Source organism: Pristiophorus japonicus, chromosome 2, assembly GCF_044704955.1.
Source record: "Pristiophorus japonicus isolate sPriJap1 chromosome 2, sPriJap1.hap1, whole genome shotgun sequence".
NCBI lineage: Eukaryota > Metazoa > Chordata > Chondrichthyes > Pristiophoridae > Pristiophorus > Pristiophorus japonicus.
Window position 1 is genome coordinate 24,761,567 of NC_091978.1, and position 72,089 is coordinate 24,833,655.

Here is a 72,089-nt window from a genome sequence, read left to right on the forward strand (position 1 = left end):
TTCCTCAATAGCACCTCCCAAATCCGTGACCTCTACCATCTAGAAGGACAAGGGCAGCAGACGCATGGGAACACCACCACCTCCACGTTCCCCTCCAAGTCACACACCATCCTGACGTGAAAATATATCGGCCGTTCCTTCATCGTCGCTGGGTCAAAAGCCTGGAACTCCCTCCCAAACAGCACTGTGGGAGCACCTTCACCACACGGACTGCAGCGGTTCAAGGCGGTGGCTCACCACCACCTTCTCAGGGGAAATAAGGAATGGGCAATAAATGCTGGCCTTGCCAGTGATGCCCACATCCCATGAATGAATAAACAAAATAAAAAAGGAATGAGGGAAATAGCAGCCATTCATAATGCATTTGTATTAATGATCCTTTAACACATCTCAGGCATCCAACAAGCTACTGAACGATGTAAATACATATTAAAACGGTGCCGATTTAGAGCAAGAATGTACAATTATGGAGAAAAGTGGTTCAATGAAATTTGACGAAGAGATCATTTTAGTGACCAGGTCTTGAGCATTCTAGTGAGGTCTGTTCGGGAGAAACATGAGCACATTTTAACAGAATATGGACAGTTAAGAGCAGTTTGCCTCATTGCTGTGGGCCAATCCATTCAATAAAATAAAAGGAAAAGGAGGTGGGGTAGCATTGCTGGTTAAGGAGGAGATAAATGCAATAGTTAGGAAGGACATTAGCTTGGATGATGTGGAATCTATGTGGGTAGAGCTGCAGAACACCAAAGGGCAAAAAACATTAGCGGGAGTTGTGTACCGACCTCCAAACAGTAGCAGTGATGTTGGGGAGGGCATCAAATAGGAAATTAGGGGTGCATGCAATAAAGGTGCAGCAGTTATCATGGGTGACTTTAATATGCATATAGATTTGGCTAACCAAACTGGAAGCAATACGGTGGAGGAGGATTTCCTGGAGTGCATAAGGGATGGTTTTCTAGACCAATATGTCGAGGAACCAACTAGGGGGGAGGCCATCTTAGACTGGGTGTTATGTAATGAGAGAGGATTAATTAGCAATCTCGTTGTGCGAGGCCCCTTGGGTAAGAGTGACCATAATATGGTGGAATTCTGCATTAGGATGGAGAATGAAATATTGAATTCAGAGACCATGGTCCAGAACTTAAAGAAGGGTAACTTTAAAGGTATGAGGCGCGAATTGGCTAGGAAGGATTGGCGAATGATACTTAAGGGGTTGACTGTGGATGGGCAATGGCAGACATTTAGAGACCGCATGGATGAACTACAACAATTGTACATTCCTGTCTGGCGTAAAAATAAAAAAGGGAAGGTGGCTCAACCGTGGCTATCAAAGGAAATCAGATATAGTATTAAAGCCAAGGAAGTGGCATACAAATTGGCCAGAAATAGCACCGAACCCGGGGACTGAGAGAAATTTAGAACTCAGCAGAGGAGGACAAAGGGTTTGATTAGGGCAGGAAAAATGGAGTACGAGAAGGAGCTTGCAGGGAACATTAAGACGGATTGCAAAAGTTTCCATAGATATGTAAAGAAAAAAGGTTAGTAAAGACAAACGTAGGTCCCCTGCAGTCAGAATCAGGGGAAGTCATAACAGGGAACAAAGAAATGGCGGGCCAATTGAACAAGTACTTTGGTTCTGTATTCACTAAGGAGGACACAAACAACCTTCCGGATATAAAAGGGGTCAGAGGGTCTAGTAAGAAGGAGAAACTGAGGGAAATCCTTATTAGTCAGGAAATTGTGTTGGGGAAATTGATGGGATTGAAGGCCGATAAATCCCCAGGGCCTGATGGACTGCATCCCAGAGTTCTTAAGGAGTGGCCTTGGAAATAGCGGATGCATTGACAGTCATTTTCCAACATTCCATTGACTCTGGATCAGTTCCTATGGAGTGGAGGGTAGCCAATGTAACCCCACTTTTTAAAAAAGGAGGGAGAGAGAAAACAGGGAATTATAGACCGGTAAGCCTGACATCGGTAGTGGGTAAAATGATGGAATCAATTATTAAGGATGTCATAGCAGTGCATTTGGAAAGAGGTGACATGATAGGTCCAAGTCAGCATGGATTTGTGAAAGGGAAATCATGCTTGACAAATCTTCTGGAATTTTTTGAGGATGTTTCCAGTAGAGTGGACAAGCGAGAACCAGTTGATGTGGTATATTTGGACTTTCAGAAGGCTTTCGACAAGGTCCCACACAAGAGATTAATGTGCAAAGTTAAAGCACATGGGATTGGGGGTAGTGTGCTGTCATGGATTGAGAACTGGTTGTCAGACAGGAAGCAAAGAGTAGGAGTAAATGGGTACTTTTCAGAATAGCAGACAATGACTAGTGGGGTACCGCAAGGTTCTGTGCTGGGGCCCCAGCTGTTTACACTGTACATTAATGATTTAGACGAGGGGATTAAATGTAGTATCTCCAAATTTGCGGATGACACTACGTTGGGTGGCAGAGTGAGCTGCGAGGAGGATGCTATGAGGCTGCAGAGCGACCTGGATAGGTTAGGTGAGTGGGCAAATGCATGGCAGATGAAGTATAATGTGGATAAATGTGAGGTTATCCACTTTGGTGGTAAAAACAGAGAGACAGACTATTATCTGAATGGTGACAGATTAGGAAAAGGGGAGGTGCAACGAGACCTGGATGTTATGGTACATCAGTCATTGAAGGTTGGCATGCAGGTACAGCAGGCAGTTAAGAAAGGAAATGGCACGTTGGCCTTCATAGCGAGGGGATTTGAGTACAGGGGCAGGGAGGTGTTGCTACAGTTGTACAGGGCCTTGGTGAGGCCACACCTGGAATATTGTGTACAGTTTTGGTCTCCTAATCTGAGGAAGGACATTCTTGCTATTGAGGGAGTGCAGCGAAGGTTCACCAGACTGATTCCCGGGATGGCGGGACTGACCTATCAAGAAAGACTGGATCAACTGGGCTTGTATTCACTGGAGTTCTGAAGAATGAGAGGGGATCTCATAGAAACGTTTAAAATTCTGATGGGTTTAGACAGGTTAGATGCAGGAAGAATGTTCCCAATGTTGGGGAAGTCCAGAACCAGGGGTCACAGTCTAAGGATAAGGGGGAAGCCATTTAGGACCGAGGTGAGGAGAAACTTCTTCACCCAGAGAGTGGTGAACCTGTGGAATTCTCTACCACAGAAAGTAGTTGAGGCCAATTCACTAAATATATTCAAAAGGGAGTTAGATGAAGTCCTTACTACTAGGGGGATCAAGGGGTATGGCGAGAAAGCAGGAATGGGTTACTGAAGTTGCATGTTCAGCCATGAACTCATTGAATGGCGGTGCAGGCTAGAAGGGCCGAATGGCCTACTCCTGCACCTATTTTCTATGTTTCTATGTCTATGTTTCTATAAGCACTTAAACCGAGATAAAATCAGCTTTTAATTGACAGCTACATAAATCTTCTTCTTCCTCCCTCTCTTTTGCTTATGGTGGCTTTGAAGGCACTGGCTGTGGCTGTAAAGCGCTTTGAGACATCCGGTGGTTGTGAACGACGCTGTATCAATTCAAGTCTTTCTTTCTTTTAATGCTGCAATACATCATTGAGGTGGTGGTTTTGTCACTGGAGCCAAGGAAAATCCCATTGAGGTCAGAGTGCAAGGAGCAAGTTTGGAAAAAACTTCTCTTGGTGAGTTAATCTCAGCTGCTCGGCTGACCTACCAGCACAGGACTCGAAGGGCATCTGAGGCTGGAGGTCGGCAGGTCAGGTTGAATCTGAATTGAAGCACTTTGTCTCAGCACCACCCTTTGCCTCCAGTAGAACTCATCCCGAGCCCAAAGTTGCAATCACAGTGCAACTTCTCTATGCTCTACAGCATGCCAGGAGCAGGGAAGCAATCTATTCGCAGTTCACGTCATGAAAGTACAAGAAATTGGAGGTAACCTTCTAACATAAGTTGCTGATTGGTTGAGAGGTAGGAATAAGAGATGATGGGAATGTACACTGATTGGTGGGATGTGACAAGGGGGTGTTCCCCCAAGGGGCCTGTACGGGGGCCTCAACTTTACACCATATTTAACAATGACTTGGATGAAGACTTGCGGACTGGCGAATGTTTGTGGCAGAGGAGTGGCGAGAGATCGTGGCGGAGGTGCGGTGAATGATGGTACAGGGCCCAGAAGAGCCGAGGGCCCAGGGGTACCACGGCCCAGCCCACACTGCGATATGTGTGCGCACTCGGTCCGTGCAGCAGGGCAGGTCTCCAGTCGTCCTGGGTAATCCTTGCCACTGGATAAAGGCCGAACTCTGTCAAGCCAGTGTGGTGGCTGGTGTGCAACGGCCACCACACGTGAAAAAAATTCACCCACGGGCATCTTCCACCCTTTCAACTGGAGTTCAGGACTGGACCATCGGGTCCTTCATTGAAACATCTGTGAACTCATTGGAAGCAAGTCATCCTCGTTCGAAGAACCGCCTATGATGATGATGAGGATGGATAAAGAAATAGAGGGGTTGAAATTGGGTTGCACCCCGTTTGGGGGCCGGTAACTGAATTGGGGCGTGAAATTCGGGTTACCACCCCTCACAGAAAGTGGAGCGCAATGTCACTTGCTGTTCAGGTGGTGTTCGGGGGCTGACTTGTGTGGGATTGGCAGCGCTACGTGGCTTTCAACGCCCCTCCCCTTCCGCTAAAGGGGAGGGCCCCTGCGAACTCTGCAGGCACTTTGATGGGGTCCACTGGCCCACCAGGGCTGCATGGTGCCATTGATGGTGCAGAGTGTCCGGGACACGCGACACCGCTGGAGCATGAGCCGACCGACGAGTCGGCCAAAGGGAAATAATGGCGCCGTGTGGCACAGGCGCACCTCGCCTTTAACTTCCTCCCGGGAGTGGAGGTCGGCCCAGCTCACGACCACCGAGGTTGGCAGGGGCAACGTCCGCAGCAGTCAATTTCCGCTGCGCGTCGGAAATGGGTCGCCGCACACGGCGATGACGTCGGAGCTACTGGGGGCTTGACAGATTGCAAAGTGCCGCAGAAAACCGGGACCTGGGGGTACTTGTGCATGAAACACAAAAGGATAGTATGCAGGTACAGCAAGTGATCAGGAAGGCCAATGGTATCTTGGTCTTTATTGCAAAGGGGATGGAGTATAAAAGCAGGGAAATCTTACTACAGCTATATAAGGTATTGGTGAGGCCTCACCTGGAATACTGCGTGCAGTTTTGGTTTCCATATTTACGAAAGGATATACTTGCTTTGGAGACAGTTCAGAGAAGATTTACTAGGTTGATTCCAGGGATAACCGAGGAGAGGCGGTGCAGGAGTTCGGGAGCGGCCTATAAAGGCCCAGCATCCGTGAGCCGTCGGAAGTTCATGGTCAAGGAGAGGCGGTGCGGGAGTTCGGGAGCGGCCTATAAAGGCCCAGCATCCGTGAGCCGTCGGAGGTTCGTGGTCAAGGAGAGGCGGTGCGGGAGTTCGGGAGCGGTCTATAAAGGCCCAGCATCCGTGAGCCGTCGGAAGTTCGTGGTCAAGGAGAGGCGGTGCGGGAGTTCGGGAGCGGCCTATAAAGGCCCAGCATCCGTGAGCCGTCGGAAGTTCGTGGTCAAGGAGAGGCGGTGCGGGAGTTCGGGAGCGGCCTATAAAGGCCCAGCCGGTGCAGCTGCGGCAGGAAGAGAAGGCAAAAAAAAAAGTAGAAAGAAATCGAAAGCTGACGTCACAGCCAAAGGGGTAAGTGATTGGCGGGTGATTGTTGAGTAGTTTTTCTTTTTTCTTTTCTATATCAGTAAGTAACATTTAGCATTGCTGTTGCCAATTTAAGGGTTAAGTCATGGCAGGACAGCTCGGACAGGTGCTATGCTCCTCCTGTACGATGTGGGAAGTCAGGGACGCTTCTGGTGTCCCTGACGACTACGTGTGCGGGAAGTGTATCCACCTCCAGCTCCTGATGGACCGCATTGCGGCACTGGAGTTGCGGGTGGATTCACGCTGGAGCATCCACGATGCTGAGAATGACGTGAATAGCACGTTTAGCGAGTTGGTCTTACCGCAGGAAAAGGGTACACAGCCAGACAGGGGATGGGTGACCAACAGGAAGAGCAGTGCAAGGAAGGTAGTGCAAGGGATCCCTGCGGTCATCCCCCTGCAAAACAGATACACCGCTTTGGGTACTTTTGAGGGGGAATGACTCATCAGGGGAGAGCAGCAGCAGCCAAGTTCATGGCACCATGGGTGGCTCTGCTGCACAGGAGGGCAGGAAAAAGAGTTGGAGAGCTATAGTAATAGAGGATGCGATTGGAAGGGGAATTGATAGGCGTTTCTGCGGACGCAACCGAGACTCTAGGATGATATGTTGTGTCCCTGGTGCAAGAGTCAAGGATGTCTCGGAGCGGGTGCAGGACATTCTGAAAAGGGAAGGTGAACAGCCAGTTGTCGTAGTGCAAAAAGGTACCAAAGATATAGGTAAAAAACGGGATGAGGTTTTACGAGACGAATTTAGAGAGCGAGGAGCTAAATTAAAAAGTAGGACCTCAAAAGTAGCAATCTCAGCATTGCTACCAGTGCCACGTGCTAGTTAGAGTAGGAATAGAAACAGAGAAACATAGAAAATAGGTGCAGCAGTAGGCTGAGGGAATGCCTAAGAAGAAGAATGTGGCAGTTGTCTGTTGGGGTGACTTGGAGAGATTTGGTAGCATGAAAGTTTCAATCTATGATTACTTTTATTTGAATCGAAGGATTGGTTCCTAGTTCAGATGCTGTCTACAGGCCATTTTGCAGCAGATGGCACAACCTTGCATCAATCCTTCCAGCCTGCACCGCCATTCAATGAGTTCATTGCTGAACATGCAACTTCAGTACCCCCTTCCTGCTTTCTCGCCATACCCCTTGATCCCCCTAGTAGTAAGGACTTCATCTAACTCCCTTTTGAATATATTTAGTGAATTGGCCTCAACTACTTTCTGTGGTAGAGAATTCCACAGGTTCACCACTCTCTGGGTGAAGAAGTTTCTCCTCATCTCGGTCCTAAATGACTTACCCCTTATCCTTAGACTGTGACCCCTGGTTCTGGACTTCCCCAACATTGGGAACATTCTTCCTGCATCTAACCAGTCTAAACCCATCAGAATTTTAAACGTTTCTATGAGGTCCCCTCTCATTCTTCTGAACTCCAGTGAATACCAGCCCAGTTGATCCAGTCTTTCTTGATATGTCAGTCCCGCCATCCCGGAAATCAGTCTGGTGAACCTTCGCTGCACTCCCTCAACAGCAAGAATGTCCTTCCTCAGGTTAGGAGACCAAAATTGTACACAATACTCCAGGTGTGGCCTCACCAAGGCCCTGTACAACTGTAGTAACACCTCCCTGCCCCTGTACTCAAATCCCCTCGCTATGAAGGCCAACATGCCACTTGCTTTCTTAACCGCCTGCTGTAACTGCATGCCAATCTTCAATGACTGATGTACCATGACACCCAGGTCTCGTTGCACCTCCCCTTTTCCGAATCTGTCACCATTCAGATAATAGTCTGTCTCTCTGTTTTTACCACCAAAGTGGATAACCTCACATTTATCCACATTATACTTCATCTGCCATGCATTTGCCCACTCACCTAACCTATCCAAGTCACTCTGCAGCCTCATAGCATCCTCCTCGCAGCTCACACTGCCACCCAACGTAGTGTCATCCGCAAATTTGGAGATACTACATTTAATCCCCTCGTCTAAATCATTAATGTACAATGTAAACAGCTGGGGCCCCAGCACAGAACCTTGCGGTACCCCACTAGTCACTGCCTGCCATTCTGAAAAGTACCCATTTACTCCTACTCTTCCTGTCTGCCAACCAGTTGTCAATCCACGTCAGCACACTACCCCCAATCCCATGGGCTTTAACTTTGCACATTAATCTCTTGTGTGGGACCTTGTCGAAAGCCTTCTGAAAGTCCAAATACACCACATCAACTGGTTCTCCCTTGTCCACTCTACTAGAAACATCCTCAAAAAATTCCAGAAGATTTGTCAAGCATGATTTCCCTTTCACAAATCCATACTGACTTGGACCTATCATGTCACCTCTTTACAAATGCGCTGATATGACATCCTTAATAATTGATTCCATCATTTTACCCACTACCGATGTCAGGCTGACCAGTCTATAATTCCCTGTTTTCTCTCTCCCTCCTTTTTTAAAAAGTGGGGTTACATTGGCTACCCTCCACTCGATAGGAACTGATCCAGAGTCAATGGAATGTTGGAAAATGACTGTCACTACATCCGTTATTTCCAAGGCCACCTCCTTAAGTACTCTGGGATGCAGTCCATCAGGCCCTGGGGATTTATCGGCCTTCAATCCCATCAATTTCCCCAACAGAATTTCCCGACTAATAAGGATTTCCCTCAGTTCCTCCTTCTTACTAGACCCTCTGACCCCTTTTATATCCGGAAGGTTGTTTGTGTCCTCCTTAGTGAATACCGAACCAAAGCACTTGTTCAATTGGTCTGCCATTTCTTTGTTCCCCGTTATGACTTCCCCTGATTCTGACTGCAGGGGACCTAAGTTTGTCTTTACTACCCTTTTTCTCTTTACATATCTATAGAAGCTTTTGCAGTCCGTCTTAATGTTCCCTGCAAGCTTTCTCTCGTACTCTATTTTCCCTGCCCTAATCAAACCCTTTGTCCTCCTGTGCTGAGTTCTAAATTTCTCCCAGTCCCCGGGTTCGCTGCTATTTCTGGCCAATTTGTATGCCACTTCCTTGGCTTTAATACTGTACCTGATTTCCCTTGATAGCCATGGTTGAGCCACCTTCCCTTTTTTATTTTTACGCTAGACAGCGTACAATTGTTGTACAATTGTTGTAGTTCATCCATGCGGTCTCTAAGGGCTCAAGTTTCCACATGATTTGCGCCTGATTTTTAGGAGCAACTGGTGGAGAACGGACTATCTTAGAAATCGCAATTCTCCACATTTTTTTTTCTGCAGTTCTAGTCAGGTAGAACAGTTCTACTTTGGAACAGAATATTTTCTTCAAAAGGGGGCGTGTCCGGCCACTGACGCCTGATTTCAAAGTTTCCACGGTGAAAACGTACTCCAAACTAAAGTAGAATGGAGCAAGTGAAGATTTTTGTAGAACTGAAAAAACCTGTTCTACACATTAAAAAATCAGGCGCCGGTTACAAATTAATCCAGAACGAGGTGGGGGTGGTGGGGGGGGAAGGGAAGTCATTAAATTCTACAATCAATCCTTATTTATACTTCTACAAATATTATACAAATAAATCCAACCTGAATAAACATTTATAAGCAAAGAAAAAATTAAATAAACCATCTTCCTACCTGTGTGAAAGTGCTTCAGCCATCGTTTGTTGCCGCGGAGGGGAGGGAGGGGAAGGAAACCGCCGTTTGTTGCCGCAGAGGGAGGGGAAGGAGACAGCGGTTTGTTGCCGTGGAGGGGAGGGGAGGGAGGGGAAGGAGACAGCGGTTTGTTGCCGTGGAGGGAGGGGAAGGAGGCAGCGGTTTGTTGCCGTGGAGGGGAGGGGAGGGAGGGGAAGGAGACAGCGGTTTGTTGCCGTGGAGGGGAGGGAAGGGAGGGGAAGGAGACAGCGGTTTGTTGCCGCCGCGGAGGGGAGGGAGGGGGAGGAAACCGCCGTTTGTTGCCGTGGAGTGTGGGGAGGGGAAGGAGACAGTGAGAAGGGTAGCCTCAGTGCTGATGTGCTGATGGCAATGTGCTTTTATTAAAAAATGTTCAAAAATTAAACAGCTACAAAGAACCACAAAAATGGGCAAGTGTCAATGTTTTTTTCACACTGCGCGTGCGCGAACGCTCCAACGCGCACGCGCAGCGTTACCGGCAGGAAAAAAACTAATTTAAATAGCACCCGCCCCCTCCCACTTACAAAAACGACGCGAGTGTAGGTTCCGCCCCCCCTGGGCGCCGCGCCAAACAGACAAGGAGCTGCAAAGCGCTCGAGAATAGCGCGTTTTTTTTCTGGCGCCGTTTTAGGTGCGAAAAACGGGCGCCCACCTCGGAGGGGCACCCGTTTTTTATCCTGTGGAAACTTGGGCCCTAAATGTTCTTCATTACCCATCCACAGTCAACCCCTTAAGTATCATTCGCCAATCTATCCTAGCCAATTCACGTCTCATACCTTCAAAGTTACCTTCTTTAAGTTCTGGACCATGGTCTCTGAATTAACTGTTTCATTCTCCATCCTAATGTAGAATTCCACCATATTATGGTCACTCTTCCCCAAGGGGTCTCGCACAACGAGATTGCTAATTAATCCTCTCTCATTACACAACACCCAGTCTAAGATGGCCTCCCCCCTAGTTGGTTCCTCGACATATTGGTCTAAAAAACCATCCCTTATGCACTCCAGGAAATCCTCCCCCACCGTATTGCTTCCAGTTTGGTTAACCCAATCTATGTGCATATTAAAGTCACCCATTATAACTGCTGCACCTTTATTGCACGCACCCCTAATTTCATGTTTGATGCCCTCCCCAACATCACGACTACTGTTTGGAGGTCTGTACACAACTCCCACTAACGTTTTTTGCCCTTTGGTATTCTGCAGCTCTACCCATATAGATTCCACATCATCCAAGCTAATGTCCTTCCTAACTATTGCATTAATCTCCTCTTTAACCAGCAATGCTACCCCACCTCCTTTTCCTTTCATTCTATCCTTTCTGAATGTTGAATTCCAATGGATGTTGAGTTCCCAGCCCTGATCATCCTGGAGCCACGTCTCTGTAATCCCAATCACATCATATCTGTTAACATCCATTTGCACAGTTAATTCATCCACCTTATTATGGATACTCCTTGCATTAAGACACAAAGCCTTCAGGCTTGTTTTTTTAACACCCTTTGTCCTTTTAGAATTATGATGCATTGCGGCCCTTTTTGTTTCTTGCCTTTGTTTACTCGGCCTTCCACTATTGCTTTTTACCTTTCTACCATCTGTTTCTGACTCCATATTACTTCGCCCTATCTCGCTGCATAGGTTCCCATCCCCCTGCCATATTAGTTTAAACACTCCTGAACTGCATTCGCAAATGTCACCCCTAGGACATCAGTTCCAGTTCTGCCCAAGTGCAGACCGTCCCTTTTGTACAGGTCCCACTTCCCCCAGAACTGGTTCCAATGTCCCAGGAATTTGAATCCCTCCCTCTTGCACCACTGCTCAAGCCATGTATTTATTCTAACTATCCTGCTCACTCTACTCTGATTAGCACGTGGCACTGGTAGCAATCCAGAGATTACTACCTTTGAAGTCTTACTTTTTAATTTAACTCCCAGCTCCCTAAATTCAGCTTGTAGGACCTCTTCCCGCTTCTTACCTATATCGTTGGTACCTACATGTATCATGACAACTGGCTGTTCACCCTCCCTCTCCAGAATACTCTGCAGCCGCTCTGAGACATCTTTGACCCTTGCACCAGGGAGGCAATATACCATCCTGGAGTCTCAGTTGCGGCCGCAGAAACTCCTATCTATTCCCCTTACAATAGAGTCCCCTATCACTATAGCTCTCCCACTATTTTTCCTGCCCTTCTGTGCAGCAGAGCCACCCATGGTGCCATGAACCAGGCTGCTGGTGCCTTCCCCTGGTAAGTCATCTCCCCCAACAGTATCCAAAACGGTATATCTGTTTTGGAGAGAGATGACCGCAGGGGACTCCTGCACTACTTTCCTGCTCTTGCCTTGTCTCTTGGTCACCCATTCACTATCTGTCCTAACCCTTACCTGCGGTGTGACCAACTCACTAAATGTGCTATCCACAACATTCTCTGCATCGCGCATGCTCCAGAGTGAGTCCATCCGCAGCTGCAGTGTCGTCATGCGGTCTGTCAGGAGCTGCAGCTGGACACACTTCCCAAACACATAGTAGTCAGGGACACTGGAATCGTCCCTGACTTCCCACATAGCACACGAGGAGCATGACATAGGTCCGAGCTATCCTGCCATGACTCGACCCTTAAATTAATTTACTTACTAATATTTACTTAAACACCAAACAGCTACTTATTGGTTGGCTGCCAATTAAACCAATCTAAAAGTCAGTCTATAAGAGAATTATATTTACCAGTCGAACAGCCAACCACTTACCAGCTTGGCTGTGACGTCACCTCTCGATTTCGCACCCCTCTATCTTTGTCTGCAGCTGGTTGGGCTGGTCTCTGGGCCTCCGTCTCCTACTCTCGCACTCCTTATCAGCTGCTCTAGTGTCAGCACTGGTAGGAAAAACAAGACAAAACAGCACCTGCCACCCCCGCTTGCCCGAACTCACTCACTTACCAAACTCACAAATGCCACTCTATGCTTTTGCACTCCATGCTCTGCACAAGCTGCCTCTTTTTAAACTGTATCTAGGTCAGATCTAAACTGTAAATAGTAGGATAGTTCAGATGAATATGTGGCTTGAGGAATGGTGCAAAAGGGAGGGATTCAAATTCCTGGGGCATTGGAACCAGTTCTGGGGGAGGTGGGACCAGTACAAACCGGGCGGTCTGCACATGGGAAGGACCGGAACCAATGTCCGAGGGGAAGTGTTAGCTAGTGCTGTTGGGGAGGAGTTAAACTAACATGGCAGGGGGATGGAAACCTATGCAGGGAGACAGAAGGAAATTAAATGGAGGCAGAAGCAAAAGATAGAAAGGAGAATAGTAAAAGTGGAGGGCAGAGAAACCCAAGGCAAAAAACAAAAAGGGCCACATTACAGCAAAATTCTAAAGGGGCAAAGTGTGTTAAAAAGACAAGCCTGAAGGCTCTGTGCCTCAATGCGAGAAGTATTCGGAATAAGGTGCACGAATTAACTGTTCAGATAGCAGTTAACAGATATGATGTAATTGGCATCACGGAGATATAGCTCCAGGGTGACCAAGGCTGGGAACTCAACATCCAGAGGTATTCAACATTTAGGAAGGATAGACAGAGAGGAAAAGGAGTGGCGTTGCTGGTTAAAGAGGAAATTAATGCAATAGTAAGGAGGAACATTAGCCTGGATGATTTGGAATTGGTATTTGTGGAGCTACGGAATACCAAAGGGCAGAAAACGCTAGTGGGAGTTGTGTACAGACCATCAAACAGTAGTAGTGAGGTTGGGGACAGCATAAAACAAAAAATAAGGGATATGTGCAATAAAGATACAGCAGTTATCATGGACGACTTTAATCTACATATTGATTGGGCTAACCAAACTGGTAGCAATGCGGTGGAGGAGGATTTCCTGGAGTGTATTAGGAATTGTTTTCTGGACCAATATGTTGAGGAACCAACTAGAGAGCTGGCCATCCTAGACTGGGTGATGTATAATGAGAAGGGACTAATTCGCAATCTTGTTGTGCGAGGCCCCTTGGGGAAGAGTGACACAGTTAATTCGGAAACTAGGGTCCTGTACTTAAGGAAAGGTAACTTCGATGGTATGAGGCGTGATTTGGCTAGAATAGACTGGCAAAGGACACTTAAAGGGTTGACGGTGGATAAGCAATGGCAAACATTTAAAGATCACATGGATGAACTTCAGCAATTGTACATCCCTGTCTGGAGTAAAAATAAAACGGGGAAGGTGGCTCAACCGTGGCTAACAAGGGAAATTAAGGATAGTGTTAAATCCAAGGAAGGGGCATATAAATTGGTCAGAAAAAGCAACAAACCTGAGGACTGGGAGAAATTTAGAATTCGACAGAGGAAGACTAAGGGTTTAATTAAGAGGGGGGAAATAGAGTATGAGAGGAAGCTTGCAGGGAACATAAAAACTGACTGCAAAAACTTTGATAAATATGTGAAGAGAAAAAGATTAGAGAAGACAAACGTAGGTCCCTTGCAGTCAGATTCAGGTGAATTTATAATGGGGAACAAAGAAATGGCAGATCACGAAGGAAGACACAAATAACCTTCCGAATGTACTAGGGGATAGTGGGTTTCATGAGAAGGAAGAACTGAAGGATATCCTTATTAGGCAGGAAATTATGTTAGGGAAATTAATGGGATTGAAGGCCGATAAATCCCCAGGGCCTGATAGTCTGCATCCCAGAGTACTTAAGGAAGTGGTCCTAGAAATAGTGGATGCATTTGTGATCATTTTCCAACAGTCTATCGACTCTGGATCAATTCCTATGCACTGGAGGGTAGCTATTGTAACATCACTTTTTAAAAAAGGAGGGAGAGAGAAAGCAGGTCATCAGTAGTGGGGAAAATGTTGAAATCAATCGTTAAGGATGAAATAGCAGCGCATTTGGAAAGTAGTGACAGGATCAGTCCAAGTCAGCATGGATTTATGAAAGGAAAATCATGCTTGACGAATCTTCTGGAATTTTTTGAGGATGTAACTAGCAGGGAGAACCAGTGGATGTGGTGTATTTGATCTTTCAAAAGGCTTTTGACAAGGTCCCGCACAAGAGATTGGTGTGCAAAATCAAAGCACGTGGTATTGAGGGTAATGTACTGACGTGGATAGAGAACTGGTTGGCAGACAGGAAGCAGAGAGTCGGGATAAACGTGTCATAGAAACATAGAAACATAGAGAATAGGTGCAGGAGTAGGCCATTCGGCCCTTCTAGCCTGCACCGCCATTCAATGAGTTCATGGCTGAACATGCAACTTCAGGACCCCATTCCTGCTTTCTCACCATACCCCTTGATTCCCCTAGTAGTAAGGACTCCATCTAACTCCTTTTTGAATATATTTAGTGAATTGGCCTCAACAACTTTCTGTGGTAGAGAATTCCACAGGTTCACCACTCTCTGGGTGAAGAAATTCCTCCTCATCTCAGTCCTAAATGGCTTACCCCTTATCCTTAGACTGTGTCCCCTGGTTCTAGACTTCCCCAACATTGGGAGCATTCTTCCTGCATCTAACCTGTCTAACCCCGTCAGAATTTTAAACGTTTCTATGAGGTCCCCTCTCATTCTTCTGAACTCCAGTGAATACAAGTCCAGTTGATCCAGTCTTTCTTGATAGGTCAGTCCCGCCATCCCGGGAATCAGTCTGGTGAACCTTCGCTGCACTCCCTCAATAGCAAGAATGTCCTTCCTCAGGTTAGGAGACCAAAACTGTACACAATACTCCAGGTGTGGCCTCACCAAGGCCCTGTACAACTGTAGCAACACCTCCCTGCCCCTGTACTCAAATCCCCTCGCTATGAAGGCCAACATGCCATTTGCTTTCTTAACCGCCTGCTGTACCTGCATGCCAACCTTCAATGACTGATGTACCATGACACCCAGGTCTCGTTGCACCTCCCCTTTTCCGAATCTGTCACCATTCAGATAATAGTCTGTCTCTCTGTTTTTACCACCAAAGTGGATAACCTCACATTTATCCACATTATACTTCATCTGCCATGCATTTGCCCACTCACCTAATCTATCCAAGTCGCTCTGCAGCCTCATAGCATCCTCCTCGCAGCTCACACTGTCACCCAACTTAGTGTCATCCGCAAATTTGGAGATACTACATTTAATCCCCTCGTCTAAATCATTAATGTACAGTGTAAACAGCTGGGGCCCCAGCACAGAACCTTGCGGTACCCCACTACTCACTGCCTGCCATTCTGAAAAGTCCCCATTTACTCCTACTCTTTGCTTCCTGTCTGACAACCAGTTCTCAATCCATGTCAGCACACTACCCCCAATCCCATGTGCTTTAACTTTGCACATTAATCTCTTATGTGGGACCTTGTCGAAAGCCTTCTGAAAGTCCAAATATACCACATCAACTGGTTCTCCCTTGTCCACTCTACTGGAAACATCCTCAAAAAATTCCAGAAGATTTGTCAAGCATGATTTCCCTTTCACAAATCCATGCTGACTTGGACCTATCATATCACCTCTTTCCAAATGCACTGCTATGACATCCTTAATAATTGATTCCAGCATTTTACCCACTATCGATGTCAGGCTGACCGGTCTATAATTCCCTGTTATCTCTCTCCCTCCTTTTTTAAAAAGTGGGGTTACATTGGCTACCCTCCACTCCATAGGAACTGATCCAGAGTCAATGGAATGTTGGAAAATGACTGTCAATGCATCCACTATTTCCAAGGCCACCTCCTTAAGTACTCTGGGGTGCAGTCCATCAGGCCCTGGGGATTTATCGGCCTTCAATCCCATCAATTTTCCCAACACAATTTTCCGACTAATAAGGATTTCCCTCAGTTCCTCCTCCTTACTAGACCCTCCGACCCCTTTTATATCCGGAAGGTTGTTTGTGTCCTCCTCAGTGAATACCGAACCAAAGTACTTGTTCAATTGGTCCGCCATTTTTTTGTTCCCCGTTATGACTTCCCCTGATTCTGACTGCAGGGGACCTACATTTGTCTTTACTAACCTTTTTCTCTTTACATATCTATAGAAACTTTTGCAATCCGTCTTAATGTTCCCTGCAAGCTTCTTCTCGTACTCTATTTTCCCTGCCCTAATCAAACTCTTTGTCCTCCTCTGCTGAGTTCTAAATTTCTCCCAGTCCCCGGGTTCGCTGCTATTTCTGGCCAATTTGTATGCCACTTCCTTGGCTTTAATACTATCCCTGATTTCCCTTGATAGCCACGGTTGAGCCACCTTCCCTTTTTTATTTTTACGCCAGACAGGAATGTACAATTGTTGTAGTTCATCCATGCGGTCTCTAAATGTCTGCCATTGCCCATCCACAGTCAACCCCTTCAGTATCATTCGCCAATCTATCCTAGCCAATTCACGCCTCATACCTTCAAAGTTACCCTTCTTTAATTTCTGGACCATGATCTCTGAATTAACTGTTTCATTCTCCATCCTAATGCAGAATTCCACCATATTATGGTCACTCTTCCCCAAGGGGTCTTGCACAACGAGATTGCTAATTAATCCTCTCTCATTACACAACACCCAGTCTAAGATGGCCTCCCCCCTAGTTGGTGTCCTCGACATATTGGTCTAAAATACCATCCCTTATGCACTCCAGGAAATCCTCCCCCACCGTATTGCTTCCAGTTTGGTTAACACAATCTATGTGCATATTAAAGTCACCCATTATAACTGCTGCACCTTTATTGCACGCACCCCTAATTTCATGTTTGATGCCATCCCCAACATCACTACTACTGTTTGGAGGTCTGTACACAACTCCCACTAACGTTTTTTGCCCTTTGGTATTCTGCAGCTCTACCCATATAGATTCCACATCATCCAAGCTAATGTCCTTCCGAACTATTGCCTTAATTTCCTCCTTAACCAGCAATGCTATCCCACCTCCTTTTCCTTTTATTCTATCTTTCCTGAATGTTGAATACCCCTGGATGTTGAGTTCCCAGCCCTGATCATCCTGGAGCCATGTCTCCGTAATCCCAATCACATCATATTTGTTAACATCTATTTGCACAGTTAATTCATCCACCTTATTGCGGATACTCCTGGCATTAAGACACAAAGTCCTTTTCAGAATGGCAGGCAGTGACTAGTGGAGTGCCGCAGGGCTCAGTGCTGGGACCCCAGCTCTTTACATTATACATTAACAAGTTAGATGAAGGAATTGAGTGTAATATCTCCAAGTTTGCAGATGGCAGCAAACTGGATGGCGATGTGAGCTGTGAGGAGGACGCTAAGAGGCTGCAGGGTTACTTGGACAGGTTAGGTGAGTGGGCAAATGCATGGAAGATGCAGTGTAATGTGGATAAATGTGAGGGCAGAATATTATCTGAATGGCGGCAGATTAGGAAAAGGGGAGGTACAACAAGACCTGGGTGTCATGGTTCATCAGTCACTGAAAGTTGGCATGCAGGTACAGCAGGCGGTGAAGAAGACAAATGGTATGTTGGCCTTCATAGCGAGGGAATTTGAGCGTAGGAGCAGGGAGGCAGTTGTTCAGGGCCTTTGTGAGGCCTCACCTGGAATATTGTGTTTGATCTCCCAATCTGAGGAAGGACGTTCTTGCTCTTGAGGGAATGCAGCGAAGGTTGACCAGACTGATTCCAGGGATGGCTGGACTGACATATGAGGAGAGACTGGATCGACTGGACCTGTATTCACTGGAGTTTAGAAGGATGAGTGGGGATCTCATAGAAACATGTTAGATTCTGACGGTACTGGACAGGTTAGATGCGGGAAGAATGTTCCCGATGTTGGGGAAGTCCAGAACCAGGTGACATAGTTTTAGGATAAGTGGTAGGCCATTTTGGACTGAGATGAGGAGAAGCTTCTTCATTCAGAGAGTTGTTAACCTGTGGAATTCCCTGCCGCAGAGAGTTGTTGATGCCAGTTCATTGAATATATTCAAGAGGGAGTTAGATATGGCCCTTACAGCTAAAGAGATCAAGGGGTATGGAGAGAAGGCGGGAGTGAGGTACTGAAGTTGCATGATCAGCCATGATCATATTGAATGGCGGTGCAGATTCGAAGGGCCGAATGACCTACTCCTGCACCTATTTTCTGTTTCCATGTTTCTATGCCTCAGTTGCCCAGAGCCTTGGTCAGACCCCAACTGGAGTAACTGCATTCAGTTTTGGGCACCGTACATCAGGAAATATATACTGGCCTTAGACGGGGTACAGCACAGATGATCAGAATTATACTCGAGTTTAAATGGTTAAATTATGAGGGCAGGTTGCACCAACTTGACTTGTATTCCTTTGAGTTTAAACCTACCTCTTTGACCAAGCTTTTGGTCATCCGTTCTAATATCTCCTTATGTGGCTCGGTATCAAATCTTTGTTTGATAATCGCTCACTGTGAAGAAATTCGGGACATTTTACTGCGATAAAGCCGCTATATAAATGCAAGTTGTTGTTGTGTGGGATTCCAAAACTCGGGACCATCAATAGCAGATAGTCAGTCACCAATAAATCCATTGATGAATTAAGGAGAAACTTCTTTATCCAGAGATTGATTCGAATGAGGAACTCGCTACTGGATAGAATAGTTGAGGCAAATAGCATAGGTACCTTTAACGGGGAAGCTAGATAAACACATGAGGGAGAAAGGAATGGAAGGTCATGTAGATAAGTGTGTGAGAACACCAAAAGCAGGTCGGGGCTATAAAAGGAGCAGCGTGGATGCCTCGGGAGCAGCATGAGCTGGTGAGGGAGGGTGACAGCAACGAAGAGTGACAACATCAAGGTCCAGATCGGTGATTGGAGCGTGGGCAGACACAGCAGGAGCGGCGAGATCGGGCGAAGGAGTGGCGAGAGATTGCAGAGCAACGTGATCGGGACCCAGGGGAGGCGTGAGTTTGGGGCTAGGGGCACAGGGGCAGCACGGGCCAGCCCACACTGCGATATGTGTGTGCACTAGGTCCGTGCAGCAGAGCTGGTCTCCAGTCGTCTTGGTTAATCCTTACCACTGGACAAAGCATCTGAACACGAAGGAATGCGTTCTGATGTCGAGGTAGAGGTTCTACATGTGCAAGAGGTTTGAAGGCCATGAAGTGGTGAGCTACCTCGCCGAGCTAAGGCGCCTTGTAGGACATTGAGAATTTGAAGGACACTTGGAGCACATGCTCAGGGACTTCTTTGTACTTGGCAAAGGTCATGAAGTAATACTTTGCAAACTTTTGACTGTAGAGACCCCAACCTTGAGTAAAGCCATAGCGATAGCCCAGGTGTTCATCATCACCAGTGACAATACCAAACAAATCTCTCAGCACACGAGTGCTGCAACAAGTACTGTGAACAAAGTGATGTTGTTTTCGAATCGTAACGTACAGGGCAGGCCTCACATGCCTGCAACTGCACGTCCTCAGATGTCTTAGAATCCACCATCAAGGGAGGTGAATGCAAGGCCATTAACACATTGTTGGCGCTGCGGGGGTGATCATCGTTTCCATTCATGCCGCTTCAAAGGATACGTTTGCAATGGTTGTGGAACAATGGGACACCGCCAACATAGGTGCAGGCGAGCTGCAAACCCTGCTAATCCTGCAAACCACCATATTGCAGAGGAGGACAGATCCAGGGAGGATCACGACGAACCAGAGCCTCAGGCTGAGGAGGCAGAGGTATATGGGGTGCATACATTTACCACAAAGTGTCCCCCGATAATGATGAAGGTTGAATTAAATGGACTCCCAATGTCAATGCAGCTGGACACGAGCACGAGCCAGTCCATAATGAGCAAAAAGACTTTCGATAAATTGTGCTGCAGCAAGACCTCAAGGCCAGTCCTGACTCCCATTCGTACTAAACTGAGAACATACACAAAGGAACTGATTTCCGTAATTGGCAGTGCTACTGTAAAGGTCTCCTACGATGGAGTGGTGCACAAATTACCACTCTGTGTGGTACCGGGCGATAGCTCCACGCTGTTCAACAGGAGCTGGATGGGAACGATACGCTGGAACTGGGACGATGTCTGAGCGCTCTCATCCGTCGATAACACTTCATGTGCCCTGGTCCTAAACAAGTTCCCCTCGCTGTTTGAACCAGGCATCGGGAAGTTCCAAGGAGCAAAAGTGCAGATCCACCTGATTCCGGGGGCGCGACCCATCCATCACAAGGCGAGAGCGGTACCGTACATGATGAGAGACAGGGTGGAGATCGAGCTGGACCGGCTGCAACGAGAGGGCATCATTTCGCCGATCGAATTCAATGATTGTTCCAGTCCTCAAGGAAGACGGCACCGTCAGAATCTGTGGTGATTACAAAGTAACTATCAATCGTTTCTCACTGCAGGATCAATACCCGCTACCAAAGGCAGACGACCTATTTTCAATACTGGTGGGAGGAAAAATGCTCACGAAGCTGGACTTGACCTCGGCCGACATGACGCAGGAACTGGAGGAATCATTGAAGGACATCACCTGCATCAACATGCACAAAGGTCTCTTCATTTACAACCGATGCCCATTTAGGATTTGATTAGCCACGGCGACATTCCAGAGGAACATGGAAAGCTTACTGATGTCGGTCCCGCGCACGGTGGTCTTCCAGGACAACATCTTGGTTACAGGTTGGGACACCGTCGAGCACCTGTAGAACCTGGAGGAGGTTCTTAGTCGGCTTAATCGCATGGGGCTCGGGTTAAGACGCTCGAAGTGCATTTTCATGGCGCCTGAAGTGGAGTTCCTGGGGAGAAGAATCGGGGTAGACGGCATCAGGCCCAACAATTCGAAGACGGAGGCAAGCAAGAACACACCGATACCACAGAACGTGACGGAGCTGCGGTCGTTTCTAAGAATCCTGAACTACTTTGGTAACTTCTTACCGGGACTTAGCACACTGTTATAACCACTGCACTCTACTGTGTAAAGGAGATGAATGGGTACAAGGTAAAAGCCAAGAAAATGCCTTTGAAAAAGCAATAAACTGTTATACTCCAACAAATTGCTTGTGTTGTATGATCCATCTAAGCGTTTGGTACTAGCATGTGATGCGTTGTTGTATGGTGTCGGGTGTGTATTGCAACAAGTTAATGAATCTGGGAAATTGCAACCGGTTGCTTATGCATCGAGAAGTCTGTCTAAGGCTGAGAGGGCCTACAGCATGATCGAAAAAGAAGCGTTAGCGTGTGTTTATGGGGTAAAAAAAATGCCTCAATATCTGTTTGGGCTCAAATTTGAATTGGAAACCGACCAGAAGCCACTGATATCCCTCTTTTCTGAAAGTAAGGGGATAAATACAAATGCATCGGCCCGCATCCAGAGATGGCCGCTCACGTTGTCCGCATACAACTACGCCATCTGCCACAGGCCAGGCACAGAAAACTGTGCCGATGCTCTCAGTAGGCTGCCATTACAACATGCTGCAGTGCAGAGGGGCCTGGAGGTCCTTGTGCATGAATCCCAAAACGTTAGTTTGCAGGTGCAGCAGGTAATCAGGAAGGCGAATGGAATGTTGGCCTTCATTGCGAGAGGGATGGAGTACAAAAGCAGGGAGGTCCTGCTGCAACTGTACAGGGTATTGGTGAGGCCGCACCTGGAGTACTGCATGCAGTTTTGGTCACCTTACTTAAGGAAGGATATACTGGCTTTGGAGGGGGTACAGAGACGATTCACTCGGCTGATTCCGGAGATGAGGGGGTTACCTTATGATGATAGATTGAGTAGACTGGGTCTTTACTTGTTGGAGTTCAGAAGGATGAGGGGTGATCTTATAGAAACATTTAAAATAATGAAATGGATAGACAAGATAGAGGCAGAGAGGTTGTTTCCACTGGTTGGGAGACTAGAACTAGGGGGCACAGCCTCAAAATACGGGGGAGCCAATTTAAAACCGAGTTGAGAAGGAATTTCTTCTCCCAGAGGGTTGTGAATGTGTGGAATTCTCTGCCCAAGGAAGCAGTTGAGGCTAGCTCATTGAATGTATTCAAGTCACAGATAGATAGATTTTTAACCAATAAAGGAATGGCGTAGCAGGCTCGAGGGGCTAGATGGCCTACTCCTGTTCCTAATTCTTATGTTCTTATGTTCTTATTGCCCACCACAGGTGTGGAGATGGCACAACCCGCAGATTTAATTATGGTAATGGAAGCATTTGAGAGTGAGCAATCACCTGTTACCGCCTGACAGATTAGAACCTGGACGAGCCAGGACCCTTACTGTCCTTAATGCTCCACGGGAGTTGGTCCAGTGTCCCGTTAGAGATGCAGGAAGAAATAAAGCTGTACCAGCGGCGCAGAGATGAAATGTCCATACAGGCGACTGCCTCCTATGGGGTAATCAGGTAGTGGTGCCAAAAAAGGGCAGGGACACTTTCATTAGTGACTTCCACAGTACCCACCCAGGCATCGTAATGATGAAAGCGATAGCCAGATACCACATGTGGTGGCCCGTTATTGATGCAGACTTAGCGTCCTGCGTGCACAAATGTAACACATGTTCACAGTTAAACAATGCACCCAGCGAGGTGCCACTAAATTTATGGTCTTTGCACTCCAAACCGTGGTCTAGGATCCATGTCTGTCATGTATTCAACTGTCATTGTAACCCATGTATAAACTGACCTAAGTTGTACACCGTGAGAACACTGACCACTTGGTGGTGAACTTGTGGGAGACACTCCTAACCTGGACTTTCAGCTATAAAAGGGTAAGCTCCACCCACCTTCTTCACTTCAGTGCTGGCTAATAAAGGTTGCTGGTCACAGAGTGACCTTCTCTCAAGTATGGGCCTCATAAGCATTTGTACTGTATAGTAAGGACATATTATTGGCGACAAGAAACTGGGATTTAAACCACGCGAGCATGGCCACTAGCAGCACAGAAGAGAGGTACTGTGTTGGTGATGATTGGGACAACTTTATTGAGAGACTACTGCAAAGTTATGTCACTAAGGAATGGCTGGGACAGGATTCGGCCGACAAACGCAGGGCTCATCTCCTGACGGTTTGTGGATCCAGGATGTACTCCCTGATGAAGGACCTTCTAGCGCCAGAGAAGCTGGTGAACAAGACTTTGAAGAGCTCAGTAAGTTGATCGGGGAACCGTTTAAACCGGCGAGCAGCATGCACATGGCGAGACACCGGTTTTACACGCACCGGCGGAGAGAAGGGCAAAGCGTTCCAGACTTCATGGCAGACCTCCGGCGACTGGCGAGTCTCTGTAAGTTCCCAGATGCATGCAGAGCCGAGATGCTGCGAGACATTTTTATTGAGGGCATTGCGCACGCTGGTGTTTTCAGGAAACTGATTGGAAACGGCGGCTTTGATGGCCCAGACATTTATCTCAGGGGAGGAAGAGACCAGAATGTTGTTTGACAAAAATCTTGTTTTAAATGCAGCAAATGGACAGGGAGTCAACATTGTTAACGAGGCACACAGTTCTCCAGGCAGACAGGGGCAATCGGACATGCCCGAGCATGTAGTCGAACCCAAAGGGGGAATTCAACAGAGACAATGGCTAGCTGAACGGCGATTCATGCCATCGCAAGGGACAATGCGGCCAGTAATGGGGCCATCAACACCTGTCAATGGTGCGTTTAAGGACAGTTACAGAGACAGTCAGAGATGATCGACTGGTAATGGACCATTTGTTTCCAACAACGGCTCATGTTGGAGGTGTGGAGGCAAACACACAGCCAGAGCTTGCAGGTATCAGCAATATACCTGCAGAAACTACAACGTCAGTGGTCACTTGGCGCGTATGTGCAGGAAACCTGCAGCCAGGTTGATGTACGAGGAGAATGGGCCCGATGTAAGCCCGAAGAGGCCAAATGGACACTGGAGGAAATCGTTGGAAGCTGAAGTTCAGCGAGTTCATGTGGAGCACATATCCAGTTCATACTCCAGGACGCCACCGATAATGATGAAAATGCTCCTCAATGGCATCCCAGTATCAATGGGGTTAGACACGGGAACCAGCCAGGCCCTGATGAGTATCAAACAGTTTGACAAGTTGTGGGCGTCCAAGGCCAGGGGGCCAAAATTATTGCCGATTGACGCACAGCTACAGGCATATAAAAAGGAGATCATTCCTGTTCTCGGCAGCGCCACGGTAGTCGTGACCCACAAAGATTCGGAGAACAGGTTGCCACTCTAGATTGTCCCGGGGGGGCGGTCCTGTACTGCTGGGGAGGAGTTGGCTTGCTGTCATGAACTGGAAATGGGACGATGTCAATGCAATTTCTTCTGTGGAGCGAATATCAAGCTCACAGGTCCTGGACAAATTTGACTCACTATTTCAACCCGGCATTGGCACTTTAATGGGGACCAAGGTAGTGATTCACATAAACCTGGACACTAGGCCAGTACACCACAAGGCCAGAGCGGTGCCCTACGTGATGCGGGAAAAGATAGAAGGTGAATTGGACCGCATGCTGAGGGAAGGCATCATCTCGCCAGTCGAATTCAGTGACTGGACGAGCCCGATCGTGCCGGTGCTCAAGGCGGATGGGTCGGTCAGGATATGTGGTGATTACAAGGCTACCATCAATCGGGTGTCACTCCAAGAACAGTACCCGCTACCAAGTGCGGAGGACCTCTTTGCGACGCTATCCGGTGGCAGACTTTTTTCAAAATTGGAATTAAGGGTTATGGGGAGCGGGCGGGTAAGTGGAGCTGAGTCCACGGCCAGATCAGCCATGATCTTATTGAGTGGCGGAGCAGGCTCGAGGGGCTAGATGGCCTACTCCTGTTCCTAATTCTTATGTTCTTATGACCTCAGCTTACATGACCCAGGAGTTGGCGAGTGAGTCGAAGAAGCTGACCACCATCACGACACACAAGGAGTTGTTTGACTATAACAGATGTCCGTTCGGGATTCGCTCTGCCGCCGCAATCTTTCAACGAAACATGGAAAGCCTCCTCAAGTCGATTCCAAGGACGGTGGTTTTTCAAGACGACATCCTCATCACGGGTTACAATACTGAAGAACACCTCCACAACCTGGAGGAGGTGCTACGCAGACTGAACCGGGTAGGTCTGCTACTGAAAAAGGCGAAGTGCGTCTTCTTAGCTCCAGAGGTAGAATTCCTGGGGCTGAGGGTAGCAGCAGACGGGATCAGACCTACTGCATCTAAAGCACCCAGACCCCACAACACGACGGAGCTGCGTTCATTCCTGGGACTCCTGAACTATTTAGGTAACTTTCTTCCCAAATTGAGCACGCTGTTAGAGCCGCTACACATGCTCCTTTGCAAAGGTCGCAAATGGGTCTGGGGGTCAGCCAGGAAAGGGCTTTTGAAAGAGCATGCCATTTGTTATGCTCCAACAATCTGTTAACGCTATATGACCCGTGGAAGAAACTTGTTTTAACGTGCGATGCGTCGTCCTATGGGGTCGGGTGTGTGTTGCAGCATGTTAATGCCAAGGGCCAGTTACAGCCGGTAGCTTATGCCTCCAGAAGTCTGTCCCCGGAAGAAAGGGGCTATGGGATGGTAGAAAAGGAAGCACTTGCATGTATATATGCAGTAAAAAAAAATGCACCAGTAACTATTTGGCAGGAAATTTGAGCTGGAGACAGATCACAAACCCCTAACTTCCCTTTTGGTCAACAACAAGACGATACAATTCGGCACAGACCGGGCACTGAAAACTGCGCCGATGCACTTAGCAGGCTCCCCCTAGCCACCACCGAGGGGGCAACTGAGTATGCTGCTAAGATGGTCATGGCTGTTGAAGCGTTTGAAAGCGAAGGCTCACCTGTGACAGCCCGTCAGATCAAAGTCTGGACAAATAGAGACCCGCTACTGTCTTTAGTCAAGAAATGTGTCCTGAATGGGGACTGGGCAGCCACGTACGGGGCATGCCCTGAGGAATTTAAACCAGTTCGATGGGGAAACTGAGTAGTCATGCCCCAGATGGGCAGAGAGGTGTTCATCCGAGAACTCCACAATGAGCACCCGGGCATTGTCATGATGAAGGCAATTGCCAGGTCACACGTTTGGTGGCCAGGGATAGATGCAGACCTGGAACTTTGTGTTCGCAGGTGCAACACGTGTGCCCAGCTGGGCAATGTGCCCAGGGAAGCCCCCCTTAGCCCCTGGTCCTGGCCCGCCTAGCCATGGTCACGCATCCATGTGGACTACGCAAGTCCTTTCATGGGAAAAATGTTTTTGGTTGTAGTAGACGCCTCCTCCAAATGCATCATGTGTGACATTCTCAATTCAAGCACATCCTCTTCCATGGTAGAAAGTCTACGGGCAATGTTTGCCACCCATGGTCTATCGGACGTCTTAGTCAGCAACAATGGCCCGTGCTTTACAAGCATTGAATTCCAGGACTTCATGGCAGGAAATGGTATCAACCATGTCAGAACGGCACCATTCAAGCGGGCCTCAAACGGCCAGGCAGAACGAGCAGTGCAGATAATCAAACAGGGGATGCTCAGAATCCAAGGGGGTTCCCTACAAACCCACTTATCACGCCTCCTGTTGGCCAATAGATCCCAACCATACTCGCTCACGGGGGTTCCACCCGCAGAGCTGCTAATGAAAAGGAAGCTCAAAACCAGGTTATCCCTTAGACACCCCATCATGAAAGAAATCATCAAGAGCAGGCGCAGGTCACAATGTGACTACTGTGACGGGAATGCGAGGGCGCGATGTATTGATGTCAATGACCCTGTTTTTGTCCTTAACTATGCTGCAGGGCCCAAATGGCTCGCAGGCACTGTGATTTCCAAAGAGGGGAATAGGATTCTGGTAGTTAAACTTACCAATGGACAAATCAGCCGCAAACATGTGGATCAAACAAAAAGGAGGTTCAGCAACCCATAGAAGAAGCAGAGGAAGAACACGATGTAGAGTTCATTCCACCACAGGTGACCGAACACCAGAACCAAGTGGAGGAGAGCCCAGTCACTGTGGGCAGTCCGGACAGGCCTGAGGGACCGCAAACAGCAGACACTCAGACCAGGGCCCAACAAGCGGAGCCCCAACTCAGGCGCTCTACAAGGGAGCGTAAACCACCAGAGAGACTTAACCTGTGATCCCAATAAGACTTTGTAGGGGAGGTGATGTCATGTATTCAACTGTCATTGTAACCCATGTATAAACTGACCTAAGTTGTACACCATGAGAACTCTGACCACTAGGTAGTGAACTTATGGGAGACACTGCTAACCTGGACTTTCAGGTATAAAAGGGGAAGCTCCACCCACCTTCTCCACTTCAGTGCTGGCTAATAAAGGTTGCTGGTCACAGAGTGACCTTCTCTCAAGTATGGGCCTCGTGTGCATTTGTATTGTATAGTAAGGACATATTAATGTCGACTATGCAGGCCCGTTCTTGGAAAAAATGTTCCTAGTGGTTGTAGATGCATACTCCAAATGGATCGGATGTGAGATAATGTCAGCAAGCTCGTTCGCTGCCACCATTGAAAGCCTGCGGGCCATGTTTGCCATGCACGACCTGCCTGACGTCGTTGTGAGTGACAATGGACCGTGCTTCACCAGTGCCAAGTTCAAAGAGTTCATGACCCGCAATGGAATCAAACATGTCACATCTGCCCCATTTAAACCAGCGTCCAATGGTCAGGCAGAGATTGCAGTGCAAACAATCAAGCAGAGTTTGAAGAGAGTAACTGAAGGCTCACTGCAGATTCGCCTATCCCGAGTCCTGCTTAGTTACTGCACAAGACCCCACTCGCTCACTGGGGTTCGTCCACATTGAACTGGTCATGAAGAGGGCACTTAAGACAAGGCTCTCGTGAGTCCACCCTGATCTACATTGTCATGTATTCAACCAGCATTGTAACACATGTATAAACTGACCTAAGTTGTACACTGTGAGAACACTGACCACTAGGTGGGAGACACTCCTAACCTGGACCTTCAGGTATAAAAGGGGAAGCTCCACCCACTTGCTGCACTTGAGTGCTAAGGAATAAAGGACAGGTCACAGACTGACCTTCTCTCAAGTATGGGCCTCGTGTGCATTTATACTATATAGTAAGGACGTATCAATGGCGACAAGAAACTGGGATTTAAACCACGCGAGCATGGCCACTAGCAGAACAGACGAGAGGTACTGTAGAGGTACTGTGTTAAGGAATGGTTGGGACAGAGATTCAACATTGTTAAAGCAGCACACAGTTCTCCAGGCAGACAAGGGCAGTCGGGCATGCCCCTACATGTAGTCGAACCCAGAGGGGGAGTTCGACAGAGACAATGGAAAGCTGAATGGCGATTCACGCCATTGCAAGGGACAATGTGGCCAGTAATGGGGCCATCAACACCTGTTAATGCTGCACTCAAGGGCAATAACAGGGGCAGTCAGGGACGATCGACTGGCAAGGGACCTTTTGTTTCAAACCGCAGCTCATGCTGGAGGCGTGGAGGCACACACTCAGCCGGAGTTTGCAGAGGTGAGCAAAATACCTGCAGAAATTGCAGAAATGAACGCTGGGGGAAATCGCTGGAAGCTGAAGTTCAGCGAGTTCATGTGGAGCACGTATACAGTTCATGCACCAGTACCTGTTTGGCAGGAAATTTGAGTTGGAGACAGATCACAAACTTTTTGGTCGACAACAAGGCCATAAATGCAAACGCATCGGCCCGCATACAGAGGTGGGCACTCACGTTAGCTGCCTATGACTACACAATTCGGCACAGACCGGGCACCAAAAACTGCGCCGATGCACTCAGCAGGATCCCACTAGCCACCACTGAGGGGGCAACTGAGCATGCTGCTGAGATGGTCATGGCTGTTGAAGCTTTCGGAAACGAAGGCTCACCCGTGACAGCCCGTCAGATTAAAGTCTGGACAAATAGAGACCCGCTATTGTCTCTAGTCAAGAAATGTGTCCTGAATGGGGACTGGGCACGTACAGGGCATGCCCTGAGAAATTTAAACCATTTCACAGGCGCAAGGATGAACTCTCGATTCAGGCCGATTGCCTACTGTGGGGAAACCGCGTAGTCATGCCCCAGATGGGCAGAGAGGTGTTCATCAGAGAACTCCACAATGGGCACCCGGGCATTGTCACGATGAAGGCAATTGCCAGGTCATATGTTTGGTGGCCAGGGATAGACGCAGATCTGGAACTTTGTGTTCGCAGGTGCAACACGTGTGCCCAGCTGGGCAATGCGCCCAGGGAAGCCCCCCTGAGCCTCTGGCCATGGCCCGCCAAGACTTGGTCACGCATCCATGTGGACTATGCAGGTCCTTTCATGGGGAAAATGTTTTTGGTTGTAGTAGACGCCTACTCCAAATGGATCGACTGTGACATTTTAAATTCAAGCGCATCCTCTGCCACGGTAGAAAGTCTACGGGCAATGTTCGCCGCCCACGGTCTACCGGACATCTTGGTCAGCGACAATGGCCCGTGCTTCACAAGCACTGAATTCCAGGACTTCATGGCAGGCAATGGAATTAACCATGTTAGAACGGCACTACTCAAGCCGGCCTCAAACGGCCAGGCAGAACGAGCAGTGCAGATAATCTGCTGCAAACATGTGGATCAAACAAAAAGGAGGTTCAGCAACCCCATAGAAGAAGCAGAGGAAGAACACGATGTAGAGTTCACTCCACCACAGGTGACTGAACACAGGAACCAAAGGGAGCAGAGCCCAGTCACTGTGGGCAGTCCGGACAGGCCTAAGGCACCGCAAACAGCAGACACTCAGGCCAACGCCCAACAACCGGAGCCCCAACTCAGGCGCTCTACAAGGGAGCGTAAACCACCAGAGAGACTTAACCTGTGATCCCAATAAGACTTTATGGGGGAGGTTATGTCATGTATTCAACCAGCATTGTAACCCATGTATAAACTGACCTAAGTTGTACACCATGAGAACACTGACCACTAGGTGGGAGACACTCCTAACCTGGACCTTCAGGTATAAAAGGGGAAGCTCCACCCACTTGCTGCACTTGAGTGCTAAGGAATAAAGGACAGGTCACAGACTGACCTTCTCTCAAGCATGGGCCTCGTGTGCATTTATACTGTATCGTAAGGACGTATCATACATGAATAGTTAGAGAGAAGGCCTCTTCAACAGAATACATATCATGATCGCGCAAATGTGTCACACGAAATCGAGATTAATGATCCTATATTTCTGTTGAACTATGGACAAGGTCCCAAATGGCTTCCCAGCACTGTCATGGCCAAAGAGGGGAGTAGGGTGTTTCTGGTCAAACTTTCAAATGGATTCACCTACAGGAAATACTTGGACCAAACCAAACTCAGATTCACGAACTATCCAGTGCAAACTACAATAGACTCTACCTTTTTTGACCCTCGCACACACACACCAGTGGCAACTGACCCAGTGGTTGACCACGAAGCAGAACCCATCACCCGCAGCAGCCAAGCAGGACTCACCACACCCGGCAGCCCAGCAAGGCCAGCTGCACAGCAGCCCAGCAAGAGCCCAACAAACGACTCACCAAAATCAGCATTTGCACCAAGACGATCAACAGGGAAAGCAAGGCCCCAGATCGACTCACTTTGTAAATAGTTACATTGTTGACTTTGGGTGGGCGGTGTTGTTATATATGTAAATCTGTAAATACCTTGTTTAACCACCAGAGTGCTCATCCACTGGAGTCCAAAGGGATCCCACAATCCCTTGGGGGCACCTGTACATAAGGAGGCCTCACAGGCTGGAGAGGCACTCTGGAGACCTGTAATAAAGGACTATGGTCACACCTTACTTTGAGCTCACAGTATCTGGTCAGATTCTTTATTCAATACACAACAAAAACTATACACAGTACTCGAGGTGTGGCCGTGCCAATACCCTGTATAGCTGGAGCAGGACTTCTCTGCTTTTATACTCTATCCCCCTTGCAATAAAGGCCAACTTTCCATTTGCCTTCCTGATTACTTGCTGTACCTACATACTAACTTTGTGTTTCACGCACAAGGACCTCCAGGTCCCTCTGTACTGCAGCACTTTTTTAATTTTTATCCATTTAAATTATAATTTGCTTTTCTATTTTTTCTGGCAAAGTGGATAACCTCACATTTTCCCACATTATAGTCCCACTGCCAAATTATTGCCCACTCACTTAGCCTGTCCATATTCCTTTGAAGGTTTCTTGTGTCCTCCTCACAATTTGCTTTCCCACCCATCTTTGTATCATCAGCAAACTTGGCTACATTACACTCGGCCCCTTCATCCAAGTCATTAATATACATTGTAAATAGTTGAGGCCCCAGCATCGGCCCTTGCGGCATCCCAGTAGCTACTGTTTGCCAACCTGAAAATGACCCATTAATCCCCACGCTCTGTTTTCTGTTAGTTAGCCAATCCTCTATCCATGCTAATATATTACCCCCAACCCGTGAACTTCCATCTTGTGCAGTAACCTTTTATCTGGCACCTTAGTGAATGCCTTCTGGAAATCTAAATACACCATATCCACTGGTTCCCCCTCATCCACCCTGCTTGTTACATCCTCAAAGAACTCCAGCAAATTTGTCAAACATGATTTCCCTTTCATAAAACCATGTTGACTCTGCTTGATTAAATCATGCTTTTCCAAATGTCCTGCTACTGCTTCCTTAATAATGGACTACAGAATTTTCCCAACGACAGATGCTAGGCTAACTGGTCTATTGTTTCCTGTTTTCTCTCTGCCTCCTTTTTTTAAATAGGGGCATTACATTTGCAGTTTTTAAATCTGCTGGGACCTCCCCAGAATCCAGGGAATTTTGGTAGATTATAACCAATGCATCCACTCTCTCTGCAGCCACTTCTTTTCAGTCCCTAGGATGCGAGCCCTCAGGTCCAGGGGACTTGTCCGCCTTTAGTCCCATTATTTTACTGAGTACTACTTCATTAGTGATAGTGATTGTATTAAGTTCCTCCCTCCCTTTAGCCCCTTGATTATCCTTTGTTGGGATGGTTTTCGTGTCTTCTACCATGAAGACCGATACAAAATATTTGTTCAACGTCTCTGCCATTTCCCTGTTCCCCATTATTAATTCCCCAGTCTCATCCTCTAGGGGACCAACATTTACTTTAGCCACTCTTTTCCTTTTTATGTACCTGTAGAAACTCTTACTACCTGTTTTTATATTTCATGCTAGTTTACTTTCATAATCTGTCTTCCCTCTCTTTATTATTGTTTCAGTCATTCTTTGCTGGCTTTTAAAAATGTCCCAATCCTCTGGTCTTCCACTAGTCTTGGTCACATTGTATGCCCTTGTTTTCAATTTGGTACCCTCCCTTATTTCCTTAGTTAGCCACGGATGGTTATCCATCTCCTTCTCATTGAGTCTTTCCTTCTCATTGGGATATATTTTTGTTGGGAGTTATGAAATATCTCCTTAAATGTCTGCCACTGCTCACACTTTAATCTATTTTCCCAGTCCACTTTATCCAACTCTGCCTTCATACCTTTGTAGTCTCCTTTATTTAAGCTTAGGACACTGGTTTGAGATCCAACTTTCTCACCCTCCAACTGAATTTGAAATTCAACCATGTTATGGACACTCATTCCTAGAGGATCCTTTACTAGGAGATTGTTTATTCATCCTGTCTCATTACACAGTACCAGATCTAAGATAGCCTGTTCCCTGGTTAGTCACTGGTTGGGTGGGTGTGGGTGTGTGGCTGTGGACAAGGGAGGGGAAGGGGTGTGGGGAGTATGTGTGGGGGTGTGTGTGTGGGTGTGTGTGGGGGTGTATGTGGGGCAGCGTTTGTGGGGGAGCGTGTGTGGGGGAGCGTGTGTGGGGGAGCGTGTGTGGGGGAGCGTGTGTGGGGGAGTGTGTGTGGGGAGCGTCTGTGTGGGGGAGTGTGTGTGGTGGAGTGTGTGTGGGGGAGTGTGTGTGGTGGAGTGTGTGTGGGGGAGTATGTGTGGGGAGAGCGTGTGTTGGGGAGTGTGTGTGGGGTGTGTGTGGGTTGTGTCTGTGGGGAGTGCGTGGGCTGTGTGTGTGGGGGTGTGTGTGGGGGTGTGTGTGGAGGTGTGTGTGGGTGTGTGTGTGTGTGTGTGTGTGTGGAGGTATATGTGTGGGGGTGTGTGTGTGGAGGTATGTGTGTGGGGGTATGTGTGTGGGGGTGTGTGTGGGGGAGTGTGTGTGTGGGTGTGTGTGTGTGTGGGAGTGTGTGTGGGTGTGTGTGGGGGTGTGGCTAGGGGTGTGTGTGTAGGTGTGGGGGTGTGTGTGTGGGTATGTGTGTGGGGGTGTATGTGGAGGTGTGTGTGGAGGTGTGTGTGTGAGGTGTGTGTGGAGGTGTGTGTGGGGGTGTGTGCGGAGGTGTGTGTGGAGGTGTGTGTGTGAGGTGTGTGTGGAGGTGTGTGTGGGGGTGTGTGTGTGGGTGTGGCTAAGGGTGGGGATGTGTGTGGGCGTGTGCAGGTGTGTGTAGGTATGTGTGGGGGGTGTGTGTGGGGGGAGCGTGTGGATGAGTGTGTGGGGCAGTGTGTGCGGGGAGTGTGTGGGGGGAGTATGTGGGGGTGAGTAGTGTGGGGGGAGTGTGTGTGGGGGAGTGTGTGTGGGGTGTGTGTGGGCTGTGTGTGTGGGGAGTGTGTGGGGAGTGTGTGGGCTGTGTGTCGGAGTGTGTGTGTGGGGGGGTGTGTGTGGGGAGTGTGTGTGGGAGTGTGTGTGTGGAGTGTGTGTGTGTGTGTGGGGCAGTGTGTGTGGGGAATATGTGGGGGGAGTGTGTGGGAGTGTGTGGGGTGGAGTGTGTGGGGGGGAGTGTGTGGGAGTGTGTGTGGGGAGTGTGTGGGAGTGTGTGGGGTGGAGTGTGTGGGGGGGAGTGTGTGGGGGGAGTGTGTGGGAGTGTGTGGGGCAGTGTATGTGGGGAGTTTGTGGGGGGAGTGTGTGGGAGTGTGTGGGGCAGTGTGTGGGAGTGTGTGGGAGTGTGTGGGGGGAGTGTGTGGGGCAGTTTGCATGGGGAGTGTGTGGGGGGAGTGTGTGGGAGTGTGTGGGGCAGTGTGTGTGGGGAATGTGTGGGGGGAGTGTGTGGGAGTGTGTGGGGCAGTGTGTGTGGGGAATGTGTGGGGGGAGTGTGTGGGAGTGTGTCGGGCAGTGTGTGTGGGGAGTGTGTGGGAGTGTGTGGGGCAGTGTGTGTGGGGAGTGTGTGGGAGTGTGTGGGGTGGAGTGTGTGGGGGAGAGCGTGTGTGTGAGGGCTGTGTGGGGGAGGCGTGTGGGGGTGTGTGGGGGGGTATGAGGACTGTGTGGGGGTTGTGTGAGGGGTGTGTGGGGGGGGCTTGTGTGTGGGGGGGTGTGAGGACTGTGTGGGAGGTGCGTGGGGGCAGGAGGTGTCTGAGGGATGTGTGGGCCCTGTGTGTGGGGGGGTGAGGACTGTGTGGGGGGTGTGTGTGGAGGGTGTGGAGACTGTGTGGGGGCGGTGTGAGGAGTGTGTGGGGTGGGGACATTTATGTGGGGGGGCGGACATTTGTGTTGGGGGGGGACGTTTGTGTGCGGGGGTGGTGAGGGGGGCGTGTTTGACTGCTCCCAGTTTGAACGAAAGAACAAAGTCTTGCTGAGGTTTGATTCCATGGCAGCCTTCCAGTACCTCCCAAACAGCAACCATTATTCTCATGTGAACCTCAAAAGTGACCATGGTTAACTAGCGGACATGGAAGGTATCACAGCTGGACTTGTCCATCATCCCATATGCCCTTCAAAACAGCAGTCACTAGATTGTCATCAGTAGCAGCAGCACTGATTCTCGTTCCCCTGCTAGCCTGGGCTCAACCGTAGGACTCAACCGGAGGCTTGCCTGAGATCAACCAATAGAACACAAAACAGAAGCCAAGATCTCAAGATAATCACAGAGGAGGAAGGCCATTTGGCCCATCTTAGTTTGTCCATCCATCTTTATGTTTATTTCGCACCTCATCACGCTTCTGCACTATTTCGAAGAAGAGCAGGGGAATTCTCCCCGTTGTCCTGGCCAATGTTTACCCCTCAATCAACATCATTAAAACAGATAATCTGGTCATTACCTCATGGCTGTTTTAAGGACCTTGCTGTGCGCTAATTGGCTACCATGTTTCCTACATTGCAACAATGACTGTACTACAAAAGTACTTCATTTACTGTAAAACACTTTGGGACATCCTGAGATCATGAAAGATGCTGTATAAATGCAAATAGGAACATAGGGACAGGAGTCAGCCATTCAGCCCCCGAGCCTGATCAGCCACTCAATGAGATCATGGCTGAGCTGCGACCTAACTCCATATACCTGCCTTTGCCCCTCATCCCTTAATACCTTTGTCGAACAAAAATCTATCAATCTCAAATTTAAAATGTACAATTGAACTAGATTCAATTGCCGTTTGCAGTAGAGAGTTCCAAAGGTCTCTTTGGGGGAGAAATTGGCCTGGTTTGCATCCCCCGTTAGCACCTGCGGGGGGTGGGGGGGGGGGACGGTAACAGGGCGCTAAGGGGTAACCGACCGGGCACGGCGAGATCACCGACGCCCGCGAGCTTCCCCGGTGGTTTTGTGCCGGCGCTAACACTTACCGCCTCGCTCTCTTGCACCCCGTAGATTGTGGTGTCATCCGGTGCGCAGCGCCCCGTTAGCGCCCCAGATGTGATATTTGCTCCCACATCCTGCGGCATCACCGAGCATCAACAACGGCAGTTGCAGGAGGCGTTGTCAGCTCGGCCGGCCGCTTTCGGGAGCGTTAATTAAAGGCAGCGGTGGTCAAGTAATTCAAAATGTATTTCTCTCCCCAGTTGTTTTGACATTGCGATTCCTCAGCCCTGTGCTCTCTTGGAGTGCTTGGGGCTGTTATACAAATAGCACAGACCCCGTTGCCCCACAGAGAAAGCATGATGATTGATTGAACCCATCATTGGCCCTTCCCTTTAAGTGAGGGAATGAGCCTCCAAAGATGCCAGTGCTGCACGGAACATTATTAGTGCTCTGTCACTACCGTGCCTCTCACACACTTTAGCGCTCTAAGAGAAGTGGTTAGCGCTTGATTTAACACTCCACTTCCCTCTTGGAGCACTAAAACGGATGTTCCAAGAAGCAGAAATTATTTTTCGCCTGGTGATACTATTGTGCTCCCTGAAAAGTTATCACCCTAGCTGGGGGCGCGACAAATTTCTAGCCCTTTGTGTGTAGAAGTGTTTCTTAATTTCACGCCTTAAAGTTCTGGCTCTAATTTTTAAACTGTGACCCCTAGTCCTAGAATACCCAACTAGCAGAAATATTTTCTCTCTATCTGTTGTGTATCTGTAAAGCATGCACTCCCATGTTCCGTCACCAGGGAGCGCATCCACTGAAGTCCCAAGGGATCCCAGCATCCCTTGGGAGCACTGTATATAAGCCGGCCCCTAAAGCCTGTTACTGACTCTGGAGTGTCTTAATAAAGACTGAGGTCACTGTTATTTTAACCTCCCTGTCTGCAGCCTCGTCTGTGTTATGAACACAATAACTGGCAACGAGTAGACGAATCCAATGCAAAGATGCAGCAAACTGCGGGCATCCTGGAGAAGTTCTCGCAGGGTGAGGACTAGGAAACCTATGTCGAATGATCAGACCAGTACTTTGTAGCCAACGAGCTGGACGGAGAAGGAAGCGCTGCAAAAAGGAGAGCGGTCCTCCTCACGGTCTGCGGGGCACCGAGCTGCAGCCTCATGAAGAATCTTCTGGCTCCGGTGAAACCCACAGATAAGATGTATGAGGAGCGGTGTACACTGGTTCAGGAGCATTTTAACCCGAGGGAGAGAGTGCTGATGGTGAGGTATCAGTTCAATATGTACCAGCAATCTGAAGGTCAGGAAGTGGCGAGCTACGTCGCTGAGCTAAGGCGACTTGCAGGACAATGTGAGTTTGATGGCTACCTGGAGCAAATGCTCAGAGACTTATTTTGTACTGGGCATTGGCCACGAAACCATCCTACGAAAACTTTTGACTGTAAAGACACTGACCCTCAGCAAGGCCATTGCGATAGCACAGGCATTTATGTCCACCAGTGATAACACCAAACAAATCTCTCAGCACACAAGTGCTAGCAATGTTCATAAATTAACTGGAACTGTGTTTGCAAGCAGAAATGTACAGGGCAGCAACTATGAGTCTGCAACTGCCAGCAGGCCTCAGGTGACCCAGATGACTGAGAGTCTGCAACAAAGGATGAATGCAAGGCAATTCACACCTTGTTGATGTTGTGGAGGCTTCCATTCAGTCTATTCATGCCGCTTGAAAGGGTATGTTTGCAAGAGCTGTGGAACAATGGGGCACCTCCAACGAGCTTGCAGACAAGCTGCAAGCTCTGCAAAACCTGCTAACCACCTCGTGGCAGAGGAAGATCGATCCATGGTGGATCAAAGCAATTTCGAGCCTCAGAGAGAGAAGGCAGATGCTGAAGTACACGGGGTGCACACATTTTTGACGAAATGTCCACCGATAATGCTAAACGTAAAATTGAATGACTTACCTGTAAACATGGAACTGGACACTGGCGCTAGCCAATCCATCATGAGTAAAAAGATGTTTGAGAGACTGTGGTGCAACAAGGCACTCAGACCAGCCCTAAGCCCAACCCACACGAAACTGAGAACGTACAGCTTATCACTATCCTGGACAAAGCCGTGGTCAAGGTCACCTACGAGGGCACGGTGCATGAACTGCCACTCTGGATTGTCCCGGGCGATGGCCCCACACTGCTTGGAAGGAGCTGGCTGGGCAAAATCCGTTGGAACTGGGATGATACCCGAGCGCTATCACATGTCGATGAGGCCTCATATACCCAGGTTCTTAACAAATTTCCTTTCATTTTTGAGCCAGGCATTGGAAACTTTTCCGGGGCGAAGGTGCAGATCCACTTGGTCCCAGAGGCACGACCCATTCACCCCAAGGAGCGAGCGGTACCTCACATGATGAGGAAGAGAGTGGAAATCGAGCTGGACAGGCTGCAACGCGAGGACATCAACTCCCCAGTGAAATTCAACGAGTGGGCCCGGCCGATTGTTCCAGGACTCAAAAGTGATGGCACGGTCAGGATTTGCGGCAATTATAAAGTAACTATTAATCGTTTCTCGCTACAGGACCAATACCCGGTACTTAAGGCAGACGACCTATTTGCGACACTGGCAGGAGGCAAGACGTTCACCAAGCTCGACCTGACTTTGGCCTATATGAAGCAAGAGCTGGAGGACTCTTCGAAGGGCCTCACCTACATCAACACGCACAAGGGACTGTTCATCTACAACAGATGCCCGTTTGGAATTTGGTCGGCTGCAGTGATCTTCCAGAGAAACATGGAGAGCCTACTTAAGTCGGCACCACGCACGGTGGCTTTTTAAGACGACATATTGTTCATGGGTCGGGACCCCATCGAGCACTTACAGAACCTGGAAGAGGTCCTCCAACAACTGGATCGCATAGAGCTGCGGCTGAAGAGGTCAAAATGCATCTTCATGGCAACAGAAGTGGAGTTTTTGGGGAGAAAGATCACGGCGGACGGCATTCAGCCCACAGACGCCAAGGCAGAGGCTATCAGGAACACGTCCAGGCCACAAAACGTCAAGGAGCTGCGGTCTTTCCTGGGACTCCTCAACTATTTTGGTAACTTCCTTCCGGGGTTAAGCACACTCTTATAGTCCCTGCATGTGTTATTTTGTAAAGGTGAGAACTGGGTATGGGGAAAAAAAAAGAAGTTATTGTTTTGAGAAAGCCATAAACATTTTACGCTCCAACAAGCTGCTTGTATTGTATAACCCATGTAAAAGACTCGTGCGAGCATGCGTCGTCGTACGGAGTCGGGTGTGTATTACAACAAGCAAATGTTGCGGGGAAGTTGCAACCTGTCGCCTATGCCTCCAGGAGCTTGTCTAAGGCCGAGAGGGCCTACAGCATGATTGAGAAAGAGGCATTAGCGTGTGTGTTCGGGGTAAAGAAAATGCATCAGTACGTGTTTGGCCTCAAATTTGAGCTGGAAACCAATCACAACCCCTCATATCCCTGTTCACTGAAAACCAGGGGATAAATACTAATGCCTCAGCCCGCATACAAAGGTGGGCACTTGCGCTATCAGCGTATAACTATACCATCCACCACAGGCCAGGCACCGAGAACTGTGCGGATGCTCTCAGTCGGCTACCATTGCCCACCACGGGGGTGGAAAAGGCGCAGCCTGCAAACTTGTTGATGGTCAAGGAAGCATTTCAAAATGATAAATCACCTGTCACGGCCTGCCAGATTAGGACTTGGACCAACCAAGATCCTCTGCTGTCCCTAGTAAAAAACTGTGTGCTGCATGGGAGCTGGGCAAGCATCCTCATTGAAATGGAAGAGCTAAACAAGGTGTTCCAGCAGCGAAAGGACGAGCTGTCCATTCAGGCAGACTGCCTGTTGTGGGGTAACCGCGTAGTGCTACCCAAAAAGGGCAGGGAGACATTCATCTCGGATCTCCACAGCACACACTCGGTATAGTAATGATTAAAGCGATAGCCAGATCCCACGTGTGGTGGCCCGGTATTGACTCTGATTTAGAGTCCTGTGTACAGCAATGCAGTGTGTGTGCTCAGTTGAGTAACGCGCCCAGAGAGGCACCACTAAGTTTGTGGTCCTGGCCCTCCAGACCATGGTCAAGGATCCATGTCGACTATGCGGGCCCGCTTCTCGGTAAAATGTTCCTAGTTTTGGTGGATGCTTTTTCAAAATGGATTGAATGTGAAATAATGTCGGGAAGCATCGCCACCGCCACCATTGAAAGCCTGAGGGCCATGTTTACCACCCACGGCCTGCCTGACATACTGGTCAGTGACAACGGGCCATGTTTCACCAGTGTTGAATTTAAAGAATTCATGACCCACAATGGGATCAAACATGTCACCTCGGCCCCGTTTAAACCAGCCTCCAATGGCAGGCAGAGCGGGCAGGACAAACAATCAAACAGAACCTTAAACGAGTCACAGAAGGCTCACTCCAAACCCGCCTGTCCCGAGTACTGCTCAGCTACCGCACGAGACCCCACTCGCTCACAGGGGTGCCCCCGGCTGAGCTACTCATGAAAAGGACACTTAAAACCAGACTCTCGCTGGTTCACCCCAACCTGCATGATCAGGTAGAGAGCAGGCGGCAGCAACAAAATGTAAACGATGGTCGCACCACGTGTCACGGGAAATTGATCTGAATGACCCTGTGTATGTGCTAAACTATGGACATGTTCCCAAGTGGATCGCGGGCACGGTGATAGCTAAAGCAGGGAGTCGGGTGTTTGTCGTCAAACTAGACAATGGACAAATTTGTAGAAAGCACCTGGACCAAACGAGGCTGCGGTTCACAGACTGCCCTGAACAACCCACAGCAGTCATCACCTTTTTCGAGCCCACAACACACACCCAAAGGATCAACGACACCACGCCAGACCAGGAAATCAAACCCATCACACCCAACAGCCCAGCAAGGCCAGGCTCACCCAGCAGCCCTGCAGGGCCAACAACACGCCAGCCCAGCGAAGGCACAGCCAACACACCAGAACAGACGTTTGTACCAAGGCGGTCCACCAGGGAAAGAAAGGCTCCCGAACCTTGTAAATAGTTTTCACTTTGACTTTGCGGGGGAGTGATGTTGTGTATCTGTAAAGCATGCACTCCCATGTTCCGCCACCAAGGAGTGCATCCCCTGAAGTCTCAAGGGATCCCAGCATCCCTTGGGAGCACTGTATATAAGCCGGCCCCTAAGGCCTGTTCCTCACTCTGGAGTGCCTTAATAAAGACTGAGGTCTTTAACCTCCCTGTGTGCAGCCTCATCTGTGTTAGGAACACAACACTATCCACCCTATCTGTTCCTCTTATTGTCTTGAAAACTACAATTAGATCATCTCTTAACCGTCGAAACTCTAGGGAATACAATCCTAATTTGTGTACTCGCTCCTCGCAACTTAGTCTTTGGGCTAGAAATTCCGTAGCACCCCATTTGGGGCATAAACTTTCAAAAAGTAGCACCAAGTGCTAATGATTCTTTCCTGTTGGGAAATTCAGCTTCCAAGAAGGAAGTGGAGAACTAAATCAAGTTTTAATCACTTCTCTTCGGGCGCTAAAGTCAGAGACCTGGGCGGTAACAGTACAGCGCTGAACTAACACAAGTTTCTTGCTGGTGTGGTGAAATCATCTGGAACTGTACGCAATTTTGGTCTCCTTACTGAAGGAAGGATCTATTTGCCTTCGAGGGAGTGCAATAAAGGTTCACCGGACTGATTCCTGGGATGAGGAGATTGTCCTTTGAGGAGAGATTGAGTAGACTAGGCGTATATTCTCCAGATATTAGAAGAATGAGAGGTGATCTCATTGAAACATACAAATTCCTAAGGGGCTTTACAGGGTAGATGCAGGGAGGATGTTTTCTCTGGTGGGGGAGTATAACCAGGGGTCACAGTCTCAGAATAAGGGGTCGGCCATTTAGGACTGAGATGAGGAGAAATTTTTTCACTCAGAGGGTGGTGAATCTTTGGAATTCTCTACCCCAGAGGGCTGTGGAGGCTCAGTTGTTGAGGATGTTCCATCCACTCCAGAGACTTGAGCACAAAGAAATCTAGGCTGACACTCCAATGCAGTGCTCAGGAGCACTGCAGAATGTGCCGACTTTCAGATGATACGTTAAACCGAGCAGGGGAATTCTCCCTCATTTCCTGATCAATATTTATCTCTCCTTTCTTTTCTTTTTATATTCAAGGCTAAGATAGATAGATTTTTGGATATTTTAAAAGAACTATGGGATACAGGGATTGTGCAGGAAAGTGTGACAGCAGATCAGCCATGGTCATATTGAATGGCGGAGCAGGCTTGAGGGGCTGAGTGGCCTACTCCTGTTCCTATTTCTTATGTTCTCAAACGATCAAGAGCAGTTAGGAATAGAAACATTGACAGAATTACAACACAATGTAATCTCATTCAGCGAACCTGTGCTCTAGATCATTGGAGTACAGTAATAGATGCAGTGATCATGTTAATTAATATCCACGCGATTTCCAGATCTTTAAGAGCAATGAATTAGTTCCTGGGATGTGGGTGTCGCTGGCAAGGCCAGCATTTATTGGCCATTCCTAATTGCCCTTGAGACGAAGGTGGTGAGCTGCCTTCTTGAACCGCTGCTGTCCGTGTGGTAAAGGTAAAAAAAGAAACAAAGACTTGGATTTATATAGCGCCTTTCACGACCACTGGACGGTTCAATGAAATACTTTTGAAGTGCAGCCACTATTGTAATGTAGGAAATACAGCAGCCCATTTGCGTACAAGCAAGCTTCCACAAACAGCAGAGTGATAATGTTTTTTTGATCGAGGGATAAATATTAGACAGGACACTGGGGATAACTCCCCTGCTCTTCTTCGAAATAGTGCCATGGGATCTTTTACATCTACTTGAGAAAACAGATGTGGCCTCGGTTTAATTTCCTCATCTAAAAGACAACACCTCCAACAGTGCAGCACTCCCCTGGAGTGTCAGCCTAAATTGCATTGTGCTCAGGTCCCTGGAGTGGGACTTGAACCCTCACCCTTACTGACGCAGAGGTGAGAGTGCTACCCACTGAGCCACAGCATAGTTAAGAGAGGGAGTTCCGGGTTTTTGATGAAGGAACAGCGATATATTTCCAAGTCAGGATGGTGTGTGACTTAGAGGAGAACGTGGAGGTGATGATGCTCCCATTTAAGAGACATTACCTCTACACGTCTGCAAGCTGTAACAAAATCCCGTTTCAATTTTTTTATAAACATGCACTCCTCCGCAACCCGTCTGTTAATAGCTCCACTCTTTTAGCCCTTAATTAATGGCATATGTTATGTTCCGTGTTGCCCCGAGACATGACTGAAGTGTCTGCAGCAGTGCCAGAGCAAGCTCCACCACCCAGAGAGTCGAATCATTCACAGGCTGGTTGCCTCTGGCGAGATTAATATTGCACGAGTGGGATCATGCCAGGGGTGATGTAGGAGGGAGAGGGTTGCGGGGGATGGGTTGGGTGGAGATCGGTGTAGTTCTAGTGCTGGCTCACTTACACCTGTTCTCTCATTATGAATTACATCTGTTGTGGAACAGCTGTTTGATGTTGTAGTCTGTGCTAACCGCACAGGCAGGTCGTTTTTCTTCAGCTTCCAGCCCAATGTTAGCCATAACTTGCCTGAATACTTTGTTTCATGTTAAGAGCGCCGCACTCCAGCTCAGGCCTCCTTTGCACAAAAGCACTTCCACCAACGGCAATGCTGCAATATAAATGAGGGGATTTTAAATTCAGTTCACGAATTAAATCTGAAATTAAAAGAAGCTAGTATCAATGGTTCAGTGGGTAGCACACTCGCCTCTGAGTCAGAAAGTTGTTGGTTCAAGTCCCACCCCAGCAACTTGAGCACATAAATCTTGCTGAGGGAGTGCTGCACTGTCGGAGGTGCTGTCTTTTGGATGAGACGTTAAACCGAGGCCCATCTGCTCTCTCATGTGGATGTAACAGGTCCCGCGGCACTATTTGAAGCAGAGCAAGGGAGTTATCATAGGTGTCCTGGCCAATATTTATCTCTTAATCAATATAACAAACACAGAATATGTGGTTATTATCACATTGCTGTTTGTGGGAGCTTGGTGTGCGCAAATTGGCTGGCACATTTCCCACATTACAACAGTGACTACATTCCAAAAGTACTTCATTGGCTGTTTTGAGATGTCCAGTGGTCGTGAAAGGTGCTATATAAATGCAAGTCTTTCTTTTTTTAAATGGTGAGTCAATTTTTGTAAAAACCCATCTGGTTCACTAATGTCCAGGGAAGGAAATCTGCCGTCCTTACCCGGTCTGGCCTATATGTGACTCCAGCCCCACAGCAATGTGGTTAACTCTTAACTGCCCTCTGAAATGGCCGAGCATGCCACTCAGCTGTATTGAGTAGACTGGGTCTTTACTCGTTGGGGTTCAAAAGGATGAGGGGTGATCTTATAGAAACATTTAAAATAATGAAAGGGATAGACAAGATAGAGGCAGAGAGGTTGTTTCCACTGGTCAGGGAGACTAGAACTAGGGGGCACAGCCTCAAAATACGGGGGAGCCAATTTAAAACTGAGTTGAGAAGGAATTTCTTCTCCCAGAGGATTGTGAATCTGTGGAATTCTCTGCCCAAGGAAGCAGTTGAGGCTAGCTCATTGAATGTATTCAAATCACAGATAGATAGATTTTTAACCAATAAAGGAATTAAGGGTTATGGGGAGCGGGCGGGTAAGTGGAGCTGAGTCCACGGCCAGATCAGCCATGATCTTGTTGAATGGCTGAGCAGGCTCGAGGGGCTAGATGGCCTACTCCTGTTCCTAATTCTTATGTTCTTATGTGCTTATGTTCTTATTTAAGAAGGCAGCTCACCACCACCTTCTTGAGGGCAAGTAGGGATGGGCAATAAATGCTGGCCTTGCCAGTGACTCCCGCGTCCCACGAAATAATTTTTTAAAAAGCTCTATTGCTGCTGGCTAAGCCACAAGTTAACGACGAATGAGACTTTCCAAAGCTCCTGTCAGTTGGATCCGGTGGGTTCAAGCCCCACCCCAGGAGCTTGTCACTTTGGCTAAGTGGTAGTACAGAGCTTCGACAGGTATATAAAAAGGAAAAGAGTGGCTAAAGCAAACGTTGGTCCCTTAGAGGATGAGACTGTGGAATTAATAATGGGGAACAGGGAAATGACAGAGACTTTGAATAAGAATTTTGTATCGGTCTTCACAGTAGAAGACACTAAAAGCATCCCAATAATAGACAATCAAGGGGCTATAGCGAGGGAGGAACTTCAAACAATCACTATCACTAAAGAAAAAGTACTCAGTAAATTAATAGGATTTAAGGTGGACAAGTCCCCTGGACCTGATGGCCTGCATCCTAGGGTCTTAAAAGAAGTGGCTACAGAGATAGTGGATGCATTGGTTGTAATCGACCAAAATTCCCTGGATTCTGGAGAGAGCCCAGCCAATTGGAAAACCGCAAAAATAGCACCCCTATTTAAAAAAGGAGGCAGCCAGAAAGCGGGAAACTATAGACAAGTTAGCCTAACATCTGTCGATGGTAAAATGTTGGAGCCCATTATTAAAGAAGCAGTAGCAGGACATTTAGAAAAGCATAATACAGTCAAGCAGAGTCAGTATGATTTTATGAAAGGGAAATCATGTTTGACAAATTTGCTGGAGTTCTTTGAGGACGTAATGCGTAGGGTGGATAAGGGGGAACCAGTGGATGTGGTGTATTTGGATTTCCAGAAGGCAATCGATAAGATGCCACATAAAAGGTCATGGGGTTGGCAGTAATATATTAGCATGGATAGCAGATTGGTTAACTAACAGAAAGCAGAGAGTGGAGATAAATGGGTCATTTTCTGGTTGGCAAACAATAACGAGTGGGATGCCACAGGGATCGGTGCTGGGGCCTCAACTATTTACAACTTATATCAATGACTTGGATGAAGGGACCGAGCATAATGTAGCCAAGTTCGCTGATGATACAGAGATAGGTGGGAAAGCAATTTGTGAGGAGGACACAAAAAATCTGCAAAGGGATATAGACAGGCTAAGTGAGTGGGTATACATTTGGCAGATGGACTATAATATGGGAAAATATGAAGTTATCCATTTTGGCAGGAAAAATAAAAAAGCAAATTATTATTTAAATGGAGAGAAACTACAAAATGCTGCATTACAGAGGCACCTGGGTGTCCTTCTGCATGAAACACAAAATGTTAGTGTGCTGCAAGTAATCAGGAAGGCAAATGGAATGTTGCCCTTTATTGCAAGGGGGATGGAGTATAAAAGCAGAGAAGTCCTGCTGCAACTGTACAGGGTATTGGTGAGACAACACCTAGAACTGCATAAAGTTTTGGTCTCCTTATTTAAACAGGGATATATTTGCATTGGAGGCAGTTCAGAGAAGGTTCACTAGGTTAATTCCTGAGATGAAGGAGTTGACTTATGAAGAAAGGTTGACCAGATTGGGCCTGTACTCATTGGAGTTTAGAAGAATGAGAGGTGATCTTATTGAAACATATAAGATACTGAGGGGGCTCGACAAGGTAGATGCAGAGAGGAATCTAGAACTAGGGGGCATAGTTTAAGAATAAGGGGTCACCCATTTAGAACTGAGATGAGGAGGAATTTCTTCTCTCAGAGAGTCTTAAATCTGTGGAATTCTCTGCCCCAGAGAGCTGTGAAGACTGGATCATTGAATACATTTAAGGCGGAGATAGACAGATTTTTGAATGATAAGGGAGTAAAGGGTTATGGGAAATGGGCGGGAAAGTGGAGTTGGGACCAAGATCAGATCAGCCATGATCTTATTGAATGGCGGAGCAGGCCCGAGGGGCCAAATGGCCTACTCCTACTCCTATTTCTTATGTTCGTACGTTCTTATGTTCTGTATGAAATAACAATGCAACGACCAGTGCCGCATGTCCGTCGCCAGAAAATGGCACAACGCAGCATGCACTGCGGCCAGTATTGCCACTGACTTGGAACATTGTGACTTCAAGTGCTCTCGCCTCTGAGTCAGGCAGGTCATGTGTTCAAGCCCCACTCCAGGGATTTCTGTGTAAAGTATCAACTGACACTCCAGTGCAGTGCTGAGGGAGTGCTGCACTGTCGGAGATGCTGCCCTGTCTGAGGCCCTGTCTGCCCTCTTGGGTGGACGTAAAAGGTTCCACAGCACTATTTGAGTTCTCCCTCGTTTCCTGATCAATATTTATCCCTCAACGCACATCACTAAAACAGATTATCATTATCTCATTGCTGTTTGTGGTACATTGCTGTGCAAAAATTGGCTGGCGTGTTTGCCTACATTACAACAGTGACTACACTTCAAAAGTACTTACTTGGCTGGAAGGTGCTTTGGGATGCCCTGAGGTCATAAAAGGGACAATATACATGCAATTTCTTTATTTCTCTGAGCACCTAATCGAGATTAACACTTCATCATCATCATCAGCATCATAGGCGGTCCCCCGAACGAGGATGACTTGCTTCCACGAGAGTTCACAGATGTTTCAATGAAGGACCCGATGTTCCAGTCCTGACCTCCAATTGAGGGGGTGGAAGATGCCTGTGCGTGGATTGTTTTAATGCGTGGTGACCGTTGCACATCAGCCACCACACGGGCTTGACAGAGCTAGGCCTTTATCCAGTGGCAAGGATTGAACCAGGGCGACTGGAGAGCTGCTCTGCTGCACGGACCTAGTGCGCGCACATATCGCAGTGTGGGCCGGCCCGTGCTGCCCCTGGGCCCTCGCCTCTTCTGGGCCCCGTACCCTCATTCAGCGCACTTCCCCCACAATGTTCCAGGGCCCAGCGCCCCGCTTCAGCACAGTGCTGAATGAGTGCAGCGCTGTCAGTGGGGCTATCTTTCAAATAAGAGGTTTAAACCAAGGTCCCAGAGTGCTCCAGTGGATATAAAATGTCCCACGCCAAATGCGAGGCAGAGAAAGGAGCTCTGCTGGTGAATTAACCAACATTTATCCCCACAACCAACGTCATCACAACAGATCAATTGCTGTTTGTAAGATTTTGCTGTGTGCAAATTGGCTGTAATCACAAATTCTGAGAAAGATAAAATCATAAAAGTGTACAGCACAGAAGGAGACCATTCGGCCCATCGTGTCCACACCGACCGACAAAGAGCTACCTAGCATAATCCCACTTTCCAGCTCTTGGTCCGTAGCCCTGTAGGTTACAGCACTTCAGGTACACATCCAAATACTTTTTAAATGTGGTGAGGGTTTCTGCCTCTACCACCCTTTCAGGCAGTGAGTTCCAGACCCCCACCGCCCTCTGGGTGAAATTTGTTATCCCTCAAATCCCCTCTAAACCTGCCACCACTTACTTTAAATCTATGCCCCCTGGTTATTGACCCCTCTGCTCAACGAGCAGCTTACCAACATGAAAATATTAAAGAGCCTTTGTGCCATCATACAGTCCTTCCTATCCACTCTATCTAGGCCCCTCATAACTTTATACATCTCAATCAAGTCGCCCCTCAACCTCTTCTGTTCTAAAGAAAACAACCCCAGCCAATCCAATCTTTCCTCATAGCTAAAATTCTCCAGTCCTGGCAACATCCTCGTAAATCTCCTCTGCAGCTTCTCGAGTGCAATCACGGCCTTCTTGTAATGCAGTGACCAGAACTATATGCAGGACTGTGGCCTAACGAGTGTTGTAATTGCATTATGTTTGCCTATATGACAAGTGACTGCACTAAACAAAAGAAAAAAAGATCTGGGGCTCAATTTTCCCCAATGCTGCTTTTTGGTGTGTTTTGAAGAGTTACACCTGTTTTTTTGGGGCCCGATTACGGCAAAAAAAAATGTGGCCCGACGCACATTGTCCTTAAGCTCTGTGGGTGGAGCCTAAGATGTGCGCCAAAAAGATCGGGTTGCCAGGGTAATGAGAGACACACTGCGGGCTGAGGCTGGAAAGTGAAACATACAACACATTCTGGACAGCTCACAGCAACCTGCACAAGGACCTTGCACACTGCAGCTTACCAACATGAAAATATTAAAGAGTCTTTGTGCCAAAAGTCTTATTACCCGTTCCCCCCCCCCACCCCCCCCCCCCCCCCCGCCGGAGCCGGTGCCCGGTGCCGCTTCTAGCTCAGGCCGAAAGGCATCCCCTCCCCGCCGGAGCCGGTGCCGCTCCTAGCCCTGAGCAAATGCCACTCCCCCACCTCTCTCTCCCACCCTGCCACTGATGTCCAGGCCGTGGAACTGGATCTTCTGTGCTGATTCTCTTACCTGCACTGATTTTGTTAACTGCCCAGAAGCTTTTTCAGAGCAGCTCAGATACTGGGAGTGTGCGGTCCGCTCGAGTTCAGATGGTACAGGGGTCTGCACTGGGTGTTGCACCGGGGCCTAGCGGGCTGCAGCATGGTGACGGAGCGAGGCAACCTCAGGTGCCACCTCTCCGGGGGGGGCGAGACCGCACCGGAGTTCTGCTGAGAAGGACTCAGACGAGCCCATCGATGTAGCGGCTTATGAGAGAAGGGTGGATGCCATGCATTCCCAGATGTTGGGGGCACTGACAAGGGTGTCGGAGAGTCCGTCGGTAGTGGTGAGGAGCGTGGAGGAGTCCGCCTCCCGCATTGTCGTCAGCTCTGCACACACCATGGAGCCCATCATTGCCAGTGTGCAGGCGATGGTGGACTCCCAGAGTGACTGTGTGGATCCAGATGTGAGACAGGTGATGTGGCAGCTGCCATTTCAGCACAGGCGCGAGGGAGCGAGCGTATCGGTGCTGCTTTGGAGAGGATGGCTGCGGCTCTGCAAGAGTCGACGGAGCGTCTAAGTGCTGTCATATCTGATGGCTTTGAGACTCTGGCTGCTCTCCGCAGTCTCAGCTCGATGCCACCCGACACCTCAGTGTTGCCATCACGGCTGGGTCCACCAGGGGCCACGGGGGACCTTCCAGTGTGGTGCCACAGCACCGACCTGAGCTCCATCAGACTGGTGGTAACATGCTGCCCCCGGGGAGTGACTCAGGCTCCTCGGACCAGGATATGGATGGTGCGCTCCCTCAGGATTGCAGCATTCCTGGCCCCGGAACTGTCACTCTGCCATTGCCTCCACGCATGGCCTCGCCCGAGCCAAGCCAGACTGAACCCTCCCAGGAGGCTACTGACCAGTCTACAGCCGGCCCCTCCAGGCCCAGGCCCAAGCCCTAGGGCATCCTAGAAGGACATATGCGGCTGTCCCCTCATGACAGCCAGATTGTGCATTATGCAGCAGACGACCACGAAGACGGAGACCCGTTCAGGCAAATACTGCAATGCACCACCAGAGCGGCCTCGGCAACGGAACCTCTGTTTGAGGATCCCAATGCAGTGCACGATGATGCACCTGGTGGCAGAATGAGCATCATTGTAGGCATGCTCTGCCGCTGTCCTGGGGTTCCGCAGTGGAGTCAGGAGCCAAGTGGACAGGGGATATCCCTTGTCCCCAAGCAGCCAGCCGCTATCCTGGCTTGGCCCGGTGAAGACGGCGGGCACACTGCTCTGGGGTAGGATGAAGGAATCATGGCTGCTGCCTGGATACCTGGCATCAACTGCCAGGATCCTACGCTGGAGGTCGCACATCAGCTGCACATTCAGGGAGTGGAATCCCTTTCTGTTCACGAAGAGTTCAGGATGGTTCAGTGGGGCCCTCAGTCCGACGTGTGTGCACTCGATGGCCCCCTGCACCCTGGGAAACCCTGCAATCCGGACAAATCCGGCCTGGCGCTCCACCTGCTTCTCCCTATTCATCGGAAAGGAGATATATTGCACACTTCTCGTATAGAGCGCATCAGTCACCTGCCGGATAGATGGGCGGAGAATTGTGATATATTAGAAATGTCTGCAGTTGCAGACTGAAAAGAGCCAGTCGTGCCGAAGTTGAGAGCTACAGTCACTGTTGGAATCAATTATTCAAGATGAAAAAACAGCGCACTTGGAAAGCAGTGACAGGATCAGTCCAAGTCAGCATAGATTTATGAAATGGAAATCATGCTTGACAAATCTTCTAGAATTTTTTGAGGATGTAACTAGTAGAGTGGACAAGGGAGAACCAGTGGATGTGGTGTATTTGAACTTTTCAAAAGGCTTTTGACAAGGTCCCACACAAGAGGTTGGTGTCCAAAATTAAAGCACATGGTATTGGGGGTAATGTACTGACGTGGATAGAGAACTGGTTGGCAGACAGGAAGCGGAGAGTCGGGATAAACGGGTCCCTTTCAGAATGTCAGGCAGTGACTAGTGGGGTGCCGCAGGGCTCAGTGCTGGGACCCCAGCTATTTACAATATACATTATCGATTTAGATGAAGGAATTGAGTATAATATCTCCAAGTTTGCAGATGACACTAAACTGGGTGGCGATGTGAGCTGTGAGGAGGACGCTAAGAGGCTGCAAGGTGGCTTGGACAGGAGTGGGCAAATACATGGTAGATGCAGTATAATGTGGATAAATGTGAGGTTATCCACTTTGTTGGCAAAAACACGAAGGCAGAATATTATCTGAATGGTGACAGATTAGGAAAAAGGGAGGTGCAACGAGACCTGGGTGTCATGCTACATCAGTCATTGAAAGTTGGCATGCATGTACAGCAGGCGGTGAAGAAGGCAAATGGTATGTTGGTCTTCATAGCAAGGGGATTTGAATATAGGAGCAGGGAGGTCTTACTGCAGTTGTACGGGGCCTTAGTGAGGCCTCACCTGGAATATTGTGTTCAGTTTTGGTCTCCTAATCTGAGGAAGGACATTCTTGCTATTGAGGGAGTGCAGTGAAGGTTCACCAGACTGATTCCCGGGATGGCAGGACTGACATATGAGGAGAAACTGGATCGACTGGGCCTATATTCACTGGAGTTTAGAAGGATGAGAGGGGATCTCATAGAAACATATAAAATTTTGATGGGACTGGACATGTTAGATGCAGGAAGAATGTTCCCGATGTTGGGGAAGTCCAGAACCAGGGGACATAGTCTAAGGATAAGGGGTAAGCCATTTAGGACTGAGATGAGGAGGAACTTCTTCACTCAGAGAGTTGTTAACCTGTGGAATTCCCTACCGCAGAGAGTTGTTGATGCCAGTTCATTGGATATATTCAAGAGGGAGTTAGATATGGCCCTTACGGCTAAAGGGATCAAAGGGTATGGAGAGAAAGCAGGAAAGGGGTAATGAGGTGAATGATCAGCCATGATCTTATTGAATGGTGGTGCAGGCTCGAAGGGCTGAATGGCCTACTCCTGCACCTATTTTCTATGTTTCTATGTTTGTCTCAATGCTGAGAGCTGTCCTCAGCCTTGTGTGAAGTTCCAGATCTGGCCACAGCACATTACTCAGTTCCCTCAGGATGTCCTTCCTAAATCTCAGCCTTCTCAGACATGGCTCATCACTGAGCTCCAGAAGGAAAACGTCGGAACATGCTTGCACGGTAGGGCTTCCTTGCCACAGGTCTATGTTGGGCCCCTCCGATGGCAGCTGGCTGGGTGCCTTCTCCCTCTTCCTGCTGATGTTCCTGAGCCTCTGCAGGCTGCTGTCGGTGTAAGGTTTGAAAATCCATAGCCGCATTTTATTGGAACACCCTAAGGACAAGAAAATTACCATGGGATCGTCCTATACATTTTAAATGAACATTTTTGGCCAAGTAAATTCCTCAGACCAGGCAGGCTGGGAAACGTGTGGGAAGATACAGACATTGTGGCGTCTGGCTCACAAGCGAGACAGAGGCACTGGCCAATGGGGGAAAAGTGCATTCTGGCAGGCCAATCAGGGGTCGAGTCGGGCCTGAAGCGGGGAAATCCTCAACCAATGGGGACTACCCGGCCCAGTTTGAAAATATGACTCACCCCTAATGAATGTGGACCATCATCTACCTAATGGCCCATCAAAGGGGAGGCCCAACCGATTGACTCCCAGGACTGTTACAATAGACCAGCAGACGTTGAGGCACCAATGTGCACTGACACAATACCCCTGTCCTCACACCTACCTGTACCTGTGACATCTTCTGATTAAATATTCAAAGCTATCTCCCCGCCCAAACTTACACAATGGACCACCAACTGAGTTTGAGGGCGAAAAGGCCAGAACTAAATTGGATACAAAGATAGGACGTACAGAACCAGCAGTGGGGGGGGAACAGCTGGGGCAGTAGGAGAAGGAGTCGAGGAGCACTAGCAGTCACAGAGAGACAGATACCGAGATGCAATGCAGTTTTGGCGTGAAGATGAACTGACTATAAGGAAAGCTGCAAAAACACACGGTGGGGAAGGAGTTGGAGTCAGCTTTTGGAGCAGTAGGAGTCAGCTTTTGGTTGTTGGAGTCAGCTTGTGGGAGTTGAGTCAGCTTTTCACAGGGCCCTCGCTCTGGGGAAGGTGTGCTTAACTCCAGCAGATTTTTTGCTTAGGAGCCAACCAAGAGGCAAATACAAGAAACTGACGCAACATCGAGGAGGAAAACAGAACCGACCAACAACGTAAACCCCACCCCAGAACCCCGGAGTTGATAGGATTGTGAGGATAGCCCAAACCCCCTCACAGACTCAATTTAGGATAGGGATTGGTAAGAAGGGTGGAAGTGGGAGGTGTGGTTGTGTGTGTGAGTGGAATGTTTTAACCTCTTATTTTCCCCTTCCCTGTTACGAGATTTTTCGTGTTGTTGAGTGAGATTGTGCCATTACTGCTATTTATGACCTCTTCCTATGCCCTCTATCTTGGTGTTTACTATTCTAAATAAACAACATTAGCCATTTTGTACTCTTACCCACTGTGTCTGGTGCCTCATTACTCACCCATCCTCATAAATCGCACGTACAGAACCCCAGGGGAGTGTGGATTCAGAACCCACACCCCAAGCTCTGGCAAGGCTCCTCGCCCACTATCTGGTGCGGAGGGTCAGCTTACCTGACCCTCCTCCTCACAGCATCTCCCTCCTGACCAGCCTCTCGACATTGAGGTCTGCGGCCACCTGCAGACCCTTCTTTATATCGTGCAGCCATGGCTGCCGCCTCCCTTGCCCGCTGCCTCTGGACCCGTTGCTGATGGCACCGCCTTCTCCTGCATGCCGCCATGCATCTCACAATGTGGACGAGGCATTCCCCTGCCAACACTGAGCCCATTCTGTCTGAAGGCTCGACCCCCACTAGGAGGCCTGTGTGGAGCAGAGAATGAGGCCCACAGACCACGACTAATCGACGAGAGTGAAAAACTTTACCCAACCCTCCAAATGTTATCAAAAGGCCGATGCGGTTTGTGCAAATCGCTCCAAACAATCCCGCTAAACTTTCATCCAAAAAACCCGGTCCCAACACACCTCCTTTCTCCTCCGCTGGTGGTCTTGAGCAGTCGGGCAAAGTACAGCAGCTCAAAAATCTGGCAGGAGCACCGTCACAAAATCTGAGCCTTTTCTGTGCTGAGAATATGGCCCAGGGCGGAGTGGCAGCGGTGCGCACTCTGATTGCGTCATCACTGCCGCAAGCCCCATAATCATCATCATCATAGGCAGTCCCTCAGAATCGAGGAAGACTTGCTTCCACTCTAAAAATGAGTCCTTAGGTGGCTGAACAGTCCAATACGAGAGCCACAGTCCTTGTCACAGGTGGGTCAGACTGACGTTGAGGGAAGGGGAGGGTGAGACTGGTTTGCCGCACGCTCTTTCAACTGCCTGCGCTTGATTTCTGCATGCTCTCGGCGATGAGACTCGAGGTGCTCAGCGCCCTCCCGGATGCACTTACTCCACTTCGGGTGGTCTTTGGCCAGGGACTCCCAGGTGTCAGTGGGGATGTTGTACTTTATCAAGGAGGCTTTGAGGGTGTCCTTGTAACGTTTCCGCTGCCCACCTTTGGCTCATTTGCCGTGAAGGAGTTCCGAGTAGAGCGCTTGCTTTGGGAGTCCAGTGTCTGGCCTGTGAACAATGTGGCCTGCCCAGTGGAGCTGATCAACTGTGGTCAGTGCTTCAATGGTGGGGATGTTGGCCTGGTCGAGGACGCTAATGTTGGTGCGTTTGTCCTCCCAGAGGATGCGTAGGATTTTGTGGAGGCATCGTTGGTGGTATTTCTCCAGCGACTTGAGGCGTCTACTGTACATGATCCACGTCTCTGAGCCATACAGGAGGGCGGGTATTACTACAGCCCTGTAGACCATGAGCTTGGTGGCTCACCATGGAGGTCAGGGATCGGGGTGGAAGTGGACACTGCCCCAAAAATCTCCGCGCTAAATATGGGTTGTGTCGGCCAGTCGACTGGAAGGTGGCGGCCATTGGATTCCACTGGCACAAACTGGTGATAATGGGCCTTATCCGGGGGATAATGGGCCTTATCCGGACCCTGAATTTCGGCTCTAACGTCCTGTGGTTCGTATCCACCACAACTTCATGCCATTGAATGCATCTCACTGGTGAGGCAGACAGCAAGATGCGTGTTCGCGAAGCTAATGGCAGAGCAGTAGCAACATTTGGATATTCGTGTTTAACCATGCGTCTGTCCCTTCCCTGAAATTGCCGCATCATTTGTGCATAAATAACAGCAAGTGCCATTAAACTCTGTTATTTTGACAGCAAAATCTGGTCCAATTGTTTTGATTGAAGATTCTTCATCAAAATCTGGGGAGGCATATGTGATGGTAGCAGATGTTTAACTGCTCAGTCCATGGCTTTCAAAGCCACAGCCACCATCACCTTTCTTGTTTTCGTATAAATCCACGTACAAGCAGGTGTACTCTTAGGAACATTATTATTCAGCCCCTCGAGCCTGTTCTGCCATTTAATTGCATCATGGTTGATCTCTACATCAAATCCATCTACCTGCCTTTGATCCATATCCCTTACCTTACCGAACAAAAATCTTTCGATCTCAGTCGTCAAAATGCACCGTGGGTAAATTTTCATCCTCAGCACTCGAAGCACATAGTTTTGCTGCCAAAGAGGGATATTGTGCGGTCCCGGCAAGGAGTCTCATTGCCTGGGAGCACGTGTGGGAAATTCGGGCACGCCCGGTGTATGATTTCTCTGAGCAGGCGCTACACGCATCCAAATGTCCGATACGTGCTCCCGGCAGGGCCGGCTCCCCAGCAGGAACGTGAAGATGGAAAAATCATCTCTCAAGTTTGAGCTCTGGTCTGTGCTGGACAGATTGACCTCAGGTTTGGAGTGAGACTCAGCAAGGTTAATGCTGTCTGTGGGAGTGTATCCTGGTACACGCCCTTGAGGGAGGATCGGTAACAACATAAGAACATAAAAAATAGGTGCAGGAGTAGGCCATTTGGCCGCTCAAGCCCGCTCCACCATTCAACAAGCTCGTGGCTGATCTTCTACCTCAACTCCACCTTCCCAGCCGACCCCCATATCTCTTAATTCCCTTCGTACCCAAAAAATATATCGACCTCGGTCTTGAATTATATTCAAAGTCTCGTCCGAAAGACGGCACCTCCATCAGTGTAGCATTCCCTCAGTACTGCATTGGAGCCGAAATTTTGTGCTCAAGTCTCTGGAGTAAGGAGCAAATTATAACGAAAATGGAAGAGTACTAAGACGAGTTTAATCAAAGCTGCAGTGTATGGTATAACATGGGAATATTGTTAACCAAACAGAAGTAGATTGCATGCAGAGGTCAGGGAGAACAGCCCTTGCTTTTCTTGCTCTAGATGCGTTACCTGTGGTTGTCTCTTCACCTTTGGAGTTTCAGTGGAGAATGTTCACGGCAATGCAGACTCTATCTAGACTGTCAGAAGAAAGAGGCCCAAAGATGTTATTTTAAATTAAATCCAAAGTTACTTTTATTTATTGCCAGAGAACTAAATTGCCCATAAATCTCTCAAGAATGAATAATCTATCTTATTCTTATAGTATATGTAATCTTATGTAATCATATCAGACAATATTTCCATTACAGCTACCCATTACATGATATTTCAAAGCATTTTTGCACCAAACCACTATTTAGAATGTCTCAGTAGGAACTGGAGGGTTGGGCAATATGATGGTGCCTGCCCAAAGCACTGAGGCACATTTGAGTGTCTGCCGTGGTTATGTGTAAAAGAAATACAACTCACCGTCTAGCAGAGGAGTCGATAGATGACTTTGAATCCAGCGGAGTAGATGATTTGGCCAGAGAGGCAGCTCAGCCCCAAGAAGAAGTGTATGGAGTGTATATCTGCACCACCGATTGTGATCCAGTGAAGATGGAAGTTGAGATAAATAGCGTTCCAGTCTTCATGGAAGTGGACACGGGAGTGAGCCAGTCAGTGATGAGCCAGGATGCCTTTGAGAGGCTATGGAACGAAAAACGACCCGAGCTGGTTCCAGTACAGGAAAAGTTGCACACCTACACCAAGGAGCTGATCCCAGTCCTGGTAGTGTGGATGTAAGTGTAATCCATAATGGCGTGGTGCACAAGTTACCTCTGTGGATTGTTGCAGGTGATGGTCCAACGCTACTCGGAAGAAGGTGGATGGGGAAGATCCAGTGGAAATGGGAAGACCTCTTCACTCCAGCAATCGATGTTCCCCATGCTTAGAGGTAGAGCAAAATTCACCTTCGCTTGGGCCAGGCACCAGAGAACAGATCAGCGCAGCACCTGAAGCACGGACCGTCCATCACGACTGCTTGGCAATGACTCAACCGGAACAACCTAAAAGTACCTTCCCGGCTCCAGTGGCAGGACTCTTGGGGAGGAAGATCGCATTCGCAGGCACTCTTCCAGCGTTTGTGGCAGAATTGTGGGAGAGAAGGATCAAGGCAGATGACCTCGAGGACAGAGGCAAGATGGCGTCCCTGCTGCAGCGAGGTGCAGCGTGGCTGAAAAAAAAGATGGCTGTGGCCATATCACGAGGTGCAACGCTGAGGGACCAACACATGGGGTCTAACAAAGGATCAGATTGGTGTAAAGCCAGCAGGGTTCTATTAAAGGAAACCTGCAACCAACTGAACTTAAAGAGACATTGTATGCATAGCAAACCGATTAAGATTGTGAACAAAATGTTGTTGCGAGATGTCGGTACCAGTCCTAATGTAAAGAACAAAATGTTGTTGCGAGATGTCGGGAATAGAGTGTCCCCAAAAGTAGCAAGCGAGCGAATTCGGGAGGGTAAAGGCACTGATCCCGATACCCTGCCCCAGGTCTATCCCACGCTGCAGGCACCCGATGGCACCATTCACCACGGACCTGGAAACGAAAACAGCGCCAATACGCGCAGTCGGCCGTCGTTGCCCACAAAGGTGGAGACAGCGCAGCCCCCAGACCCAGTCGCTACCTCGGCCATTTCCGGGAGTGAAAGGTCAGAACCAACGAGTTCCCCAAATGGGACCTGGAACAGTCAGGTTCCCAACACCGTTAGAGAGCAGGCAGAAAATTCTGCAGCCCTCAAAGGAGGACAGGGAGGCCTCACACATCTGTGGCTCTGCCCACCACTAGGCAACGGCAAAGGCCCTTAGTCCTGGCACGATGAGCGAACCAAGCCCATCCTGCTAGCAGGGGGCACAGCGCCGCTATCAGACGACTAGGATCCCATCCGGTTGCTCTGGAACCAGCGTCCTCGCATACCTGTACTGCTACCTCAGTACTTACCATGACTGAACCATCAATGCAATCTACCCAATCCTGGTGCACGACCATAAAATGTAATGAATGTAAGTCACTGAACTGAGGTGTCATGATACAAACTGTAAAATAAAATATTTTTTTCTTCCTTTCTTTGTACTTGCAATGTGTCTGATCTTGTATGTTAATGTAACGGGCCAGCTGCATGATCTCGCTATGTGAGGGTGGGGGGGGGGGGGAAATCGATTTTTGTAGCCATAGACACACACATGGATCACACCCAGAACCCACTGAAACCTCCACTGCATCATCGAACCATCCAAACTGGTAACCACTACCCAACGTTGTGGCAAAAGGATTTGGGGTTTAACAGGGAGAGAGCCAAGCCAAAGCACAGCCAAGGTGCAAGGATTATTGGCACTTAAGTCTGGGGAGAGCTAAGCCAGAGCACATAGTGCAAAGGTAATTGGCACAAAGGATTTAGGGGAGCGTGATGTTGTATATGCAGACTATAGATATACTCTCTGTGTAGTCACTGTATAGTTGCATAAGATGGAGACTTGTTTACCTGATATACTATCAATAAGGTTTACACTATGCTGGCACCACTAGAGGTTGCAACTGGTGGATGTAGTGTATGTAGGCACCTTTAGTAATGACTCCACGAGGCAGGGTATGATACTTAAATTGTGTAGACATGTAGTCCTTTATTTGCAGCTCTTTGAGTGAGGACAACAAACTCTGAGTTCCTTTTTATACTGGGTTACTTGCAGTGTGCAGGTAACCCTTAGGTCTCCAGCAGCCATACCCTCTGGTGTACAGGTAAAGCGTGTACAGTGTAAGGGTACATTCAGTGTTGCATAACAGTGTTACAGACATCACGCAGTAAACAGGCATGCATACACAATACTCCCCCCCTGAGCATTTTACATATCCTTATTGTCATGACCAGAGCAGGTAATCAGTGTTGGGCGATGGGAGCTTGTTGTGAGGGTTGTGTGGTTGCCAGGTGTGACTCCTGTGCTTGAGGCTGGCCTCATATATTTCCCCTCCCTCACACACAGACCATGTGGGTGTTACTGTTGTGGGATCTCTCAGGCGGGGTAGCCACGGCAGCAGTGGGTGGTGTGAATACACTGTGATGTGGGTAGTTGTGGGGTGGTGGGCAGGGCCACAGGACTGAGTGGGCTCCTTGTCCACCAATTGGGATGAGGGTCAGGTCATCCCAGGGTTTGCCAGGGAAGCTGGAGGGTATTGGCCTCACGCTCCTGGTGTTGGCCCTGGTAGCCAGAGGTTGTAAGGCTGGTCTGGTGCAGGTTGCCATTGGTGGTGGCTGGTCTGCCCAATGACCACTGTCCCTGCAGTGGGTCTGCTCCCACTAGCTGTGTGTATCCTGCAAGGGGCATCTCATTCATTCCAAAGGTCCAGGCTACATGGTCAGGTAGCCTGCTGGACCTGGGGGTCTCCCACAGGGGGATTCTATTGGCATCAGCATGGGCCCTGTAGGACCCAATGTCCTTTGGCAGTGTCCTACCGGTATACATGACACCTTGGCTCTGATCACACATAGTCGAGCCTGCATTATACATTCTATCATTTGCATCACTTTTGGGTGTCCTGGTTTCAACAGACATGGTTACATTCGGCATTTCACATTCTCTATCATTATTGTTAAACATAATAAACTTGTTCTTAACCTTACTGACACCTGTATTCATCTCATCAGTCACATTAGTTAAACCAGCATCACAATTCATGGTTACATTGCATACATTTTCATACTTGCACCCTTTATTTGCATCTTTAGCTTTAAAGTCCTTGTACTCAAATAGTTGAAACTTCCCCATTAAATTTCTTTGGTTACTGGTCTCCTTTAAGGGAGCCTTCAAATCCAATTGGCTGCTCGGTGTCACGTGATGCTCCTCCAATGCTGCCCCTCGTGGTGCGGCCGTGGCCATTTTGATTTTAGGTTCTGCTCCTTGTGGTGTTGCAGCCATTTTCTGGCTCTGCTGCAGGTCGGCTGTAGTGCTCTTTTCTTCCACAGGTTCGACCCTGGACGTCGGGAATCCGTTTCTTTCGTCGATGTTCTTCTTTTGGAGTGCAGCTTCAGCCCAGAAAGTGGAGTTTTGATCCTCGGCCTTGGAGATTTCGCCAGGATGCTGTGGAGTCATTGCCGCGCTGTCGAGCTGGATAGTGGAACCTCGGGATACAGCGATGGATCCATGTTCAAGGTCAATTGCTGGAGCCCGGTGGCCTGGGAGCAGCTTCGCTTGGACAGGATACCGTTGTGGTCGATTGGCGGGATTCATCCAAAGTTCTTCAAAGGTCACTTGGCTCATCGCAGACTGGCTCGCCCCTGTGTCGCTCTCCATAGAAACTGGGACTCCGTCGACATCTACTTTTGGAGAACTTTCAGTGGAGCAGGTATGAGTTCCATACTCTTCTCCCAGGGGTTTAGCAACTTCACCTTCATCTGTGTCGGAGCCCGGGTGATCAGCCAACTCATCTGAGTCATGGTGAGTACAGCTTTTTTTGCACATCCTTTGAAGGTGCCTTTTCTCTTTGCATGCATAGTCTTTGTAGCGGCACTGGTGGGCCCTGTGGTTTTCTCCACAGCACCAGCATGGGACTATCTGGTTTGCCCCATGTGGCGGACTCAGGGTTGCGGGACTCGGGGCAGCGTTTCTGCCTTTAGAAGTATCAATGCGGTGCACTGCTCTCGTCGGTTTAGAGTCCCTTAGTGCTTCATTTAGGTGGTCACCAAAGTCGCACGGTGCAGCCAATCCCCTTAAGTGTTCCAATCTTTCTACAAAAGCGTCTCAATCTTCCCCATCGGTAAATTGCTGAAAGATGCTGAGATTCGACATGCTTAGCATGTGGTTCATGACCTCGTATTCTCGTCGCCAGTTGTAGCGTATGTAGGCACCTTTAGTAATGACTCCACGAGGCAGGGTATGATACTTAAACTGTGTCGACCTGCAGTCCTTTATTTGCAGCTCCCGAGTGAGGACAACAAGCTGTGAGCTCCTTTTTATACTGGGTTACCTGCAGTGTGCAGGTAACCTTAGGTCTCCAGCAGTAGCACCCTCTGGTGCATAGGTAAGGTGTGTACAGTGTAAGGGTACATTTAGTGTTGCATAGCAGTGTTACAGACATCACACAGTAAACAGGCATGCATACACAACAGTGGAGACCGGTGTGTCCTGCCCCTGTGGCAGAGGCTGTCCACCAGAGGGCACTGCGGTGGGAGACCTGAGGCAGGGCCCAGTATAAAAGGCTGCCCGCCATGCTTGTGCCTCACATTGGAGTTACGAATAAAGGACCAAGGTCACTACAATTTGAGTACAACACATTGCCTCGTGGAGTCATTCATAAGTGCATTACTGACATAACAGTTAGCACATGGAAAAAATTGGCAGCCAAATTGCACACAGAAAGGGTCCTATTCCAAGGCGATCCACAAGAGCATAGTTAAACAAAATTTGACGTCGAGCTACACAAGGAGATATTAGGCCAGATAGCCAAAAGCTGGATCAAAGAGGTAGGTTTAAAGGAGCTTCTTGAACGAGGAGAGTGAGGTAGAGAGGCGGAGAATTTGAGGGAGGGAATTCCAGAGCTGGGGCCTAGGCAGCTGAAGGCACAGCCACCAATGGTTGAGCGATTATAATCAGGGATGCTCAAGAGGGCAGAATTAGAGGAGCATAGACATCTTGGGGGAACTGTGGGGCAGAGTTGGAACGCAGAGATTGTGGTGGGTTGTGGGGCTGGAGGAGATTACAGGGATAGGGAGGAGTGAGACCAGGGAGGGATTTGAACACGAGGGTGAAAATGTTAAGCTTGTGGCGTGGCTGGAGCGAGCACCGGGGTGATGGGTGAGCGGGACTTGATGCAAGTTGAAGGATCAAGTACTATGGCAGCTTTATGCTGTGGGAAACTCTCCCTCTATGGGATGTGCTTTCCCACCTCCAGATGTTGCAGCCAATGGCACAAATGTGCAGCAGCCTGCCTTGTGAAAGCTCTTGCGTGCCCACTCCAAATGCTGGCTGTGCGATTGGCCATCGAACTGGAATGAAAGGTTGGGGCCCAATGAGACTCATGCACAGCTTCATATTGAACGTCCTCCCAGGCCTCTGTGTGCTCATCTTGGGATGTGCGGGGTACCTAAGGTGTAAGGTAGGCCGCAAACCACGGCAGGCGGTGGCCCTTCATGTTACAGACTTTGCATATGTACTCAGCAAACCGACACTCGTGATCCCTATGGTTTCCTCCACAATGCCAGCATGGTGCTACTCGATTAGCACCCCTCGGCGGACTTTGAGTTCTGGAACCCTGAGGTTTGTGCTCTCTGCCCTGGGCAGAGCCACGTTTTACAGTCTTGCCTGTGAAATGCACCATTCTGTGTACAGTACTTGCCGGGTTTGAGTCCACAGGATGAATAATTTGCTTGGTGCTGCAGGTCGAGGTCATGAACGCCTGACTGATGCTGATAGTCTTCTGCAGGTTGACTGTGGTGTTGGCAGATAATAGCTTGTGAAGGAGGCCCTTGTGGCCAATTTCCATAATGAAGATGTCTTGCAATGCTTCATTGAGGTACATACCGAAATCACACGATGCCACAAGTATCCTGAGTTCGGCAGCATATTTTGCAAGCTCCTGGCCCTCAGGTCTGTGGTGAGTGTAGAATCTGTGCCTGGCCGTGAGGATGCTTGCTTTTGGTTTAAGTTGGTCGTGAATTAGTTCAGTCAGCTCATCGTATGTCTTATCCTTGGCCTTCGTGGGTGCCAGCAAGTCCCTGACGAGGCGGTAGACCTCAGGCCCACAACTGGTCAGCAGTATAGCCTTGCGTTTCTCCGCCAATGTGTCCGTCTTCCCTGCCAGGTCGTTTGCCACGAAATATTGCTCAAGCCTTTCCATGAAGGCATCCCAATCATCACCCTCTGCGAAGTCTTTTAGTGTGCCAAAGGTCGCCATAATCGCATGAAAGTCCGTATTCTCATCGCCAGTTGTTATGTCTGTAATGCACTTATGAATGACTCCATGATGCAATGTGTTGTACTCAAACTGTAGTGACCTCGGTCCTTTATTGGTAACTCCAGAGTGAGGCACAAGCATGGTAAGCAGCCTTTTATACTGGGCCCTGCACACCTATGCAGGTGACCCTCAGGTCTCCCACCCCAGTGCCCTCTGGTGGACAGCCTCTGCCACAAGGGCAGAAAACCCCGGTCTCCACCAGTTGCACCCTCGAGTGGTGCCAGCATAGTATATACACAGTGTAAACCTTATTGATCGTACATCAGGTAACAAATCTCCATCTTATACAACTATACAGTGACTAAACAGAGAGTCTATCTATAGTCTGCATATATAACAATAACAGTGACTTCATTGGATGTTTACTTATCATGGTGCTTTAGTGCCGAAGACTGATTTGACCAGGAAAATTATGGTGAGGTTCACCTAAATTTCCAACATGTGCTCCTGGAGGTGAAGCTCCATGCCAGATGCACACATTTATAAAGTGGCCCCTATAATCTATGTATATCTACAGCAATGGATGCTAACAATCAATGTTTTAATTTAGGATTTATCCAGCGATGAGGAAAAAGCTCTGAGAACAATCTCGAGGCAGGATAAGTCCAGCAAAAAAGAAATATAAGTGTAGATAGAATTGAGCTATTATGGGCTTCCTTGGACAGAGGGCGAAAGCTTGTGAACAGTAAAGTAAGGAAAAAAGAACTTGCATTTATATAGCATCAATTTTTTTTGTCACGTAATACTCCTGTGAAGCACCTTGGGATGTTTGACTATGTTAAAGGTGCTATATAAATACATGTTGTCGTTGCTGTTTGTGGGAGCTTGCTGTGTGCAAGTTGGCTGCCGCCTTTCCTACATTACAACAGTGACTACACTTCAAAAAGTACTTAATTAGCTGTAAAGCTATACAAAGGCAAATCTTTCTTTTTTTCTTCCGTCCGACCATTCACTCTGCTGTTCTGTGATAAATACACTGGAGGCTTTCTGTGTGTGTGTGTGTGTGTGTGTGTGTGTGTGTGATTTACACATATTGGCTGTTTAATTTGTAATGAACTCTGGCTCAGAGAAATAATAGAACGCATTCATGAAATCTGACAGCTGGATTGGGTACGAGTGTGGTGCTGAACTGTAGCTCCCGGGGCTCCTGTAGCTACAATGCTATAGAGTGTCAGACTGTCAGGCAGGTAACATGGTCAAATTCCCAGTATTGACTGTTACTTGTATTCAGAAGTAGCCTCTGGGGAAGGGATGGGAGCGAGATATGTAACCTGTCATTCTCAGCAGAACCAGCAAGAGCAGCTAGTTGCAGGGAAAGGAATAGTTGGCTGTTGAACAGATTCGAGATGGTAGGGCCAATTTTAACTCTCCCCGTCTGGCAGAAACCATGAGGGGGAGGGCCGGTGACAGATAACATAGAGGGTGAGACTTACTCACTGCTCTTCTGCCTCAATTTGGCCGATTGCAATTTTTTTTTTTTTTCGTTCCTGAGATGTGGGCGTCACTGGCAAGGCCACCATTTATTGCCCATCCCTTGAGAAGGTGGTAGTGAGCCACCTTCTTGAACCGCTGCGGTCCGTGTGGTGAAGGTACCCCCATAGTGCTGACTTTGTCGTAGCAGTTTGATACAACTGAGTGGCTTGCTGGGCCATTTCAGAGGGCCGTTAAGAGTCAACCACATTGCTGTGGGTCTGGAGTCACATATAGGCCAGACCGGGTAACGGCAGCAGATTTCCTTCCCTAAAGGACATTAGTGAACCAGATGTGTTTTTAATGACAATCAGGTAGTTTCATGGTCACAATTACTGATACTAGCTTATTAAGTCCAAATTTATTTAATTGAATTTAAATTCACCAGCTGCCATGGATGGATTTGAACTCACATCTCTGGATTATTAGTCCAGCAACATAACCACTATGTTATTTGCTCTACTTAAAAGGTTGGCAGTCCTCAAAGTAGAAACGTCACCCAGTCCGGATGCGGCGCATCCTAGGTTACTGAGACCATAAGGTATAGGAGTAGGAGTAGGCCATGCAGATACCCCCTCCCACCCCACACCACAGCCTGCTCCGCCATTCAATATCATAATTGATCTTCTACATCAACTCCACTTTCCCATCCTATCTCCCCATACTGAGGGAAGTAAGGGTGGACATTGCAGAGGCTCTGCCCACAATCTTCCAACTCTCCTTTAATATGGGGGTGGGGGGGGTGGCGGTGGGTGGTGCCAGAGAACTGGAGGATTGAAAATGTTACACACCTGTTTAAAAAGGGGCAAGGGATAAACCCGGCAACTACAAGCCAGTCAATCTAACATCGGTGGTGGCCAAACTTTTAGAGCTAATCCGGGACAAAATTATTTGGCATTTGGAAAAGTATGGGCCAATAAGTGAAAGTCAGCATGGATTTGTTAAAGGCAAAGCATGTTTGACAAACTTGATCGAGATCTTTGATGAAGTAACAGGTCTTCTTTTCCCACATTACAACAGTGACTACTCATTGGCTTCAAAGCGCTTAGAGACATCTGGTAGTCGTGAAAGGCGCTTCTAAATGCAAGTCTTTCTTTCTTTCCTTAGAGGAGAAGGTTACAAGGAGATTTGATAGAGGTGTTCAAAATCATGAATGGTTTGGATAGAGTAATTAAGGAGAAACTGTTTTCAGTGGCAGAAGAGTTGGTAACCAGAGGACGTGGATTTAAGGTGATAGGCAAAAAGCTCCACCTGAGAGAGCAGAAGGGGCCTCGGTTTAACGTCTCATCCAAAAGATGGCACCTCCGACAGTGCAGTACTCCCTCAGCACTGCACCAGGAGCATCAGCCTGAATTTTGTGCTCAAGTCGCTGGCGGGAGACCCAAATCCACAACCTTCTGACTGAGAGCACTACCCATTGAGCCACAGCTGACACACATGCGGAGATCCGCTACAAACAGGCAGTAGACTGCAGCGCTTTGCCGCGAAACCCAAAGGTGCTGGATATTTGGAAGTGCAAAGCGATTTATGAACAGAACATTAATTAATAACCAGTTATGCTCAACTAGTATCTTTGTAGTTGGAAGTAAGGTACAGCTGCACTTGCTGCAAACGTTTGGCACTACTGAATGGAAGGCATCAAGCCATGGCTGACACTTAAAGCTTATCCTTACAAGGATTTTCTCAGTGTTTGTAATGAAAACACATCCACGCACCGTAGACCTCCCACTGATTCCACCTGTTCCTTCGGCTTGTCGGTGCTTGAAATTTGGCTGAGTGCATTCGGGTTTCACTGTGAGACGGCTGTTGGTTCTGTTAAAGGCCTCGAGTGCATGTCTATTGTAGGATAGAGACAAGCATCCCTCCCGCCCACATCCCCCCCCCCCCTCCACTCCCCCGGCCCCCCAGCTCCACCCCCCACCCCGTACAAGAGAGTGATTTAAGGTGGTATTATTCTCCATGTCTTTTGTTAATTAAGAAAACGTTGCTGGTTTGAATACAACATAGAATCATACAGCATGGAATTCAGCCCATTTTGTCATAGAACATAAGAAATAGGAACAGGAGTAGGCCATATGGCCCCTCGAGCCTGCTCTGCCATTCAATAAGATCAAGGCTGATCATCGACTTCAACCCGATCTCCATTTCCTTTGATTCCCCTAGACTCCAAAAATCTATCTATCTCGGCTTTGAATATATTCAGAGACTCAGCATCCACAACCCTCTGGGACAGAGAATTCGAAAGATTCACAACCCTCTGAGTGAAGAAATTCCTCCTCATCTCTGTCTGAAATGGCTGACCCCTTATCCTGAGACTGTGACCCCTAGTTCTAGACTCTCCAGCCAGGGGAAACAACCTCTCAGCATCTACCCTGTCAACCCCTTCAGAACCTTGTATGTTTCAATGAGATCACCTCTTATTCTTCTAAACCTCCAGAGAGTATAGGCCCATTCTACACAATCTCTCATCATAGTGTCAATGATAACTCTTTGAAAGAGTTATCCAATTAGTCCCATTCCCCCTCTTTACCCCACCGCCCTGCAAAGTTCTGCTTCAGAAGTATATCCTGGTCATTTTTATTTCCACATAAATGTACCTTGAATAACCTTTTCAAAAGATTTCATCAGCTCTCAAATGATTTGAACTTGGGCACTTGGAGCATTGTGCCTTATCATTCAAAGTATTGCTAATTTTCCTGTCAAACAGTGTTGCGTATGCAATAACTCAATAGGCTTAGTATCGCGAACTCAATCGGGTACGACCTGACTCTACTTTATTAGCTCTCAAAGTGAGGATTAAACATGGAGGCTTTCTTTATATACAAGGTCTGCACGTGTGAGTCTGTGGCCCAATGATCTCCGATGGTTGCTCCCCCTGGTGGCAGGTAAACCCAGGCATACATACATTACAAACAGCAAGGATACTTTGGCCCTGAAATCTACAAGGTGCACTGCAGCAACTCGCCAAAGCCTCTTCAAAAGCACTTCACAAACCCAGAGTATAAATTAGGAAATTAGAGGAGCATGTAACAAGGGTAAAGTAATAATCCTGGTGGACTTTAATCTTCATATGTACTGGGCAAATCAAATTGGCAAAAGTAGCTTGGAGGACAAGTCCCTGGGATGTATTGGAGACAGTTTTCAATAACAATATGTCGAGGAACCAATGAGGGAACAGGTAATTTTAGATCTTGTATTGTGTACTGAGACAGGATTGATTAGTAATCTTATAGTGGAGCATCCTCTGGGGAAGAGTGATCATAATATGATAGAATTTCATGTTAGGTTTGAGAGTGATGTGGGTCTGAAACTAGGGTCCTAAATTTAAACAAAGTTAATTACGGAGGTATGAGGGATGATTTGGCTAAAAGTAGATTGGGAAACAAATAATACACAATTCTGAATATACATTCCCATGAGGAATAAAAATGCCACTGGAAAAGAGGTACTGCAACAGAAAACCAGAGAAGTTAAAGATAGTATTAGATTAAAAGAGGCTTACAATATTCCCAAGAAGAATAGTAAGCCTAAGGATTGGGAGGGTTTTAAAAATCGTCAAAGGATGACCAAGAGGTTGCTGCAAAGAAAATGTATGCATTAGTTTTGATCCCCGTGGACTGGAAGGTAGCAAATGTAACCCTGCTGTTCAAGAAAGGAGGGAGAGAGAAATCAGAGAACAAAAGGCCAGTTAGCCTGACATCAGCAATAGAGCAAATGCTGGAATCTATTAATGAGGACGATAACAGGGCACTTGGAAAATCACAATACGATTAGACAGAATGAAGAATGTTTTATGCAAGGGAAATCGTATTTGACAAATCTATTAGAGTTTTTTGAGGGTGTAACTAGCAGGGTAGATAAGGGGGAACCAGTCGATGTAGTATATTTAGATTTTCAGAAAGCAGAGAAGCATAGAAATATAGAAACCTAGAAAATAGGTGCAGGAGTAGGCCATTCAACCCTTTGAGCTTGCACCATCATTCAATAAGATCATGGCTGATCATTCACCTCAGTACCCCTTTCCTGCTTTCTCTCCATACCCCTTGATCCCTTTAGCCATAAGGACCATATCTAACTCCCTCTTGAATATATCTAACAAACTGGCATCAACAACTCTCTGCGGTAGAGAATTCCACAGGTTGAAGATGTTTCTCCTCATGGCTTACCCCTTATCCTTAGACTGTGACCCCTGGTTCTGGATTTCCCCAACATTGGGAACATTCTTCCTGCATCTAACCTGTCCAGTCCCATCAGAATCTTATGTGCTTCTATGAGATCCCCTCTCATTCTTCTGAACTCCAGTGAATTCAGGCCCAGTCGATCCAGTCTCTCCTCATATGTCAGTCCTGCCATCCCGGGAATCAGTCTGGTGAACCTTCGTTGCACTCCCTCAATAGCAAGAATGTCCTTCCTCAGATTAGGAGACCAAAACTGTACACAATATTCCAGGTGAGGCCTCACTAAGGCCCCGTACAACTGCAGTAAGACCTCCCTGCTCCTATACTCAAATCCCTTAGCTATGAAGACCAACATACCATTTGTCTTCTTCACCGCCTGCTGTATCTGTATGCCAACTTTCAATGACTGATGTACCATGACACCCAGGTCTCGTTGCACCTCCCCTTTTCCTAATCTGCCGCCATTCAGATAATATTCTGCCTTATTGTTTTTGCCACCAAAGTGGATAACCTCACATTTATCCACATTATATTGCATCTGCCATTCATTTGCCCACTCACCTAACCTGGCCAAGTCACCCTGCAGCCTCTTAGCATCCTACTCACAGCTCACACCGCCACCCAACTTAGTGTCATCTGCAAACTTGGAGATATTACACTCAGTTCCTTCATCTAAATCATTGATGTATATTGTAAATAGCTGGGGTCCCAGCACTGAGCCCTGCGGCACCCCACTAGTCACTGCCTGCCATTCTGAAAAGGACCCGTTTATCCCGACTCTCTGCTTCCTGTCTGCATTCGGCAAGGTGACAGACAAGAGGTTGTTACACTCATGGAATTGGGGGTAAAATATTAGCATGGCTTGAGGATTGGTTAAAAGATGGAAAACAGAGAGTCGGGATAAATGGGTTATTTTCAGGAAGGTCGGGCGCAACTGGTAGAATATTGGCAAGAAGGTGGCAGATAGAGTATAATGTATGGAAGTGTGAAATTATCCAGCTTGGTAGGAAGAATTGGAAAACAGAATTGTTTTAAAATGGTGAGATTAGTAAATGTTGGTATTCAGAGGGATTTGGGTGTTCCTGTGCAGTGAATCACAAAAAGTTAACATACAGCAACAGCAAGCAATTCGAAGGTAAATGGTATGTTAGCCTTTATTGCAAGGGGGTCACAGTATAACGGTAAAGATGTCTTGCTGCAATTATATAGGGCTTTGGTGAGACCACACCAAAGTGAGAGTATTGTGTACAGTTTTTGGGGTAGAAACTGCGTCCCACCCGAAACGGGGCTCATGCACCTTGTTTGAATGTTTTTTTTAACCACAGCTGCAAGTTCAGGTCGCCACTTGAGCGATGTTCCGCTGTTTGTTGGGTTTTTTCCCTTGGATCCGGAAGTCGCCTACACGAGAGGGGCGGATACAGGGCGATGGCAACATCTGAGAGGTGAAAGTTGAGGGCGGTGAGGAGTGACCGCTGCGATGACATCATCATGGTGCCGCGACACCACGGCTCGCTCCTTCACTTAAAGGGGAGGGCCTTCGCAATTTTATAACTTCGGCCCACTGGGCCACCGGGGTGTGTTTCGGCCGGGCCAACGGCCTGGCATCCAAGAGGGGGTATAATTGTCGGCCCGACCTGGCAGTCGGCTGACAAAAACAAAAACATGGCGGTAGCGGCAGTGAGCTCTCCCCTTTAAGGGAAGCAGCACTGCCGTTGCAGAAGGCCACAGCCTGACTGGACCACCGGGGAAAAGAAGGTTTTGGCACTGCCGGGTGGGCCGAAGATTTTCAGAGGGGCATGTCACTATCGGGTGGATAGATCAGCGGTACACACGATGATGACGCACTTACCACGGATTGGCAGCAGAGGAGCGGTTGTGGGGTGATCGGGGCATTGCTGGGAAAACTCGTGCAGGCAATTGGGCTAGCAGCCGCCATTCCATGAAAAGTCGGCAGCCACTCCACTCCACAGCTTGGCCACCGATTTGCAGTGGTTACAGGCCTTAATGAGAGGGGCAATTTTGGCCCCTTGGTCTCCTTATGTAAGGAAGGATATACTTGCCTTAGTGGGGCGGGGTGCAACAAAATTTCATTCGATTGATTTCTAGGATGAAGGCTGTCCAATGAGGAGGGATTAAGTAGAATGGAGCTAATTTGGAGTTTAGAAGAATGAGAGGTGATCTCATTGAAACGTATAACATTCTTAGAGGGCTTGACAGGGTAGATGCAGGGAGGATGTTTCCACAGGCTAGAGAGAGTGTAGAACTAGGGGTCAGTATACGGGGTCGACCCCCCGACCTGCCAGTGAACATCTCCGCAGGGCGGACACTACAATTCGAGGTGGGCAACCGGGTGATGTCATCAGGACGCAGGTCATCATTTGGAACCTGGGCAGGAGTATTGGCGGGGCCCAGGTAGAGCAGAGGAGCGGGAAGGTCGTGACGGGGGTGCAGCGAGTGATTGAGGCGGAGGAGCGATGAGGGATCGTGGCTAAGATTCGGTGGGTGATCGTGGCGGAGGCTCGGTGAGTGTTTTGTGGCGGAGGAGCAGTGAGATCGTGGCGGAGGTGCGGCGAATGTTTGTGGCGAAGGAGCGGCGGGAGATCGTGGCGGAGGTGCGGCAAATGAGGGTACGGGGCCCAGAAGAGCCGAGGGCCCAGGGGCAGTACAGGCCTGCCCACACTGCAATATGTGTGCGTACTAGGTCCATGCAGCAGAGCAGGTCTCCAGTCGTCCTGGTTAACCCTTGCCACTGGATAAAGACTGAGCTCTGTCAAGCCCGTGTGGTGGCTGATATGCAACGGTCACCACACAGGCATCTTCCACCTCTTCAATTGAATTTCAGGACTGCAATGTCGGGTCCTTCATTGAAACATCAGTGAACTTGTCCCTTTTGGTGTGGAAGCAAGTCACACTCATTCGAGGGACCGCCTATGATCACTCAGAGGGTTGTAAACCTTTGGAATTCTCTACCCCAGAGTGCTGTGGATGCTCAGTCAATTAGTATATTTAAGACTGGGATTGATCGAGCACTAAGGGAATCAAGGGATTTAGGGATAGGACGGCAAAGTGGATTTGATGCCGGCATGGACTGGTTGGCCGTGGATTAAGTCTGTGGTGAAAGCATGGGCCTTACACTAAACATCCGCAAGACAAAGGTCCTCCACCAACCTGACCCCACCACACAG